This window comes from Camelus dromedarius, chromosome 2 (genome assembly GCF_036321535.1).
Source record: "Camelus dromedarius isolate mCamDro1 chromosome 2, mCamDro1.pat, whole genome shotgun sequence".
In the NCBI taxonomy this organism is placed as follows: domain Eukaryota; kingdom Metazoa; phylum Chordata; class Mammalia; order Artiodactyla; family Camelidae; genus Camelus; species Camelus dromedarius.
This window is the reverse complement of record NC_087437.1, coordinates 18,140,768-18,205,375: the sequence shown is the minus strand read 5'-3', so window position 1 is coordinate 18,205,375 and position 64,608 is coordinate 18,140,768. Positions and strand designations below refer to the sequence as shown.

At 42.4% G+C, this 64,608-nt stretch overlaps 1 protein-coding gene across 2 annotated transcripts; it reads right to left on the bottom strand.

Moving 5' to 3' along the window:
* Nucleotides 1-4,464: 4,464 nt before the first annotated feature.
* On the bottom strand, nt 4,465-29,346 carry CLDN18 (claudin 18). Of its 2 annotated transcripts, none has more exons than XM_010976758.3 (5): nt 20,602-20,989; nt 9,872-10,036; nt 9,128-9,245; nt 7,006-7,116; nt 4,465-5,221 (listed from the first exon to the last, which is right to left on the bottom strand). In XM_010976758.3, exons 1-5 carry the CDS (start codon nt 20,819-20,821, stop codon nt 5,050-5,052), a joined length of 786 nt encoding a protein of 261 aa, XP_010975060.3. In that variant the 5' UTR covers nt 20,822-20,989; the 3' UTR covers nt 4,465-5,049. The 2 variants fall into 2 exon arrangements, with proteins under 2 accessions (XP_010975060.3, XP_064347513.1); XM_064491443.1 differs by lacking the exon at nt 20,602-20,989 and adding an exon at nt 29,127-29,346 and having other exon boundaries at nt 4,936-5,221.
* Between the last annotated feature and the right edge of the window lie 35,262 nt (nt 29,347-64,608).

Here is a 64,608-nt window from a genome sequence, read left to right as displayed (position 1 = left end):
TCTATTAGTTTACACATATAAACTATTATTTATTTAGTTGGATTTCAGGTGGATCCAGTTTCACTATTCTAAACTATTGATACATATCTTTGGGCAGAAATATTTATGATTATTTCCTTAGGGGAAATGATAAAAAGAGAATTGCTGGATTAAAGGACAAATATTTTTAGCCTTCTTTCATGTTAGCTATTACATTATTTTTACATTTCCCCCCCAAACCTAAGTTAAAAAATAAGACAAAGTATGATGTTCTCTATAGAAGGGATTTGTATGTTCCTCATCTCCAAGTAGGACCCAACTTTCCCTGAAAGGTTCTCCAAGGAAGAAATCTCTGATTTCTTAAAAAAAATTTTTTTCGGGGGGTGGAGGAGATAATTAGGTTTATTTATTTATTTTTAGAGGAGGTACTGGGAATTGAACCTGGGACCTCGTGCATGCTAAGCATGCACTCCATTACTTGAGTTACACCCTCCCCCTAGAAATCTGATTCCTTTTAGCAGCCCTCTATCGTAGGGGTGGCTAAGAGATTTCATCTTACTTGGTCGTTAGGTAGTAGCTGCCTTTAGCATTGAGTATTGGGGTGGTATGCCTATTAAAACCCACCACTGTTAGACCCTCCTTTTTTTGTATCTAAATTAAATATTTTTGCTCCAAGATAGGAATTAAATACTTTTAAAGAATTTTAGTGACTTTTTTCTCCACAATATAGTATCCTGCACTTAATATTAAACCAAAAGGAACCGCTGTTTACTCTCCACTCCTAATCCCTCTTCTGCTCACTTCATGTTGCTTTAGGCTGTTCTGAAGAAGATAATCCCTTTCGTCTGTACGACATGTGGATCGGATGAATGATAAGTCAGCCTGGCTTCAGATGGACAAATGGAATTGTTCAAAGTTCTGAGGCATCAGCAGAAGCCTGAGAATTGAAAAATCAAAGAGGTTGGTCGCTGTTGAGGATCCAGAAATACGGCTGAGTGAGTGTGAGTGTCTGTGAGTGTGCGTTTACGCAAGTGTGGTCCTTGACAAGTGTCTGGGAGCTTCCGGCCACTCAGACTGAGCACAGGATGGAGGTTAGTAGGGGGGAGATCAGGGTTGTTGGAGGATTAGAGATAAAGCATTGTAAGGCACTGAACGCAGTACTCATGATGACAAGGATTCGGTAAAGAAGCAAAATAACGACAATATGTTGGTGAATCACTGTAATTGATCCTTCAAGGTCCCACAACTGGTTGGCTGCGGAGTTGGGACCAGACGCTCTGGTTTCCTCAAAGGCAGGATTCTAACTCCAGGGCTCTCTCTAGTGAAATGCTCCAACTCTGAGAGGCCAGGAACTTTGGCAAAAATTGTGATCCTTGCCGTTGCTCACCCTGTGTAATGTCTGTGGAGGCAGGATGGGGCTGACTATCACCCAAGCAAAGAGTAAAATAATTGGGCATCCCATGGAAACACTGATTAACCCCCTTTCTTTTGGACCTTGGGGTGGATGACGGCAAAACACCGACCAGCTCCTTGGGATTCCCGAGGGATTGTTATGGAGAAGAGTGGTGAGTCATATTTTGAGCATGTACATTATGACTTGATTCCCCCATGTCTGTCTTTGCACAGAGCCTTCAAAATATCCCTAATTTTAGGAAATCTAAGTTTGAATAGCTCAAAATTATATAGCTGAGGACAGTTTTCTGGTCTCCTGTTTGGTAATCCCACTTGTGTAAAATGGAATGTGAAGGGTTTTGTTTTGTTTCAGCCATTTTTAGGTTGTAATTATCAGTCTCCTGTGAGAACGAAAGTAGTCTCTCAGGTTGTCCCTCTCTGTACTGTAAATGCTGTGCCATTGGGTAAATGGTCAGTGAAGTTCAGAGGTGGTGCCTCTGAGGCTTTTCTTGGAATTCAGCCAAATGTATAAAAATTAGGCAAAGTGTTGAGTCTGCCTGATTGCTAAGGACTCTGGGTCCTTAGCTTACAGTCTTTGTGATTTACGGCAAATCCCCATGTTTTGACTGCTGGACTTAGGCCTGGCCAAGCGAAATACCATTGCTCTGGCTATAGGAAGAAGTTTAGGGATGGATACATGACTTCAATAGTCCAATGAGTTTTATCAGGATTTTTTTTTTCTCCTACAGATAGCAGGAAAGAGAGACCTTCTTTTTAGCAAGTTTGCCTAGCTGAAAGATGGCCTGTTCCTGGAAATATGAGTAGCCATCACTGCTATCCTGTGGGGACCACCTGCCTGAGAAGCACACCAATTGCAAGGAAAGCAGAACTAAGATGTGGGCAGAAAACGGCAGTCTTGATCATATCCCTTGATCCAAGGATCCAACCTTGGCCTCATATCCTACTTACACAAGTCAAGTCCCTGTTTGTCTTAAAATTGTTCAAGTTGAGTGTTTGTTGTTTAAATAGATCTTTTATTTGTTTCAGTCCCTTAGCCATATTATCCCCATTCTAAAGATAAGGAAACTGAGCTTCAAAAAGGTTAAGGGCTTTGCTCAAGCTAACACAGCTGGGCCAAGTGATGGGGCCTGGAAATGAGGTGGGATGCTCTGATTCTGTAGCTCATGTTGTTTCTGTAGTCTGATGCAGCCTCACTGAGCACGGCTAAATGAGCTGTTCAAGCTGGCCTTTGACATCCTCATGAGGACGGGCACCGGCTATCTTGTTTTCCTAGCTCTTGCGCTGACTGATGACAGATACTTCAGGCTGGCGCACTCAGGGTCGGACAGGCTAAAATTGGTTTTCGGGTGCCTGGAAACTCTGGGAATCCCTTTTTATTTAAGTTTCCTAACTTGCAGGAACTACTAATTGGCCTGGAGCAGACCTAGTTGGCCTCCAGGCAGCCAGGCTGCTGCCGAGAAGATACAGATCCTGCAAACAGAAACACTCTCGGAAGATGCCCTCAGCTTTGAGGTACTGAGACTCCCACCTCCACTTCCCGAAACTTTGGAAAAAACAGCTGAAGTTGTTCAAATGTGAGATAACAGTATCTTTAATATGTAAGTAACAAAACAGGTCAATACTCAATGCATATACAATAAGACAGGGCAACAAAAAAAATTACAAAGCACACTCTAACTACATGGAGGCTTTCAAATAATTAAGTGTTGGATAGAGAATGTGTACATTAAAAGCCCAATCGAGCCACACCTCAGTGCCTCCGACCTGACCAGGGACTTTCTGGTGATGGGAGGGTGAGCTCACCGTGCCCATGGTCTTCAACTCAAATCCTGAGACCCCTTACCAATCTCCATGTCCTAGACTGCTCAGATTTCTCTACTTCCACCCCCAATTTTTTTCTTGATTTATCTGTTCATCCTTTACCCCATCTTAGACAAAGAGTTTCGTGAGTAATTTTGTCTGATTTTGCCTAAAACCATTGCTGCCTCAGTGACCAGGGTCTCTGAGTTACTGTTTTGGTTGTTAGTGAACACAGTTCTTTTCTATTTAATGAGCCGTGATCTGGTCTTTTCCCCAGACAGAGTCTGTCCAGCTTGAAGACCCCAATGAATATTCACCATCTCCTTGGAGGCCACTTTCACAAGCACTATTGCTGTGAGGACCTTGCCCCCTCAGATAGTAAACCAGTGGTCAGAGTCCCCCTGTGCCAGCGCTGCTCTCTGACTAGGTAGTTTTGAGAGACTGCCCTTACCTCACTGGAGGGGCTATTCTGGCCCTGGTGCTGGGGCAGGATTCTGGTGGCCTGGAAGAAGGAGGCTAGGCTCTCTGCAGCAGTGATGCAAACACAGGAAGGTGCGTGGCTGCAGAGAGCTTCCAGTTCCTGAACATCCAATGGTCCAACCACTCTAGGTGAATTTAGTGAAGGGAAGATCAGTCTCAGGGTCACAGAGTTGACCACAGTGCCCAGTAAATGCTGCTCTCAACTAACAGTGTAGCCACGTAAGTGTGTCACCTGGAAACATTACATTACCCTCAGGCTCATTGTCACTTTTTTTTTTTTTTTTTAAGAAATAGTCTCAGGTCCTTACTTCTTAGGACCTGCTGTGTTCCATCATGTGTTTTTTTACATGGATTACACTGATTCTATCATCTATAATCAGAGTCCAGGAGACCTCAAAGGGAAAGAATTAGGATCAGTGAGCATTTCATGAAATTCAGACTTAAATGTGATTTTACGAAGTATAATATAGACAACATCAAAGCAATTATTTTTTCATTTCCTTCTATTCATGTGCAGGGGTGAGGCTAATTCACAGAGACTGTATCATTTCACTAATACATATTTATTCTAACTATATTTAGAATACCAAATATATTTAGATTACAAAAAAAGAGAGAGAGAGAAAGAAAAAAATCCTTTTCTCATTCCTCTAGGGACACTTTTTGCTGTGACAGAAAGAGGACCTGCGGTGGCGAGCCCAGGAAGCTCCTGGGAGAGTACAGCTGGAATCAGCAGATGTTAGCAGAAGTGGAAAAGGCTGCTTTCCTCAGAATGAAATCACTTTGGTCCAAGTCATGTTCAAGATCACAGTGTAAGAAAATTCAGATAATGAGCTGGAGAGATGGGAAATATCTTTCCCTTGTCACCTTGTCTTCAGTGTTTTTATTAGAAGCCAAATTAGGGTGGGAGGGGGGCAAAATCAAGTAGCAGAAAATGATGTCTTTTGATTGATTCTGTTTTTCCTTTCCGAATTGTTCTGGGGGATGAGCTGGGAAACAGATCATCAATGGGCTGTTGGCTGGAAGGAGGAGGGATTGTCTGTCTACATTATCTAGGTGATTGATAGGAATTCAAACCACATTCTATCATCAGGTTAAAAGGTTATATTTAAAAAAAAAGGAGTAAGAGGATTGGAAAATGTGGGCTATCACCTCTAACACACATCTGATAACTCAGTTGTTTTGTGATAAAACATGTAGAGACAAGAGACCAGTGGCTAAGACCATCTGGCTGCACCACAGATGAAATCAAGGCTTTCTAACTTCCAACTGCGAGTCAAAAGCAATCGGGAATCAAGGTAAAATTTCCTTGTCTTTTTGGGTGAGCTCTAATGGAAGAGGTGGTTTCTTCTGTCCATGCTGAGGTGTCTCGGAGAGCTACACGTAGTCATACTTGGAAGGATGAGACTGTCCCTCATCCTCTGTGCGGGCACCACCATCATATGTCTTCTTGTTTTTCATGCTGGACTCAAAGCCACTGCTGGCTTTGAAGCCACTGGGCCTGTAGGCGACGTTTTGGCCCGAGGCATGGTAAGACACGGCTTTGTAACTGAAAGAAAAAGAAACAGTCCATGACTATAGACGTATTTGGTAGGGGGACAAAGCACCCATTTATCCTAGGATGTCTGACTTTAAGCACTGGAAGTCCAGTGTTCCAGGAAACCCTTAGTCCTGGGCAAACTCAGTCAGCTGCTTCCCTGGGCTTTGGGAACACTGGATTTTCTGCCTCGGCAGTGGAGCAGAATTTCTTGCTTTGTATTAGAGCTGGTAGCTAGTGACTAGTGAGTTCCCTCTGTTAATCAATTAAGATGAAGCTGAACCAGAAACAACGTCCAGGGGAACATAGTGATGCCAAAGAATCGTAGAATCTGTGAGCTGGGAGGTACCGATGTGAAACCCATCCTCCCTAATCTGCTCAGAGTGTGGATGAGGTAACACAGGCCCAGAGAGGGCAATGACAGGTAGAGGTCACAGGGCTGGTTAGCAGTAGAAACAGTGGTCCAGGTCTCCCAACCCCAGGCCCAGTTATGGAGGCAAAGCGGGCTCTCCCAGCAGAAGTGTTACTACCATTCTGGAACGGGTGCTTCTAGGTGGTGGGGGCCTGCCCTGTGCCTTGCAGGATGTTCAGCAGCATCCCTGGCCTCCACCTCCTGGGGTGGCACAGAATTGCTCCAAGTTGAGAACCACTGAGTTACAAAATACTGGAGTCAGAGGGAGCCTAGAGGGCTGGTTTTTTTTTCTTTCTGTTTTTATTTTATTAAAAATTGAAGTATAGTCAGTTTACAATGCTGTGTTGATTTCTGGTGTACAGCATAGTGATTCAGTTATACATATATAAATGTTCCTTTTCATATTCTTCTTCATTATAGGCTATTACAAGGTATTGAATATAGTTCCCTGTGCTCTACAGTGGGACCCTGCTGTTTATTTTATATGCAGTAGTTAGTACCTGCAAATCCCAAACTCCCAATTTATCGCTCCACCTCCCCTTTTCCCCCTGGTAACAACAAGTTTGTTTTCTATGTCTGTGAGTCTGCTTCTGTTTTGTAAATAAGTTCATTTGTGTCATTTTTTAAGATTCCACATATGGGTGATATATGGTATTTTTCTTTCTCTTTCTGGCTTACTTCACTTAGAATGACAATCCCCAGGTCTGTCCATGTTGCTGCAAATAGCATTATTTTTATCCTTTTATGACTGAATAGTATTCCATTGCAAATATATATATATATATATATACACACACATATATATATATGTATACACATACCATATCTTTATCCAGTCATCTGTTGTTGGACACTTAGGTTGCTTCCATGTCTTGGCTATTGTAAATAGTGCTGCTGAGAACATTGGGGTGCATGTATCTTTTTGAATTAGAGTTTCCTGCAGATCTATGCCCAGGAGTGAGATTGCTGGATCATGGGGTTTTTAGTTTTTTAAGGACTCTTCATACTGTTTTCCATAATGGCTGCACCAAACTACATTCTCACCAGCAGTGTAGGAGGGTTCCTTTTTCCCCACACCCTCTCCAGCATTTATCGTTTGTGGACATTTTAGTGATGGCCATTCTGACTGGTGTGAGGTGATACCTCACTGTAGTTTGATTTGCCTTTTAGAGGGCTGGTTTTCCCTTCAATAGGATCACTTCTAAATCTGCTCAGGCTGAAATAGTCCTATTCTGTTCTTTGCATTCCCTGTGAACGAGAAGGTACATGATCCTTTTGTCAATGAACTTCTTCCATACACCTATGCTGATCATTCTGGCTGCAAATTATATGTTAAAATGGACTTGGATCAAGCGTCTGATTGCATCAGGATGGGGAGACTTACCTAGTTTCCTCGGGCGCAAGGCCCCGGCAAGCGATGCACATCATCACGCCTCCAATTAGCGTGAGGCCTCCGGCGACCCAGCCCACAAACAGGGCTGCCCCAAAAGTGTACCTGGGTGGGGAGACGGGGGCTGTGACTGTGGTTGACTCAGCTCTCCAGGCTCCACCCACTGCTCCTGGCCATGCCCGTCCTCTCTGTCCTCACTTTCGGATTCTACACCTAACTCAGCCTGCCCCAGAGCACATGCTCCTTTGAACCACAGCCAACTGAATCAGGTGCCCTGGAGAACAGAATTGGGACTGAAGTCAGTCAGCAAAACAGTGGTGGGATTCTTGGGCCCCTAGCATCACTCAGGCATAGAATGAATTTTAAGTCTCTAATCTCGGAGAGACATCTCAGGAAATCCCCTTTCCTCCCTAGTGGCAAAGGGGAGTGTCTTGAAGGCTTAGCAAGGGAAATTTGAGAGATATGGAATCAGTCTCAAATTATTCTTTCTGAAGGTATTTTAGTCTCTTGAGTTCTTACTGTGGGTCAAGAAACTTCCATCTTTCCTACCTCAAGTAACCCTGACCACCATCCATGCAGGTAGGAGCATTATCTTCAGAAAGAACAAGTGTGAAGAGTTTTTCATTCGTTTCTTTACTCATTTGTTCAACAAGTATTGACTGAGCTCCTACTACATGCCTGGCACTGGGAGAGAAGGGTGAACAAGACAGACACAGAGCCCACCCTCATGGTGCTTCTGACCCAGCCCACACTGAATTCTAACCTGTGGTCATCTGACTCCAAACTGGTGCCCTTCCCCTTTGAGGGTGGCCTCTAGTGGGACTCAGTCACATCCAAACAGGATTGTCTGAGAACAAAATCTCTGAAGTTGCCTGTCCAAGGGACAGGGGTGAGTTCTAGGGAGATGGTGTGAGAGAGTGATGGTGGGCATTAGTGCTGGCTGCCAGGTGGGTGGGTGACTCCTCTGGGCGGGGGTAGTGACACTAGACACCCAGATACTGCAGATAAGGTGGGCTCTTCTAAGTAGGATCTCATCCATCCAGATTTGCCTGTGACAGAAGAGTTTCCCAGGATGTGAGATTTTCAGTGCTAAAACTGGGAATGTCCCAGGAAAACCAGGATGAGTTGATCAGCATGCTTCTAAGTTGCCCTTGTAACCAAGAGTCCATGGAAGACCAGAGAGGAGGAGGAGGGTAGCTGGTGGGGATCATGTCTTTCCTATTCTTGAAAAGGATGGTGAGTGGAGTTCCAGGGAGCCAGAGAGTGCTGGGTTTATCACGTGCTCCCATCCTGCCTCCCATGATGGTGTTGCTGGAGAAATAACCAAGCGTATCCACACTTAGAGACACACTTAGGTACATGACACAAAGGCCACTCAGGTATAAAATTTACATTGCTGTCCCAGAAAAAGAGCTTTCTCCTTCAGGAATTTGCTGCTGCTTCTTGCTATGAAATACATCCCTTTGAAGTGGCTAAATGAAAATGGGTATTGGAATTGCTCTTCCATCTTTTAAAAGTTCTATCCTGCTTCAGACACCAAACGACAGTGGGGTTTTGTGTCTCTCTGCTAGACCATAACCTTCATGAGAACGGGGACCTTGTCCTTATCCCCAGAACTCAGAAGAGTTCCTGGCTCACGGCAGGGTTTTGATACATTTGTAGAATGAATGAATTGATGAATGAGAGACCGAGCAGCTGTACAAGGAAGAAACATGACCTCGCTCACCTATACTGCACCTTGCTCACTTCTATTCAAGCTTTTCCGTGTCCCTAGCCAGGTTCCCGTCATGGACTGGAGACGTGGGTTGATGTTCATTTACACGCTTGGGTTAATAGTGCCTGTTTCATTGCCCCCACAAAGGGGCCTGTGTAAGAGTGTTAGATAAATACTGTGAACTGTCGCTGTATTTCAATGCAAATGTCAGATCAGCCTCAAGTCATATCACCAAGGATAGAAGCTTATGAATTTACAGATCATTGTTGATTTATGATATGGCGTGGTTGCCTCTGATAAATTTTTGCTATTTCAGGCGCTGACAGTAACATTAGGTGTATGTGTTTCATTGGATTTTTACAATTTTCACCACACACTACTGAGACTAGACTAGGAGGTTACCTGGTCTGAAGAGTCTGCACCATCCCACCCAGGCCGGTGTACATGCTGGCTGTAGACATCCAGAAGTTAGTAACCAGCATGTTGGCAAACACAGACACTCCAGCGATTGCACAAAGACCTGCGGGCAAGGAACGAGAAAGCTCTGGAGTCAGCTTTAAAGGGATTGTGTTGTTTCTGAGACAATGTGTGTTGAAATGAGTTCAGATGAGTAGGCTGCATTTAGCATATCCCACTCCTGTAACAGGATGGTCAACCCAAGCACCGATTACTGAATTCTCACTGTGAGCTAGACATTGTGTGAGGTGCTTACACTCTCTCGTCTCTCTAGCTGTGGAAGGATTTGTATGTGTGCAGAAAGAGATTTTCCATCTTGGGACCAGGGGTCAATAGTACAAATATTTGGGGCTTCGTCCTTTGATGGTGTCAAGAGCTCTTCCCTTAAAGTCGTTTTCTGAAGACTCACCAAAATAATGCCTTTAGGGATTGAGTCACATGGCTGCCTTAGAGTTGAGAATCTCTCATACTGAGACGAGGGTGGCAGGTAAGAGGGACCTTAGTACTCATGATAAATCTGTAGAGTGTAATTGAGCCTTAATCTCAGATCTTGAATCCCAGTGTGTGAAGCTCTGATCCATGTTCAAACCAAGCTCAGTAGGGAGAAACTGTGTTTCCTCTGCCAGAGTGATTCTGCTTGACATTCCTGGATGCGCATTTGAGAGAGGGAGCCCCTGGCTCCTTGTTTACCTGCGATGATGAACATGATCCCAGAAGTCAGAGTCATGTTGGCTTTGGCGGAGTCCTCCATGCTGCCAATGCGGATGCACTTCAGGGCGAAGATGGACACTATGAGGCCAATGGCCCCCAGGACGATGCCTACAATCATCAGGGCTCGAACTGCCTGTAGCATGGCTGAAGGACAAGGGCCAGACAAAGAAGACCACCTCAACATGATTGATGAGGCTTTGGTTTAATACAACAAAGCAACCACAACTAACCAGCACCAAACTTCTGAGAAATAGCAAGTCCAATGACTGTGAACCTTGTCACTGTCAGGGGATATGAAATTGTGGAAAATGCAAAACCATCATTTGCAATCCTCTGATTAATGAAAGACATGCACACAGATGTCTGTAGAATGAGAAAATTATGGACTGTTGGATCTGGGAGGGCCAATGGAACTTAGCTATTTCATTTCCTCATTTTAAAACTTGCTAATCTGGGGTCCAAGAAGGGGAAACGGCTTGACTAAGGTAATATTAAAAATTATTGATAGAATCTATAGTAAAACTGTGTTGCTTTGACTTTTAACCCAAACATTTTTCTTCTCTAGCTTTCCATTGGGGCTCAACGGTTCATAGAGTTGTGTCCGCTTTAGAAAAACCCAGTATTCATTTACAACATATAATGAAGCAAGGCCTCTAGGTGGTAAACCAAGAACACTGTAATTTTTGCCTCTTCCCACAGGGACTACTAAGGTCATGGGGAGCTGTAGGCTTTGGGATATATATACATGAAGACTACTATATCGATCTCAGGCCTTTTAGCCCAATTATAGTTTATCAGCAGTTCCCTTTCCAGGAATCAATGGAAGCAATATGCCCTTCTGGGGGCTCTCCTGCAACGACTTCCTCTCCAGATATTTCCAGAGTGAATTCTAGTGCATCCTTAAAGTGCAGTGACTCACCTCAGCAGTTTCTTACTGAGGCCCCCCCTGACTAGGCATAGGGATGACAGTAATTAACAGATCAGCTGGTCTTCGCCGTCTTGGGGCTTATGCCAAAGTGGGGAAAGACTGTCATTAAACATGTCCACTACAAGCACAACGAATTTTACAAAGGAAGACAAATGCATCCTTGGGTCTTCCAGAGGGAAAGACCCTAGTGTGGGTAGTTCCGGTAAAGCGGAACTGAAGAACCATGGGAAGCAAAGCAGAAAGTGCCTAGTTGTCATTGCCAATTGCTACTTTTAATTGAAAGCTATTAGGGACTTTTCAGACATTAAAAAATTTAATCCACATACCCACCTTGCAATGTAGGGAATATTATTACTTCTATTTTATAATTGAAGTCATTGAGACTCAGAAGTTAAGTAACTTGCCCAAAGGAAGACATCAAGGGAAAAGCAGACCTGGGGGTCAATCCAGACTGTCTCAAAATCGTTCCTGTCCCATCATAGTACATTGCTCTGAGGTATCTTATCCTGGAAAAACAGGCTGAGTTCTAGCTGCCATCAAGGTACAGGGATCTGTAAGCTCCTAACAGAATGTATCCTCCAAACTTGGAGACTCACCATCAAATGTCATCCTCTGAAATGGATGCTAGGAATGTATAAAGGAATATTCTCCAAAAGTCATCTCAGGGAATTACCTGTCCCAGAAGATTATTTATAAACATGACTCTCAGGACAAGGGACCCCTGGAAGGGATTCACTCCAATCTCTTCGGGAAGATTTCCATCTCAAATATGGCCAATATCAGTGGAGCTGCCTGCTCATTCACTCTAAGGCGTGTATCACAAAGCAATTTGTCATGATGGAAGGATTGGTAATCAATGAAAGATACCAAAAAAAGAATAGGTAGATCATGCAGAATTTGTTAAAGAGTTTCTGCAGTGTCTGAGGAATGGAGGCCCTGGCAACCTTCTCACCAGGCATCTCCCTGTGTGTAGATGACGGTATCCAGCTACTCTGTTCTGTGCCCTTCACCTCCATTCATTTGATTCTGAATCTCTTCTCCCTAAATAAACTTCTGATTTTAACTTTGCTTCTCTGCTGGGAAGAGACTTCTATAAGTATCCACCATCAGTCTTGGTCCTATTAACAATGATATTCCCGGAAAAGTGTGTTGGCTTACGGTGTGGAGCAGTCCTCCAGGATCTGACCATTCGTTCCAGGGAGTATTGATTAACATTGGCTTCTTGGGCTCGCAGCTGAGTTCTGATGCTGGAGCCACGGTGACCCCAGTAAGGTGAAGGGAACTCCTCATGGCCTTAGAATGGCCTTTGAACCATTCCTAATATAAGAGGGCTCTGGTGTGTTCTCCAAAGCCTTGCCGAATGGCTTTGCTGGCCTCACAGGATATGGGAACAGACACCCCGTCCAGTCCCTCATTAACAAATGCAAGCATGTGTCATCTACTTGGGTATGCATTTATGCCTTTGTGTATTCACCCAGCACATGTTAGTGTACTCTCATGTTAACATATTCATATGCTCATTCATTCATTCATCAAGTATTATTAAGCTCAGATTTTTCTGCAAAATCCTTTGCCAGATGCTGTAGGAGGAATAAAGTTTCATGAGAAATAATCTCTGTCTTCAAGCAGCTTACACCCTGGGAAGATTATAGTTTTCATTGGAAATCCTGAACCTCAAATTTCTTTTCCCCTCAGGAGTACCTTGGCTAAAGTAATCATAGTAGAATGACTTTCTGACAGTAGCTCATAGTGTCATTCTTGTTCTCTTTAACACACACAATTAAACTGTAAGCCTGTGGTTCAGGACAGCTATGGAGAGGACATTTGTGGGGCAGTCCCAGCCTTCAGGAAATATCCTCAGGGCTCTTCTGTTTTTGTATGTTGCCACACGAAAACTGGACATATGAGAGGAGGAAGGGACTTCACTTTTCTACCATCTTGTCCCCATGGGTCTCTTATGAACTTCAAATTGACTCAGGAACCTGTTAGAGGCTTTAAAAATTTCTCTTCTGCTGTTTTAAGCCATAGACCATTCAGAGGACAAAATCATTTATCCCTTTTGAGAAGCACCTGGCAAGGCATCTGGTTAAAACAACCAAAATCCAATCAACTGACCAACCAGCCTACCAACCAACCAAACAACCAAACAAATAGACAGTATTAACCAAGTAGTATAAAGAATGTCTCTTCCTCATTCTATAAAATTACACTTATCCTAGACTCTTGGTAAGGATGGAGTCATTGAATCTCCTTCAGTTGAGTGGTTTTCCTATTTGTGCCTAAAAACAACACACATGTGCTATGGCTGAGGTACGTGGTCTTCCTTGACATTGCTGATTAGAACGGATGGGGATGTGGCAAGGGGGAGGTGAAAACACTGCGGGCTTACTGGATGTGGAGAGTTGCTCTGCCACAGGAGCCCTTGGGTACTGGAGCCCTAGCCAGCCTGTCTTGCTCAGCCTTTGCCTCAGGCTGTCAGACACCCTCTTGCCCCTGCTGGGTCAGATTTGCATGACAAGGGATCCTGCTCTCTCTTGATCTCTGGATTTCTGATGAACACTAGTTCCTGCTTTGAACCAGGGGTCGACCCTGACCCTGGGCTCTTTTTTTATTTTTTAGTATCTCCATCTACCTCACTCCTACCAGTTTCTTTTAGCCTGTGATTGGACAAAGACAGAACACTGTTTTATATCTGTGAGGCCAGTGCCAGAGCCATAACTCTGGACCTGGATGGATAAACCAAGCTCTTCCCTGCTTTGGAGACCTCTTGAGGGGGCTCTTCTGGGGGTGGGAGCTGTGATGGGGGCAGCTGCCAGGAAATGAGTGGAAATGTTCTTGACTGCTCATTGTTAGAAATCCCCTATGTCTAGTAATGACCATGGAGATGCATGGTGGTGATCTGAACTTCCTTTCCATCTGGAAGAGTCTACCACCTGGGATTCTAATCCTTCTCCATAGATAAGTAACCAGAGGAACTGCTCGCAAAGGAGGTAGATTTCTCTTTTAGCCACTGTCTTTTATTTGATATTCTGAGCAAGAGGCATAGGCTTATCAGCTGGTAACAGGTGAGTCAACAGGCTCTGTAGACAGATTCCCTACACCAAAGGTGTGACTAGAGCAGTCTTTCCAGTGATCAAAGAGGCGTTATCAGACCTAAAGGGTGGGCAGGATTCAGGGCTGACAGAAGCAAACAGAAAAATGGGAACTCAGTATTCCCTCCCTGTTACAAAATATCTTATTCTCCAAAAGTAGTTGTGGACTGACAGGCAAGGTGCTTTTGGGTGTAGTTTCTAACCCTGGCTGCACAGTAGCATCTAAGGGGAAACTTAAAAAAAATTAAAAAAAAATTTTTTTTTGGTAGAAGGGAGGTAATTAGCTTGCTTTCTCTTCCTTCCTCCCTCCCTCCCTCTCTCTCCCTTTCTTTCTCTCTTTCTCCCTTTCTCTTCCTTCCTTCCTTCCTTTTTCTTTCTTTCTCTCTCTTTCTTTTTCTTTCTTTCTTTCTTTCTTTTCTTTCTTTCTTTCTTTCTTTCTTTCTTTCTTTCTTTCTTTCTTTCTTTCTTTCTTTCTTTCTTTCTTTCTTTCTTTCTTTCATTCTTTCATTCTTTTCTTTTCTTTTCTTTTTCTTTCTTTTCTTTCTTTCTCTCTCTCTCTTTTTCACTAGAGGTACTAGGGACTGAATCCAGGACCTTGTGCATGCTAAGCACATTCTCTACCACTGAACTATACCCTCACCCTGCAAGGGGCAACTTTTAAAGAAATACTAACATTTCAGCCCAATGCCTAGGGATTTTTACTTAATTGCCCCATGACACAAAATTGCAAGGGATATTCAAGGTTTAGGAGGAGGTGCTCAGAATGGGGACTTCAGAGGAAACAGTTCCTGGTGACTGACATCATTGAGCTGATAGGGGAGCTGGAAGGGGGATGGGGGGTGTGGTTGATGAGACAGCAAGTCACCAAAAGCCAAAGACTTGGCCATGGGGCCTCTGTCGGGGTGGGGGAGGTGAGAGGATCCATATCTTCAGGCACATCTTGGCCTCAGATTGGAGGCAGGAAGGGCTGGTAGAGGCGTCCAAAGTGGGGGAGCTCAGAGGAGGGAAGTCTGAGACCAGACCTCAGAAAAAAAGGCTCTTCACAATAAGGTGGGAGGGCCTTGATTCTCCAGAGAGCCCAGGGGGCCAATATGGAGGTCCTTCGTTTCTCATGAAATCCTACAGATGTGATACCAAGTGAGTATCATAGGCAAGTCTTTTAACCTCATGGAAGCCAAGTCTCCTCAACTCTGGAGTGGCCTGGAGATATCTCTTGCACAGAGATGTTGTGAGGATCAGATGCTACTTGGCACCATCATAGAACTAAGCCAGGCTCAGTAAGTTTCAGTCTCCTCCCCTTCCCTAAAAAGAAGTTCTCTCTCTCCAACCCCACGTGGCTTTGGCTTGTACTGTGTACAAGCTGGAATGGTGATAAAACACGGTGGATTTGAAAAAGCCATGCAGGAGGGAGTGTGAAGGGCAGGAGTGGAAGATTTGACAAGAGGAGGAAGAGAAAGGCTCAGGCAAAGGTAGGGAGGAAGATCAGGAAAAGTGGGGTCAGGCACTGAGCAGGGGGTGGGTTGAGGGGTGAGGCAGTGTAGGGGTTTCCATCCTCAGTGCCTTTCCTTTTCATCTCTTGGGCGAGCTCCAGCCACAAAACCCCACCAAGAAATGATGCCCCGCCACTGACTAGTCCATGCTAGGATGTGATGCTTTGCGGGTGGCTGCCCTGCTCTCAAAGCATCAACCTCTACCACCACAAGCTGAGGAGGTGTCTGATTCTTGGGTCTACATAGCTCTGATTATTGAGAAATCAGAGCAAGCAGCCCCAGTTTACACCTAAGGTATAGGTTCTCTTAGCCTTTGTAGACATGTTCTCAGATCTCTGTGGGCTCTCCTTCAGATATACAAGAGTGTGGGCACATTTAGATGTTTGTCCTCATATTTAAAAAGGCACATTGATGCTAAAACTTGTCTCTTTTTAGAAGAAAAGGAAAGCAGCTTGACTGAAAACCAAGAGGCTCCCCCCATCTCATTTCAACACTGTAACTAACTTATCATCACTCTGCCTCTTAGGATCAGTTTCTTCCACCTGACATCGGGGAAAGACAAGCTGGTTTTACAGGATCATGAGCGTTGCACTTTATGTGAAGCATTCAGCCAATAGTAAGAAGAAACAGATGAGGCAGTTCCTTTAGAAAGAATACTTAAGGGCAGTTTCATATTTTTTTCCCTTATGGATTTTTGCTTTAGAGTTTGTGGCACTGTTCTTTGGGTTAAATGTGGTTTCATAGGAAATATACATACAGAAAACTGAATCACTATGCTGTACACGAGAAGCTAACACAACATTGTAAATCAACCATACTTCAATTAAAAAGAATATGGTTTCATTAAAATCCCCCATTGCCATGTGTGTAAATATGATTGACAGGTTGATGGGAAATTCTCTAGTTCCCCACTGGCTGTTGTTTTCTTCACACTGAGCTAGTTAAGGGTAAATGCAGCCAATTGTGTGAAACAAATCAAGACCCTCAGTGCCTGCAAAGGGGCTGAGAACCAGTGAAATGTCCAGAACACAGCAGGAATCGGGGGTGGAAAGGAGAAAGAAGGACCCTAACTAATCTTTACTTTGGATATTTGGAGTCACAAAAGGTGTTTGATTTTGGAGGAGGAAAAAACCTGGAAGATCAAATGTCCTAACAGATCTTTGGTGGTGTAGATATGACAGTAATGATTTAATGACACCAAGAACCATCTTGTAAATGGGTTGCTGAGCACTTTCACACAAATGCCTTCTTGTGAGGCATTTCACACTTGGGGAAGGTGAGGTCAAGAGATGCAGGTGGCCAAGCTACACCCTCTGATCCCAACCTACCTGCCTCTAACCATAGGGCTCTGCCACTGCACCAAATTCAGTCCAAATATTTGCAACCATGTTAGAAGAAACAAGACTTGACTATGATATCGTCATGGAGGCCAGAGACATGAGTTTGCAGGACTTTGCCTCCTCTCCACCCTGCTCCTCAACTACCCATTGATTTTCCCTCCGACTGTGCCCAGGGAGGGGAAATGGGAATGACACACAAATCATCCACTCTTTAAACCTGACATTCTTCACTGTGCATTGTTAATGACGTTGCTATAAGTCGGTGAAGGTGCCGATGTGCCTTCTACTCATCTGCTCAAGCCCAGACCAAGCTCTTCAATTCTAAAGGGAGCCCCTTCTAGCTGGAATGAGCATGGGTCGACTCAAGTTGAGTCAAGGACATGACCTGGGAGACTTTCAGCCTTGGGTTCACACCCTGCTTCTGCCCAATCTTCTATCCATGGGAATTTGGGCATGTGCCTCCCTCCCTGGGCCTTTCCAATCTTGTAAAAATCAAGCTAATACACATTTCCTTATATTGCTGTGAAGATTAAACTGGAGACTTTTTGTGCAATCCAATGAACAATATCTGTTTTTATTTCTGGGCATGGTTTTGGAGAATTCCATGCTACATTGACTGTTCAGAATCCAGTGAGGGAGAATCTTGGGCTGTAAATTATACAGAGCTGATAACATACAGATAAACAGTCCTGCTGCTATCACTGTTTATCTCATTTCCATCCATCTGTAGGTTAGAGAATACAGCTAGTTGAATAGAATTAAGTTATTCTATGGCTGTCAGTTCCAACTAAACATGATCCATTTTTATCAGATGAAGGAAGAGTTAAGTGAAATTTTGGCAAGAAAAGAGCTTATACTTAGGAAAATTGAATAACTGGTAGTGATGATTATGATTACTAAGTAAAGTACTAGGATGCTATCTGCCGCCTGCCTTTCTAGCACATTTAGGCTTACTTCTCTGCGGGAGGGTGGTACTCCGCTCTGAGTCCTAGGTCAAAATGAAACTCTCTGCAACCTTCCATTTCTACCTCCAGGCATTCCTCTCAGCTCCTTGAGTTCAGGACTCTCCTCCCCAAGCCCTTGGTCATGTTCAAGCAGCTGTTCCCAATAGCCAAGTCCACTCCTGGCTGCTTAATGTCACTCCTTTCAGCTCTCTCAGAAGCCCCACAAGTGTCCACAAGCCACCCTCTGGCCTCCTCTCTGGCTGCTTCATTGCTTTATGTCCCTGCCCTCAGCTTTTGAGTTTTTTCCTAGCCTGTTCTTCCTGATATTCTTCCCACCCTTCCCTCCCCTCATTAGTTAGCCATATCTTAAGTCATCAAACAAGTATTTGCATTTGGGAATGCCAGCTTACACTGTAGTCACTCCTGCTGTGTGAGGGCTGGCTCCTCTTAAATTCACACTGGTCTCCATGAACACACATGATCAATGATCTAAAGTATCTCCTTTTCTACAAACTCAGTCCCAAGAAACGTCTTCCCTGGCTTTTGGTGGGATCCTGTTCCCCCGATGCAGACAGGCAGGGTGGGGGTACACCTCTGTGAAGGCTGCCGGGAGCTTTTCAGATCTGTGAGCAGTATCAGGACGGGGATATGCTCAGTGCTATCCGAGTGCTTGGGGGTTGGTACCCAGATCTGGGGGAGCCTACTTAATTGGGGGATGTGAGGAGGCATCAGGGAAGAGGTAGTGTTTGAGCTGGACCTCCCATATGGGAAGATCTGTGGAGATGGCAGTTGGGGTGGTAGAGGGGGGCATTTGGGCAGTGGGGTCAGTGGGCATCCGAGGCCAAGCACAGGGTAGAGTAAATGGACAGGGAGAAGCACAGCCTGGGGGAGAGGAATAGTAAGAGGTGGGTCAGGGAAGGCAGGTGAGGGATGTCGGAGGGCATGGTGTCAGGTTGTTACCCCTGCACCTAATTAGGCTGACAGAAGGGAACCATGGAAGGTGTTTGTGTTTTGAAATCTCTAGGGAGGTGAGAATTGAGAACTGGAAGCTGGTGGTTGAAAGATTCTGCCCTACCTTCTACCATAGTCAAAGGGGCAAACCCTTTAAAGGGATGAAGGAGAGAAACCAGATTGCAAAAGGTTGAGAATGAGGGGTGGTAGAAAAATTCAGTCTTTTAATTTGGTTGTTAGGGACACAGGAAGAGACAGAACTTGACAGTGATCAGAAGCAAGAGAAGATTTTCCAGGAAAGGAGGCTATAAGCATGAGTGAGGAGGAGAGATGAAAGAGGCAAGAAGGGGGGGGGGGCCCATCAGTGGAGATGACCAGATGGTGGGTGTAGGGTCTCCAGAGCCTGGGATGGGGGTGGGGAGAGAGGTTGGCTTTGGATGGGAGAGAGAAAAGGGATTTTGTTCTGCAGAGAGTCGAACTGCTGGTGGGGAGATGAGGAGAGGTTCTGAGAGGGCTTAGGGAGGATAGGATCCCTCTGTAGAACAGGGAAGACACATGAGAGGCAGCAGTAGGGGCTGGCCATTTAGGAGAGAGGGAATATTTGGGACCCCCATGGGTGGAAAGATACAGAATGAGCAAGAGATTGATAACGTGTGATGGGGCCTTGGGAAGAGGTTATTGAGCCAGAGTTCTGGAATGTTGTGCCTTAATTTTGAATATAAGATCAATCTTATCTTTTCACTGAATAGTTAAAGTTAGGTGTAGCTAGCAACTTAACAACCCACGGTCTTGCATCTACTCTCTTCTGACCTTTCGCATCACACTACAGCATCATCCCTCCTCCCGTCCTTCCTCTGGAGGTTTCTTCCCTCTGGCAGAGTTCTACCTCCCTTTGCTTTTCTCTAAGCAGGTCTCAATGATTGGTTTGTCCTGTAATACAAGTGGCTTCTAAAAATGGAGTAAATACCCCAATTCTTCTACTTTGACACCCACATTCTATTTCTTTCTGCAAATGAAGATGAATTAGTTGAAGGGCTTTCACAATTCAGTTTCAAGGACTTCACAAGCTCTTAACAGTTTTGTGTAAATTTATTCCCATCCACCTGTCCACAAGGTGTTTGTTTCAGAGAGGCAAAACCCAGCACTGTTTTCTTTTCCTCACCAAACTCACATTTTGGTCAGTCCTTGGAGCCACTGATTAGCCTGACCTTTTATTTATTTATTTATTTTTTGCTTTTTTCTAAAAAAACAACAACAACAAAAACAAGTAGAGCTCCCTTAAGATCTAGAATGCAAAGCTCTTATGCTTACTTGAAATAATTATCTGTATTAGAAGCAGGGATTTAACAACTTTCATGTTCAAGGGAGAAACGATGTCACATTTATAATTATATTTATATTCTGAAATCTTTATCATATAATTATAATTTTATACTTATATTCTGACACGCCTTGTGTTTTAGGCGTGCAAACCAGAACCTCTCCCCACAAGAGCAGGAAAAGGATAGTCATAATTTAATGGCAATATAGACTTTCTAGCACCTACGGAGACTCCAACTTTTCAAAGAAAAATTGCATTGACATGCAAATGAAATGACATTAGCTCCCAAAAAACGTTTTCGGCGTAAGAAAACAGTCACCATCCTACGTCCCTGCTCCCATGTATGTGGGGGCAAGAGCAGGTCACACGCAGGTACGTGCACACAGTTACTTTCCTCTTTGAGAATCATTGTCTATTCCAGTACTACGGTCCTGCCCTCACCATAGACCCAGTCTTTTCAGGGCTGGCTTCCTTTGTCCTGAGAATGAATTCTCCTTTGTTCTCCCCTGTGACTATACCCCTCCTTGACCCAGGGCCAGCTTCTCTCATTCACACCTCTGCTCCTGAGCCAGCGCTGCTGCGAGGGTCAGGCCCTGCGCGTGTTTCCGAGGCCCCGTCCCGGCCGCACCTGCCCCGCGCGTACCTGGCAGGCCCAGGATGGTGAAGTAGGGCCGGCACTCGGTGAAGCCGGAGCTCTGCTGCACGCAGCTGCGCCACAGTCCCTCGTACTGGAACACGGAGGTGACGGGGCTGTCGTAGAGGTCCTGGGTGCTCCACCTGTCCATCCCCGTGGCGGCGATGCAGCCGGCCAGGCCCAGGACGGACAGGAGGAAGCCCACCACTTGGTAAACGGTGGTGGACATGGCCTCGGCCCCCGTCCCAGCTGCCGCCTTCGTCCTGCCACGCTCTTGGGGTAGCTGCTCTGATCAGATGATTTCCCTCGGCCTTTGGTGTTTGCTCACAGTGTTTTCCTTAGATAGTTCAGTTTCACTCCAGATTCAAGGGCATTATTTTTTCATTTGTTAGCGAAGCAGCCCAAGAGGCACTTGTCCCGCTGAGCGGCCCAGTCTCAGCTAGTTCGAGGGCGCGGCGGTCTGAGTGGACCTCCGCCCCATCCCAGGTCGGGCTGCGCCCGAGCAGGCCACCACCTGGGGAAAAGGCACCGCTGAGAGCCCCCACAAGCCCGTCCTTGAGGCTCTGCTCACCACGGAAAACCACTTGGCCTGACCTCACTTAAAAACAATGGCCCCAGGAAATCTCCGCTTACAGCAGACGTTCACATTTTTACCTCACAACTCATAAACCACCTTTCACTGACATCTTCCATTTTAATCTTACAGAAATGGATAGGGCAGTATTATCCACCACATTTTTTTTTTCGGTGGGGGGAGGTGAATCAAGTGAGGTACAAATAGGTTAAGGAACTTGTCCAAGTACTTTGAACCACAGATGCTTTAAAGATGGCGAAAGTGGGGCTTGCACCTCAACTCTTTCTCTGTTTCCATATGGAGTGGCAAGAGCAGGCAAAGTTGTCCCTATTTTCAAGAACAGGAAGCCAAATCCTATAGATAGGCTCTTGGTCCACAGGCATGGAACTGGGATGAGGAGAAGCAGGCATCGTGTGGACCCCTGCTTCATCCTTTCACTCCTCCTACAAGAACCACATGAAGACCATGTGGCAGGCAGACAAGGAAGTTCCACAAAGTCAGTAGGAGAGAGCAGGGCAGGCTGGGCTCCGGACCCTGACCTGGTTACTGAGAGGCTTGGGATCCACTCCCGACGCTGACCCTAACATGCTGTGTGCTGGGTGATTTGGGGCAAACTGCTCAACCTCTGTGGGTCACAGTTCCTTCATCTCTAGCACGGGCAGACTAAACTAGAATATCTTAGCTCCCTTGCAGGTCTCACACACTGTAGTCTTCTACATTTGGGAGAAAAGTTTTCACTACAGTTGGCCAAAATATCAGGAATAACACAATCATGAAAAAGATCGGCTTGGCCGGAGATCAGCCATTGCACTTTGTCTACATAATTTGGTTTTCAAATTACGTTAGTGCGTGGATGGACCTGCTGCTGCCTGTGGGTCATGGGTGGCAGCCTCTGAATTCAGATACCTTTTATTCTTTTTTTAAAAAATAAACTGAAGTATATTCAGATACATTTTGATGAGACCTTCCCCAAATCTGGTTGTCAAGGCCCTGCTACACACCCACACCCACCCACACCCCAACCCTAACCTGTGCAGGTTCTCCAGGAAACAAGCCTGTGCATCTAGACATTTCAATGTTATCTTGGGTGCACCCAGATACCACTCCCACGAGTTTATTCCCAGCAAACACAGAAAGCAGATATGCAAGTTCGCCCCTCTGATTTGAATGGAGGTAACACTCCCCTCAACCTACACCTTGCTCTCGGTTCTGTGATCAGTGTTTGTGGACAAAGAATGATCCAGAAAACCCCAAAGAAGAGAGCAACAAAGGGTTGTATGACTTAAGGTGAAGTCGTGTTGGTGGTTCTGTATCCCATGAACTGAACTACAAGGCCAAGTCTAAAAGGTGGGGACAGGGCAGCTAGACAAAATGACCCTAGTCTCTGCTGGTGGACCAGGTGGGGTGATTGACCAATTTGATTGAAAAATGTTGGAATCATTCAGGAGTGATTATGCCACCGTTTCTGTGGACAGAATTCATATTACTCCTATTTCAACTGAGAGGCAGGCTTTATATTCACAAAGAGATCTAGAAGGGCTTAGTTTCCAGCTGTTCATTTATAACATTTGTCTAAACCCTGCCCCCCTCCCCCGCCTTGATGACAATGCCACCAAAACAGTAGACTGAAAATGGAGAAATTAAAAAGAAAAGGTTATTATAGTTATCGAGTCTCACTCATGACAGTTTTCCCTCCTATTTCCATATGCAAATTTTTTTATGCAAAACTTCAAAACAGGAAAAATAGTTATTTAGGTAATAATGAATTAAGCTTTCTTTCTTATTTGAAATGGTGACAGTGACTTTCCTTTTTTGGAGGAAGGAAAAGTTAATTATAAAGGTTAAACTAAATCTCCCATTACCTAGGCAGAATATTGAATGAGTAGAGGGAAACTGTAAGTCTACACACTTAAAAAAAAATGTGAAATAAATATTGACATGTTTTAAAACATCTTAACAATGGGAATTTCCACTTCCTGGCAAATTTTCTGTGCGCTGGAATGAGCGGACCACTGCTTTAGCTGTCATTGCCGAAGAGTGAATGGGGGTCCACAGAGGAAAATCTGGCTTCCTTGTTCATGTAAATAGAATTTGTTAAAATATATTAAATGTATCTCTAGTAATAGTGGCAGTTCATGGTCTGATTATAATAATATATAATAAAATAATGATAATTCATGTTCTAATTCTTTTGAACAATAATGGGGTTATTACAACTTTGTTTAATCACCTTTAAAATGGAGCAAATTTTTTGCTAGCTTTTTAGGGGGAATCACCTGTAGGGAGAATATATTCAGCTTTAACTATGGTTCTGGTAGTGCCGTGTCAGGCTGTGCATTTCCAGGGACTTACATTCTTTCACTGTCATTGGCAAAAACCTGTCCCCTACCTCTTCTTTGCTTCTTTATAGGAATATTAATATAACACCATCTATGGTAATTAGGCAAAATGGTGGTCACCTAGCAATATAATATTATATAATATTACAGCTAGGGAGGAGTAAAATTAGTATATTAGCAAGAAAAATAATTACTACATCTATTGATTTTTTTTCTTTTAAAATATTAACACACCTAATATTCCAAATTTCTTTTCTTTTTTTAATGGAAGTGTAGTTGATTTACAGTGTTGTGTTAGTTTCTGTGTGCAGCAAAGCGATTCAATTATACATGTATTTTCTTTTTCATTATAGGTTATTACAAGCCACTGAATATAGTTCCCTGTGCTATACAGTAGGACCTTGTTGTTTACCTATTTCATATATAGTAGTCTGTATCTGCTAATCCCAAATGCCTAATTTATCCCTCCCCCCAGCTTTCCCTTTTGGTACCCATAAATTTGTTTTCTACGTCTGTGAGTTTGTTTCTATTTTGTAAGTAAGTTCATTTGTATCATTTTCTAGATTCCACATATAAGTGGTATCGTATATATATCCTACATATCCTAATTTCCGGCTCCACCTTTTGGTGTTCACAGTAGAAAATTTGGAAGTCGGGAGAATTTTTAATAATCACTCATAACCTGAAAGTATTTTGCATACTTTCTTTTTACCCATTCTCTGTATATATATTTTTACATGATTAAGAGATTATACCATTTAATGTTTTGACTCTTTTCACTTAACTGCATACATGTGCAATTAAGGCACCTCATAAACATTGTTTAATATATTCAATGTTAAACATTTAATTTAATATGAGTATGTTAGTGTTCCATTATGTAGAAGTGCTCTTATTCACCTAAACAGCATCTATTCTTATATAGTTAGATCATTCCCCTGCCCCAATTTTTTTTGGTATGAAAAACAGTGTTATGATGAACATTTTTCACATAACTCTTTGCTAGCATTTCTGATTACTCTTTTAGGACAGATTCCCACGAGTGGAATTAAGATATCAAAGGGAGTAAAGCTTAAAAATATCTTTTTTATGTAGAACCAGATTTTTGTCTATGAATTTTATTCCTAGCAGCAGTATTTGAAAGCCCTTACCTCACTGCACCCTTCCCTACACTGTGAATTTGGTAAGTTTTAATTTGCATTACTTTGGTTCTTAATGAGCTTGAAACTATTTTTTTAAACAAATATTTATGGAGCATTTGTTTTTCCCTTTTCTTGAGTTGTCAGTTTGTACTTTTTCCTTATTTATTTACTGGAATTTTAGCACTTTTTTTTATAAATGTATATGAATTACTTACTTGTTAAGGATCTTATATTGCTAAGATGACAAAAAACTTTTCCCATTGATTATTTGCTTTTTAATTTTTTTCATGGTTTTAGAGAAAAATACTGTATTCCATTCATATGCTCCACAGTACCTGGTGCATAATAGGTGCTTAATAAATATTTGTTGAATGATGTAGTGAAATCTTTTCTTTTTTTGTTTTTCTCCATCATTTCTATGCTTAGGAAGTTATTTTCCATTTAGAAATTATATTAGAATTATTTTAGAATTTTAGAAAATTCCAAAGTATTTTATAAATTTTTATACTTAATTATCTAGGATCTACTTTGGTTTATATGCTGTAATTCTTTTTTCCCTCAAAAAAGCTAATCAGTAATTTTTGCAGCACTTACTGAATAACCTCCCCTTTCCCCATGGCTTTGTAAAATCTTCTGTCTATATTAAGTTCACGTATATGTCTTTCTGTTTTAAGGTTTTATTCCATGACCTGTCTGTCCACATTTAGGCCAAAGCACCCTTTTAATTATTGCAGCTTTAGAATTTGGCTTAATATCTTCCTGGCAGAGTTATTCCCCTACTTTTGTTTTGTTCTTAAAAAAAATTTAAAAATCGATTTCCTCTACTTCTTATAGATAACCACTTTGTCAAGTTCCCAAAGGAAAATGCTTACTGGTATTTTGATCAGAATTCTTATAATGAGGAAGAGCTTGGGCTGTGCAGAAAGTCTGCCTGGGTTTGAATCCTCACCTTCCGCTTACTACTACAGTGTCACTGGGCAAATTCTATAGCCCTTTTGTACTTCAGTTTCCTCATTTATAAAATGGAGATAATACTACTCCTTACTTCACAGGGTTGTTGTGAAAATTAAAGTCAGTATAGGTAATTTATGTAAATGTATACAAGTATGTCAATTATATTTAAAAATGTAAATTAACACACGCTAATTTCTTGAACCAATGCTTTAGCACATACTAAGGTCTCAATACATTTTATTATTATTGTATACTTATACTATTTATTATTACACATTAATTAGGAAAAAATTCACATCTTTATAATCATCATATCTAGGAACCTGTAGTGTATATTTCCATTTAACCGACTTAAATTTTTCTTGCTAAACCTCTTTTCTCGCTTTGATTCTTGCCAAATATTTAAAGATATTATTCATTTGTGTTTAACACATATCTTTGTGCTGTACTGGCTCCCTCCCCGGTTCTCATCACACACAAAGAGAATTAAGTTATTTTAATTCTCTTAATACACTACACAAGCCACTGTGTCTTTTCCAAAGATGTTCTCTCTCCTTCTGGAAAATACTTTACCTCTTCATCTTTTTGGGTACTCATTCATGACTTTCACTCAGCTCAGCTGTCCTTTCCTTTAGGAAGTCTTCCTCTCCTCACGTCTGCCCCTTGGACTGTACAGGGCATTTGCTATGCCTTACTGCAGAGATTCTTAACTGGGGCTGGTTTTGCCCCCAGGGGATATATGGCAAAGTCTGGAGACATTTTTGTTATAACCAGGAAGGGGGAGGGTGCTTCTACTCCCATCTAGTGGATGGAGGACAGAAATGCTGCTAAATATCCTTTACTGCACAGAACAGTATCCTGGATAGAAGAAATGGGCTTAAAATGTAAATAGTGCCAAGGTTGAGAAACTTTGAGTTGCAATGGCTTGTTTACCTTTGGCCTCTCTTTCTAGATTTGTAAGCCTTTTGATATCTATGTCCCACATCTGCAGACAGCTTGGGGCATAGTAGGTGCTCAATAAAGTTCTTTCTAATGCCACATTTTTTGGGGGAGGAGGGAAGAGGTAATTAGGTTTGTTTGTTTATTTATTTATTTTAATGGAGGTACTGGGGATTGAACCCAGGACCTTGTGCATGCTAGGCATGCACTCTACCACTGAGCTACACTCTCCTCCCTAATGCCACAATTTCTGTGTTACTGTTTATTTCCCTATTACTTCTGCAAGTGTGGGAGGACCAAAGACTTTGTCTTTCCTTCCTCATCCCTGCCAAGAGGGGATCTTGTCCAAAACTGGTTTGCCCAGGACAGGTTGGTTGCCAGTTATAGTTTTGGTGAAATGACTTTGTTGAGGAAGGGTGGCTGCCTGTCCTATGCCTCTGGTTTCTCTAGAGAGTTGGGTTGTGCCTGACTCCCTCCCTCTGAGCCTGAGTGTCTGTGCTTGCATTCTTGGGAACGTGTAGCTTCTCAATGGGAATTTTAAAATTCTGTTCTTTCATTTCAGTGGCAATGGAAAAGAAATTGAAACAAGTATGTTCCAGATCCTCAGGCTGCCCACTTACGGTTTATGTTTACGTTGGTGTTTATAATCATGTTTACACCAGGAGACGGTGAAGTGATAGCTTCAAACAGAAACAGTCAGGGGACTTTCTCCCCACCTGGTCACACTGGCACAGTGAGCTCAGATACCTGTGTGTGTGACCTTGGGCAAGTTACCCCAGCTTGTTTCCTGTTTCTAAAAAGGTGGTCATGATAGCAGCAAGTTCCCGGGGTGATTCGTAGAGATTACACAGAATATTGCAAGGCAGTTGTTGGCTCAAGTGCTAGCGCTCGGTTCAGCACTGTTATCTTTCCTTCATGAATCAGTTGGAACCCCTCAGAGGTCAGGCTGGTTCTCGGTGTGTGCAAGGTCAGTGTTAAGCTGACTTTCTCCTTCGTGGACCCAGGTTTGAGCCTCCAAAGGGATTTTGGGCATTTTGCCTTTGAAGGGAGGGAGAATCCCAAGGGCAGGTGGTTCAACCTGGATCTAAGGAGGGATCAGCGGGACATGCGACGTGGGAGTGGCTCATCTTCCTCCAGTCCCTGGTGGAGGGAGACCCCACTGAATCAGCAGCTGGGACCTGGCTTAAGTTCCCGTTGATACCCGGTACCTTCCTCTCTGAGCTTGGCATTCGATGCTCTTTATAATCGTCTCTGCATAAACCCTCTCCTTTAACCAAGGTCATTCTTTCATTTTCTCCTAAGAAGGACTTGGGTGGAAGCACCCTCATGTCTTTGCCCAAGATTTTCCTCCTGTGATGCTGCCCCTCCAACTCCTCACCACCTTTCAAGGCTCCCCTGTGGGATTCCCTCCTGGCTGGATCTCTTCCTGAGTGGTTCACCCTCATTTCATCTCCTGCAGCACCGCCCTTTGTCCTCCCTACTTGGTATCTTGCCCTACCCAGCCTGGGGTGCATATTCACATGTTTTGGGGTGCTAGGCCCACAGAATCCTGAGGTTGTAGTGAGCTCTCCATCCATAAGTGTGGAATAAATAAAAGACTGAATCACTGAGTCTACACTGCTCACCTTCTGTGCCTGTCTGTCTTGACCCTATGGCCAAATGGGAAATTCCTGGAGGGGAAGCCCTAATTTCTATTTCTGATACTCCTTACTGTGACCCCCTTAGATCAAAGCCCCTCTCCAGACTTCGATGTGTATTTATGGAAGGAAAAAAGAACTAAGAAATAAAAATGACAAGTGTATTCATGATCTTATACTCTGTTACCTGAGTGAAAGACACTTAACGTTCTCTACTCTGGACACGATGTTTTCTTCAAGTTAACACAGCCCATCTACCAAGCAAGCAAATCCTTGTGAGGCTAACATGCCAGTCTGGGGAGGCGGGCATCACAGCCTGCATCCCTTTGCCCTACGCTTTCTACAAGGGTCCTCTGTGCAGAGAGCTCCCTGAATCTGGTTCCATGTGGCCAGTACTTTCTGGAGGTCACGAGCCTAAAGGTACAGAGAAGGGAGGGACCCATCTGGCATCCCCCAAAGAAACACACCACTCAGTTCTTTTTCTCTGTCCCTTTCCTCTTTCCCCTTTCTGTTGCTGCCACGTGTGTAGGTGCCCCCTGGAAAAAGGGACCAGGGAAAAGGGGGCCTGGAGGTGGAACTCTGTTCCGGAGACTCACAGTCCCCAACTCAGGGAAGGAGGGTCTTGGGGCTAAAGGAAGTGGCTACAGTCTGGGCCTCCTGAGTGCTGTTCCTGTGGGTGATTGAGACCCAATGCCATTGCTCACGTGAGAGTTATTTTTAAAATGGGCCCGTTGAGGAAAAATGGGTACCACCCAATTAGGGGTACAGGAGCCCTCCCGGCTCCAGGAAGCTGCTCTCCTGAAGTCCCCTGCACTTTTATTCCTACCTTGGTGGTGGGGGCTGTTGCTCCCCCCGCCCCCCACCTGGGTCCCTCTGCAGGGCCGCTGGCAGAGGCGGCCACCTCCTGCCAGCCCCCGGCTCCCTGCCAGCCTGCCTGGCCGGCGCCTACCTGGCAGCCCCAGGATGGTGAAGTAGCCCCGGCACTCGGTGAAGCCGGAGCTTTCTCGGACACAGGAGCGCCACAGGCCCTGGTAGTTGAAGACGGCCGTCACCGGGTTGTTGTACAAATCCTGGGTGCTCCACTGGTCCATGCAGGTGGCTGCAATGATGCCCGCAATGCCGATCAGTGAGACCACAAACCCCAAGCCCTGGCAGGCGGTCACAGACATGGCGGGGTGCAGAGTGGACACGGGGCGCCGCTGGACTGGGGGACAGACCAGTTCTGAGAGTGCTGAGCATCGGATGGAGTTTTCTCCGAGAGGCTGGCACCCACGTCACCATCGAGCCATGTGATGGAGGAGGGGACTCCACAGTGCCACCTGGGCTCACCCTGCCCCTTTATCTACCTCGGTGAGATAATTTCCACAACATGGTACCAAGAGCCATTTGTTTCCCACCAAATGTACACTCCACTCACTATTTACCTTCAAAGGGAGTTTCACTCCTGATTAGCCAGGCTCCCGTCTGTGGAGGGTAAAGCAAGAGCAGAGGGCGTTGCCTGCAGACCCCGCAGGCCGGCGAGGCAGGGCCCCCAGCGGCTAAAATCTCGAAATACTTGGAGGTGAAAGGGCTTCATCCCTGTGGCCCTACCAACGTCCCACTGCCACTTTAAACACCCAGGTAAGGCAGGTTATGAGGCAGGATGAAGTACAGCTGATTCTCATCAACCACGGTCGTAAGGGTCTATGAAAGTCACTGAATCAGCGAATATGGAATCATTGCTCCTGAGGGGATGCAGATGTCCGTTTCTGTTAGCCTCTAGTCCCATTTTCATCAACCGGTCAATGTAAGACCATGTTTTATGTGTTTCTGTTTGATGACTCCTTATTTAATAGACATTGTTGATTTATTAACATTGAACTCACAGCCTACAGCACCAGAACCGGCGCCGAAGGACACTCACCAAACGCATCCTTTTCCCCTCGAACACATCACAGCCGGCCTGCGCTTGGGAGCACGAGCCAGCACTTCAGCATTACGCTTGGGGACATTTTAAGTAGAAAAATCAGCAACCAAAAGCACACAAATGTGAATAACATGGCACTGAATAGAGTGCGAGAGGACTCGTGTTTACAGGATGAACCGAACAAGGAAGCCGAGGGTCGCCTTGCTCTGCCAGCCTCAGCTGGGAGCACGCAGCACCCGCAACCGCCGCCTTCCGCCCTCCGCGTGTGCACGTGTCCAGTCATGGCTGAGCGGGCACCTGCAGTGTTATGATACGTTTTAGTAAGTAGGCGAATCCGCAAATGGGAATCTGCAAATAATCGACTGTAGAGGTTTGATGGAACTGAGCAGTGAACGTGGTCAAGCTGTTTGCAGCCTCCGTGGTGTTGACGCCGCCTTCGCCCAGTGACCACAGAGGAGGGAAGACGCCGGAGGGAAGGAGCTGGAACACCGCGGGCTCTGGAGCCAGACAGGCCAGGTTCCCCCTCCCCGCGCTGCTGGCTGGCCGTGTGAGAGAGCTCAATCACTCCACTTCTACCAGCCTCATTGTCTTCACCTGTAAAATGAGATAGTAATAGCAATCATCTCCCTGGATTGGTTTGTAGCATAAATGTGCTAATGCATATGAAATGCTAAGTATTGTATACAGAGATCTGAACTCAGAAAATAATAGCAAACATTAGCAGGGCAGACTGACAGTAACAGAATTAAAAGCTTTGGTGATTGACAGATCACTCTCACATGGTGTTTCTTCACATTGATTAGAAACTAAACTCCAGCTTCTCACACACTGTCCCTAGTTATGGAGAGGTTTAAAAATTGGGGGGGTCCAAATATCATTTCTACCTGTCTTGAACCTGGATTCAAGTCTCAAGTTTTATTTTTTTAATTTATTTTTTACTGTTAAAAGGTTTATTGCAATAATACAATAAAAGTTTAGAGAACATTTGTATGATTCAAACTGGTTTGGAAGTTGCAGAGCAATGGGGGCTTCCTGCAACATGACACAGCAAAGAGATTCTCCGACACTGTAGCTCTTTTAACAGCATACCACCAAACACTCTTCCCCAAATCATCAATACATTAATCCTCTTTACCAAATCATAGGATGATATTATACATTGTTGGCTAATACCTCTGTGCCTCAGTTTCCCCATTATTAAAGTAAAGGTTTTGTTATGAACAGAAGTAGTGAATCACTATGTTGTGTATCAGAAAGAAAATAAAGAAAAAGTTTCAGGATATCCCAGAAATTTCATAATTAAAAAAAGAGGAACCTCCTTTCGTTGTCTGTGGTATCGTCAGAAAGACTAATGTGGGATGTAGATAAAAAGTGTGTTTGTGTGCGAGCTTGTGTGGCAGTGCAAGGGAGGAGAGGGGTGTGCTACCCTGGTGTAGGGAAAATGGAGTCACTCAGTCTCCCTTGCCGGACATCTGGTGCCCAGTGACTCAGCTGTGTTATCCTGCATGCGCAGGACCCACGTAGTGTTATGTAAGCATGATTTGCACTGTGCAAGCACACTGGTTCGCTCCTAGGTAATAGCTGGCTGGGTGCTGGCTTTGTTTGCTTTGATACATAAGGCAGATGGGATTTTTTGCCGCCACCATTGAAGCCTGTGTACTCCTCCGTGATAAAGGCATGTCGGAGACACCTCCGGCTCTGAGAGTGTTCTTCTGCCTGCTCGAATCCCGAGTGAACCCGCTAGGCCTTGAGCACTGGCAGTACACCTGGTTCACAGGATGGAGGCAAGAATCTTCCCACTTTTCTCTTAATCCCTGAAGTAGCTGCTTGGGTCATTTATTAGAATCCCTCAGAGCATCAGGGGACAAAATTTGAAAACAAGTAGACAAGATTCATTCAATAACGTATTCATCAATTTATACAGTGAAGGGATGGACTAGAAAAGTCAGCTCACTGGCCCAGGGAGAAAACAAGGAGGCTTAGTCCAACCTGGTCTCTATGCAGGAAAAAAGAAAAATCTTCTGAGAATATATTATCATGAGTTTATGTTTCATACACGATTGGGTTTGAATTGACACAGCCTGCATCACAGTCCTGGAACTCCCGTACTAAGAAAATAACATGAAAAGGTGATTCTGGGCTGATAACACATCAAGAATGACTTGTAGAAGCAATTGCACGAGCCCGCAGTGTAGATTGAATAAATGTCTGCATTTAAAGCCCTGTCAAATTTGAGCTCAAAACTCAAAATTCGAAATCTATGATAAACGGTGGTAAGCCAACTCTCAAAAGAAAAAAACAATTGCTGACTTTATAGTTTTTGCCAGTTTGTGTGGCATAAATACTCTCACTATGGCTGATTTCAAGCTACCAAATGTGAGATCATTGAATGTAGAGTTGGGAAGAGATGTACAGAATCAGCTCCCACAGGAGACTCCTGCAGATCACTTGATTATGACTAAGATCACAAGGCTTAACAAATAGTTATAATGGATCCCCCCCAAGAAAATCAAATAATACTGGTTAAAGACATAAAGGAAGGAACCAAAATTACAAGTAAATAAAAGTCACCATGAAAAAAGAACAGGAAGATTTGACCACAACCACCACCCTCCCCAACCTAGAATTCTTAGGAATTAAATACATAATTATTGAAACAAAAAACTCAGTGGACAGTGTAGGAGGCACAATTTTGGGCCCTATGATTTCCTCCTCTTTATGTTATATCACAGTTATATTATGTTATGTGGCAAAAGGAATTTTACAGATGTAAAGTTACTAATCAGGGGACCTGAAAATAGAGAGATTATCTTTAATTATTCAGGGCAATCCAGTGTAATCCTATGAGCCCTGAGAAGCAAAAGAGGAAGGCAGGACAGGGAGTGAGAGAAACGCAGACAAAAGGAAGAGATTAGAGGAATGAGAAGGATTCAATGCACCAGTTGATTCGAAGATGAAAGGATTCACAAGTCAGAGAAATAGGGACCTCAGATCTACAGCTGCAAAGAACTGAATTCTTCTAACCAACAGCAATCTCAGTAGAAGACCTCAAACCCCATATGAGAACTACAGCCATGGTTGATACTTTGATTTAAGTATCAAGTAGCCAACCACAGTGTGCCAGACATCTGACCTACAGAAATTGTGACATAATAAAAGGGTGGTGCTGGAAGCTGCAAAGTTTCTCAAAATTTGTTGTGGCAGCAGTAGGAAACCAACAACAGGTAATTAACAGATTAAATACAGCTGAAGTTAGCATTCATAGACTACAAGATAGAACTGAGAGTTTGCAAAATACAGACACAAATAAAGAGATGGAAAACATGAAATAGCAGTAGGAGGCACAGAGGACAGGATGAGAAGTTCCAACATACATCCAATAGGCATACCAGAAGAAGAGAATAAAGAGAATGAGAGAAAGACAATGTTTGATAAGCTATTGGCTAAGGATTTTCTATAATTGATGAAAGCCTTTAATCCCATATGAAGGTGGTACAGTAGTTCCAGGAAAGAGAACCAAAAATAAAACCATATCTGAATGTACTGTAGTACTGCAGAAATACCAAAGAGAAAAATCTTTAAAAAACCTGAAAGAAAGGAATTACAGCCATTACATCAATTGCACCATAGAAACCAGGTGACAGAATTGTATCTTTAAAAATTGAGAATAAAAATAACTATCCACCTCAAGACAATAAGATAGGCTACAGATGGAGAGAAAATACTTGCCAAAGGAAGATATTTGCAAAAGAAAAACATTTGTAAAAGATTTTTTTTTTATCCAAAAAAATTTGGGGTCAAGGACTCATCCAAAATATACAAAGAACTCTTGAGAGTCAACAAGAACAAAACGAACAACCTGATTAAATAATGGAGAAAAGATCTGAAGACTTCCTCATCAAAGAAAATATACCGATGACAAATAAGCATCTGAAAAGATGCTCAACATCATATGTCCTTAGGGAATTACAAATTTAAACAACAACAAGATACATAACTGTTAGATTGGCTAAAGTCCGAAACACTAACACCAAGTTCTAATGAGGATGTGGAGCAACAGGAACTCTCATTCATTGCTGGTGGGAATGCAAAATGGTGCACCCATTTTGGAAGACAGTTCGGCGATTTCTTAGAAAAGGAAACAAACTCTTACCACCTGATCCAGCAGTCGCACTCCTTGGTATTTACCCATATAGTTTGAAAACTTAAGTCCACCAAAAAACCTGCACATAGATGTTTATAAAAACTTCAAATATTCATAATTGACAAAACCTGGACATAACCAAGATGTCCTTCAGTAGGTAAATGGATAAATAAACTGTAGTATATCCAGACAATGGAATATTATCTACTGCTAAAAAGAAACGAGCTATCAAAACATGAAAAGATATGAGGGAACTTTAATTGCATATTTTTAAGTGAAAGAAGCTAACCTGAGAAGGCTATATACTATGTGATTCTAACTATATGACATTCTGGAAAAGGCAAAACTATAGAGGCAGTAAAAAAAAAAATCAGTGATTTGTCAGGGGCTTGGGGTTCTAGAGGGATGAATAGGAGGCGCACAGGAGATATTTAGGGCAGTGAGGCTATTCTACGTGATACCATAATGAGTGGATATCTATGATACATTTATGGAAACCCATACCAAAAGTGTTACGCCTAATGTAAACTATGCACTTTGGGTGATAACGATGTATCAGTGTAGGTTCATTGATTGTAACAGATGTGCATTTTCGATGCTGGATGTTGGTAGTAGGGGAGACTGTATGTGTGGAGGTAGGACTTACATGGGAACTTTCTGTAGTTTCTTATTTTTAAAAATTTTTATTGAAGTGTAGTTGATTTACAGTGTTAGTTTCAGGTGTATGGCAAAGTGATTCAGTTATACATACACACATAGATATGTATTTTCTTTTCAGATTCTTTTCCACTATATGTTATTACAAGAAATTGAATATAGTTCCCTGTGCTATACAGTAGGTCCTGGGAATTCTGGGAAATCTGGGAGTGGGCAGGAGACTTTCCCAAGGTGTGAAATGAGGGCTCAAAACAGTCTCACATAGAGGGGAGGATATAGCTCAGTGGTAGAGCACATGCTTAGCATGCATGAGGTCCTGGGTTCAATTTCCACTACCCCCATTAAAAAAATAACAATAATAAATAAATAAACCTAATTACACCCCTCCCTTCAAAAAAAAAAAAAAAAAAGAAAGAAGAAAAAAACAAAAACCAGTCTAACATAGGTCTTCCGGGACAGGGGAACCCCTCGGGGAAATCTCAGTTACATGACAAGCAGGAGGAGCAGGGACCACATCCTGGTGATGTGCTCAGTCAGGGGAGGAATGAAGTCAGAATACACGTTCAAACCCTCAGTAATGGGGCAGTTGTGAAGCCTGAATTGGGAAGAGAGAATTCTGACTCAAAATGTCCTGCAGTGACTGCGAGGCTGGCTCCCTGGGGCTCTGGCCCTCTGGCTGCCAGGTGTACACCTCAGCCCTGTGGCCAAGAACACAGGCCTGGTATCTCATCTTCTCTCTAGTTGGTCAGTGGTAAGGGATTCTTTAAAAACTTGTAGAAACTTTTTTTTTCACCAAATCTGGGACTCAGAGGTAAAACGATCTCAGCATGTACACTAACATACAAAGAAGTTCATGTCCTAACTCTAGCGTTGTGGGACTTTATTTATATCATTGCACCAAAACTGGGTCTCTGTCCTCCAGAGGAATAAGGAATATTTCTTATCCACAGTATAGAAATATTTTTGAAAAATAACAGGCTGAATACCACTATGTCCAGAGATCTTCGGCCCTGAGTGTGGGCTCTGAAAAAACAAATTCAGAAGCGGGAGAGCCAGCCTGCTCTTTCCTGGTGATAAGTCCATCCCAGATTCTTCAGGAGAAACTCAGCATGTCCTTGTCATATGCTTACGCTGCTGAATCAGATATGATTAAGAAAAATGACGATTGAACCCGGAGTTTCAGCCTCGTGTGGGTGTCCAAGGACAGGACTCAGCCATGCAGTGACTCATTTCCATTTGGTTTGGCTTGTGGGAGTAACAAGATAATATTCCCTTGACTGTGGACAGGAGGTATAAATGGCTCAAATATACATCTCATTTGAGTCTCAAAATTCAATTTGAAAGCCAGTAAACGCGACTAATCAAAATACTGCCCAGCATTCATCAGCTTTCTAGACCTGGCTATGTTTTTGAGTCCCAGTTGGAATGACTAATAATATATGGATTTTTAATTTTAAAAAGTGCCCAGCATATTCAGAAAAGAATTTGGACAGTATGCATCATTTCAGGTCCCTATTTGTTTGCCAAGCAAGGTTTTGGGTGGGAAATCCAAATCTTGCTCCCTTTGGTGATAAAGCAAAATGTGGCAGGAATATGGATGCTATCCACAAAATCCATGTTTTTCCTGTTGCCAGCACATGCCAATATCAAGGTGTCCCCTGAATTATAGGTAGTTCTTTTAGGGCCAAAGTTCTAGGGCAGAATTAGCCCTTGCACAGGTGTGATGACATCACAGATGTCCCATCTCACCTGTCCCTCTTCCTCACTGATGCTTAGTGCCCCAGGCTCCTCACACTCACTCCCAGCTCTAAAATCCGCTATTAAGAAAGAGATATGCTAAGGCGTGATGGTTGAATGGCAAAGCTTAGTTTGTAACCTCTTCTGGACTCTTTGTATTTTACCCCATGAATCAACTCCTCCTCTCTCCACCTTAAAAACAAATAAAACAAAACACATTTTGTATTTGTTAATGATTTGGTGATCTCCAGACTTTAGGATTATGTGAATGAGTAAATTTTCATATAAAAGGTTCCAGGCCCCAAAGAAGACCACTAAATTTTTATTTTGCCCAGTAAGGACAAAAACTAATTATTAGAATCACCATCATTTAGAAGAGAAAAATATTTTGATATAAAAATTATGGAAAACCACAATCTCAGAATAAAGGACAGTCATGGACAGCTAGGCTATGTAGGTTCCACACGGTCTTCATTTCTTCCCTCAATTCTTTTTAGATGGGAAAACCATCATCATGGACATACATGGTCCATGTAGCAGTATGGGTGCAGAAACCTGCAGCTAGAGGACTGGGAGCTGTCCTACAGCCAGTGAGATGCTCACTGCCAAGATTTGTTGTGGGGGAGCAATGCTAGGATATAGACTCCAGGAAAATGATCCTTGAGCAGAAGATGAGGGCAGGAATTTTGGTGATACTGAAGGGAGGTGCTAGTTTGGGGAAGAGATATAGAGGGGCAGAGATGGGAGATCTTGAGGACTTAGGGTGATCTGGTTTGGAGGGGCGGGGACTGAGGTGGGTGGAAGTGCAGGTAGTGAAAAATCATTGTCATCAGAAAAGCATCCCCTGTTCATGAAAAGGAAAACAATATTGTTAAGGTAGCAATACTCCTCAAATTGATCGTCACATTCAATGCAATCTCTCTAAAAGTTCCAGCTGACTTCTTTGTAAAAATGATAAACTTATCCTAGAATTCATACAGAAATTCATAGGATCTGGTATAGCTAAAACAATCCTGTAAAAGAAGAGCAAAACTGAAGAGCTCACATTTTTCAATTTCAAAACTTATTACAAATCTACAGTAAACAAGACAGTGTGGTGTAGGCATAATGGAATGAAACTGAGAGTCCAGAAATAAACCCTCACATTACGGTCAACTTATTTTTGACAAGGGTCCCAAGACAATTCAATAGAGGAAAGAATAATCTCTTCAAAAATGGTGTTGACCAACTGGGGTACCCATATGCAAAAGAATGAAGTTGGACCCCTACCTTACATTATGTACAAAAATTAACTCAAAGTGGACCATAGACCTAAATATAAGAGCTAAACCTATAAAAACCCTTAGAAGGAAACATAGACATAAATCTTCATGATCTTGGAGTAAGCAATGGTTTCTTAGATATGACACCAAAAGCGTATGCAACAAAAGAAAAGAGAGAAATTGAACTTTATCAAAATAAAATTTTGCGCATCAAAGGACACCATCAAGAAAGTGAGAAGAACCAATGGAATGTGGTAAAATGGTGGGAAATTATCTCCTTTAAGAATTTAAAGTCAAGCTTTCACTTTGAAGAGTGGAGATGTGCTAAAGGAAAATATACTGCTAGTCCTCCCAGGGAGATTTCTGTAGGTTGGGCTGGTAAAAGCGAGCACGGTGATGCTTTGGAACATTCCTGATAAAAGTTCTGGATAATGACTGTTTCCCAACTAAAGAAAATGTGTACGTGAACTGAGGAGGGTTCCCTCCCTGCACCCTCCGCTGGCTTTTGATTTAAATGAAAATTTTTAATGAAAAAAAGTTGAGATAAAGTTGACTCATCTTTAGTTAACGTCTGCAGTAAGATGAGAAGAAATCCCCTATAGGATGCGTGGTTGGAGTGATGGTCATAGGAGGTTTCATTTACCACCAGCGCAGCCTTATCTGAGCCGACACTCACATCAGGAAGCCGTGGCACTCCGTGTTTCCCGCTCTCAGGAAGAGAATGAGGCAAGAGAGCAAACAAAGTGGGGAGGGCTGGTTTCTGTTTGATTAGCTGGGGGCCGCGAGGCCCCTGACTCCTCCTAATACTCAGCACAGAAACTGCTTGTTCACCTTCTGCTGCTTTTACATGGGGGAGCTGAAAACATTCTCAAAGTGTTTCTGAGTCATGGAAAGAGGAAAGCTCCAAACTGCATTTTCCTTCACAGAAGAGTTTCTGTCAATGACAGTATTTTTTTTTTTTTTTATCGAAAGAGTAATGTGAAATGGTAGAAAATGTTAAAGAATAAAAAAAATTTTAATCCAAAGAGGGATGAATGGGTGGAGCAAAGAATTTTTAGGGCAGGGAAATTACTCTGTGTGGTACTATGGTGTCAGCTTGTATTTGTCTAAGCCCATAGAGTGTACAACACCAAGAGTGAACCCTAATGTAAACTATGGACTTTGGGTGATATTGATGTGTTAACGTAGGTTCATCATTTGTACCAACTGGACCACTCTGGTGGGGGATGTTAATGCTGGGGGAGACTATCCATGTGTGGGGGCAGGGGGTACCTGGGAAATCTCTTACTTTCCCCTCAGTTTTTCTGTGAACCTAATACTGCTTTAAAACATAAATTGTAATAAAAAAATTTTAAAATAAAATTATAAAATGTAAAAAATCCAAAAAACAAGAAAAGCATAGAGAATAAAACAATAATCTGTCATTCTACCTCTTAAAGGTACGACTATTAACATTTTGGCTTTATTTCCTTCTGGTCATCTTTCCTTGAATACATATTTTTTTACACCATTGGGATTGTACTACACGTGTAGTTTTTATCAAGCTTTTTATCAAGCTGTAATATTTTCTTTATCAAAATTTTATTGTAATTATAAGTTTTAACACCCTATTATGTGGATGAACCATGTTTGTTTAACCTTTCCCCCACTGTTGAGTGTTTAGGCTATTTGTTGTGTTTACATTTTATGTGTAATCTGATTTTTGAAAAACCAGAATCTCTGATTTTTGAAATCTGGATGGGTAGAAGTTAAAAAAAAACTAACATTTAAATTGTAAGTAGTTTTTTGTTTCACCAGAGATAAGAGACTCTAATATTGCTTCAAGACAGGCTGTATTTTGTTATAGGCACCACTGGAATTAACAATGTAATCATACACATGCAAATTACTTGCTCACTTACAATTCTTGGGGAAAATGTGGTGTCATCACCACCAACCATAGTATAGATGTTTGTAGACTGAGAGGCCAAGTATCCTGATGGGTAAGATACATTTTTTTGCTGTATGCTTGAGTCAGAATTTTGTCTCTAGAATTTTTTTTTTTTTTTTTTTTTTTTGTAAAGAGAAGTTAATGGAGTGGAAAAAAAAAGTTTTTCTCATTTTGAAATGAAACTGCTTTTTGCCCGAAGCCTTGTTTTTCCCGGGGATATGGATATGCAAGTATGTTAACGTGATTACCCAGAGCACTTAGTCTCTTAAGAGACTAATTCTGTCTCTCATTCTACAGCTCATGGGTCTACAAAGCCCTGCCCACCATTTCTGCAATTTCCTGACAGTCTTATGTTCTCACGTCACCTTTGCACCTGGGATCCTGCTCCTCTGAAGCTGTTCCTGCTCCATACCGTGTACACTTAGATCTCAGTTCAGTGTCTTCCTCAGTTTCCGTGGCACTAACTGACACGGAGCATTCTTATGTAGAGAATCAATAATAATGGCCACTGACGTTTACTGAGCACTCATGCTGTGCCAGGCATCATTATAAACACGGCAGAGGTACTGCCTAATTTAATCTTCGTAACAACACTATCCCAGCTTTCCAGATGAAGAAACTGAGGCACTGAGAGATTAGGTACAATTTATGTTCAAGTGTATTTGCTAAAGCATTAATTTATTTTAAAAATTAGTAAGCATACTAATAATTCTGGAAGGTGCTAGGGACTGAGTGGTAATACAGATGTGGTCTTGGCCCTCAGAGAACTCATGGTCTAGAGGCAGGATGTAGATAGTTATGAAATTACCAAAAACATGACATAGATGAAGTACAGGATTATACTCCAGAAAATATCATTTGATCTTTGTATTTAAGGAAACTTCCTGAATGAAATGGCAACAAGGATGATTGGAAATGAGCCACAAAAGGGGAAGTGGGAAGAGCCAGGTAAAGAGTGTTTTAGGTACAGAGTAGTTTGTGCAAAGCTGGGAATGAAGAGTAAGGGTGGGAGGACCAGGTGCTAAAGGAGGTTTGGAACAGCTGCAGCCCAGAGTGAAGCGGGGTGAATTTGAGAGAGGGGCTAGGGAGTTGGGGAGCTGGGCAGAAGCCAGGACATAGAGGACTTGTAGGCCATGGAGTGAACATGGAGGGTCTTCTAGGGCTGTTAAGAATTTTGGACTCCATTCCAAATGTGGTGGCAAGCCAATGAAGGATTTAAGAGTGGAGGGACATGCTCGTATTTACATCTTACTTACTTTGGTTGCATAGGGAGAATGAAACTGATTAGCGGGCAACTGCTAACAGCAGGCAATCCAGAAGGCTTTTGAGTGAGCCAGGCAAGAACTTACGGTGGCCTGGACTGAAGGAGTGGCAATGCCAAAGCAGAGATGTAGATGGATTTGAGGTTTACTTAAAAGGTTGTATTAGTCTGGGTTCTTAGTTGCAGAAAACAGAATCCATTTCAGGTGATGTAAGCAGGAAAGGATTTATTGTAAGATATTAGGTAGCTCGCAGAACGTATAGGAAGACTCACAGAATAGACTCAGTAACATCACTAGGTCCCCCCTAGCGGCAAGGAAGCAACAGAAGTGTACAATCTCTGTACAGGAACTCATGCTAGAAAGTAACTGGAATGGCTTTGAATGAGTCAACTTGCAGTACCTGTTTCAACGGTGGCTGCGCTGATAGGCTTTGGTGAGTGATTTTGAAGAGGGTAAGAGAGAAGAAGGTGTTAAGAAAGATCCCTAAATTCTAGCTTAGATTTTGAGGGTACAATGGTAGATTTTATTACAATTAAAAACGTGGCAGAAGGAGAACTCTTTGGAGGTTGGAGACAGGAGACAGATGAGTTCATCTGGGGAGGGGCTGACTTTGAGCTATCTGTGGGTTGTACGTATAGAGGGGTCCCGTAGACAGTGAGATGTAGGGCTCTGGAGGTATAGGTTTCTGAGTTATCAGCATATGGACGGTACCTGATGAGAGAGAAGAGACAGTCATTAGAGGAATGAGATCACAAGGAATATAGTGTCAGTAGCTGGGAGGGCCAGAGACAAGAACCCTGGGATACTCCCAATACCAGAGGACAGGCAGAGCAAGGGGCACTGACAAAGACACTGGGAAAGGACAGGCAGAGAGGTGGAAGGAAATTGGAACGTGGGGTCATGGAAGGCAAGAGAAAAGAGTGGAGAAGAGAGAGTGGGACACTGTCGAGTGCTGCTGGAGGTCAAGCTAATGGAGGACTGAGTGGTATTCAGTGGATTGAATGAAAAAGAGATCGCTGGTTCTCTTCTGTCCTCTTCTGAGGGTAATTTCAGTAGAGAGACAGGGAAGACAGATGCAGGGAGTGGAGGAGTGAATAGGATGTGGGGAAAAGGAGAGAATTACAGTAGGTGTCTCTTCCCAGAAGTTTGATGAAAGGGGAGATGAGAAAGGAATATGGGGTTGAAAGAATGTGGGGGGGTTGGGTGAGAAGGCATGGCTGGAGCATGTAAGTGCTGGTAAGTGGAAACCAGGAGAGAGGAAGAGGAATAGAGGTTCAGAAGAGTGAGGGAATAGTTGAGAGATTGAAGTCCTGGAAAGATAGAAGGAGTAAAGCCAGAGTTTAGTCAGGTAGACAGAGGGACATTCATTCATTCAATTCATTTTATGTGTTCATTCACTTAATTTATTTTTTCTGAGCCACTGCCTCCTTCAGCTGGGTGCAGTTTACTACGAGTGTGTCCACCAAATCATCCTCCTATTTGCTCTTTTTTTTCTTCCTATTTGCTCTTGAATTTATTTATTACTCAATCACTCTGGGGCCAGGAGGTGTGCACCTCCTTTCATGGGCTGACCCTGGGCATCCAGTATTTTCATTTCCTAAATCTGCCGAGCTTCTATATGATCTGAACCACACATGCAAACCACATAGGTGACTTCAAATTTTCTCATAACTACATTTTAAAAAGTAAAAAGAGGTGGGTGAATTAATTTAAATGATATATTTTCTTTAACTCAGTATAGCCAAAATACCATTTCAACATGTAATTAATAGAAATATTAACAAGATATTTCACATTCTCTTTTTTGTATTAAGTCTTTGAAATCCAGTGTATTTTACACTTGTGTTTCATTTTGAATTAGCCACATTTCAAGTGCTCGATAGCCATGTGTGGCTAGTGGCTACTGTGTTGGACAGCACAGGTGCACATCTCCCCAGATATTCCTATTTCATTGACCTGGGCTGTGGGTTTTAAGAGCTCCCAGGTGATTCCAGTGAGCAGCCCTCCCAGATGATTCCAGTGCCACCTCCGCTCTGCAAGGCTGCCTGGTCACAGATCAGTCTGTGATGAGCAGCGGTTGCCACAAGAGGGAGCCAGCCCCTCGGAGAAAAGGCTTCTCGAAGCCACAAGGTCTTCATCAGGCAGGGAGTCAGGAAAGGCTGGGAGAGGCCACAAGCACAGTGGCTGGACCGCTCCTCAGTGTCCCTCATGCTCACTTACCCTGCCATGGTTTCCCACAGTCTGGGCCGCTACTTCACATCTCTCTTTAATTTCTCCGGAATTATCCCTTTCATCTTGATCTCTCCTCCCTTCTCCCACCATCATAAGGCCTTTCCCCCGTGTAGGAGTGTGGAAAGTCACAAGGACTGAGAACTAGGGGTCCAGCAGATTGGGGTCATATCCCAACTGTGCTGCGTACCAGCTAAGGGCACTTCCAGCGCACCACATAACTGTTGGCAGCTCCTTCACTAGGATGGAGATACTCTCAATCTCAAAAGCTTGTCGGGGAAGGACAACATATGATAATATACTTAGAGCAGTACCCAGGAGATGCTTGTAATTAAGCAAAGCAAGGTAGGTGCCCAGGAAACAGTGGCTCACTCCCCCACATCCCCTACCCTGCAGATTTGTTGGAGGTCATGTGACACACCTAACATGTTAGTTCCCCAACTCAGCTATGCCACAGGATCACCTAGGGAGCTGATGAATAAATCCCATTTTCTGATCCTCCTAGAGATTCTGATTCAGTAGGTCTGGGATGAGGCCAGGGATTATGGATTACGAGTTTTAGAGAAGTTCTCCAGAAGATTCTGAGAAGCTAACCTGATACTGGTTTTGTGGGTTGTTTGGTAATCATTGACATGTGGAAGGAACATGGGATTTGGAATTGGGGGATCCTAGGCTTTTCTTCATGCTTTGCTTTTTACTCAATTTTTCTGAGCCTCAGCTCTGCCATTTGTCAAAGGAGACCACATAAGACACCTTGCTCAGGAGGTGGTGAGCTATACAAGGCAGAGTAAGGGCTGGGCAGCCATGGTCCCTGCCCCCCACCCCCCACTCCAATGCCCCTTCTTTCCTAATTCCCTGGACTACCTACTATTTCTTGCACAGGCTGTTTGCCTCGCCTCCCAGCCTCTCCGTACCTTTCCCGCTACTTGAGATGCCCTCTGCTCCTTTCTCCGTCAGAGCTGGGCCAGCTTAGCCAACAGCGCTACCTGCTTCCTTTGGACTTCAGGTTGGATTCTGGCTTTAGTGCCCTATTGCTCCACCCTGATTTTGGATTCATTTTCTTCTTTTCAGAAAAACTTTTAATTGAAGGGTTGTTGATTTACAGTGTTTAGTTTCAGTGTTCAGCAAAGTGATTCAGTGATACATATGCATACATACATATTTTCTTTTCAGATTCTTTCCCATCATATGTTCCTACAAGAAATTGAAAATAGTTCCCTGTGCTATACAGTAGGTCCTTGTTGTTTATCTATTTTATAGACAGTAGTGTGTGTCTGTTAATCCTCAACCCCTAATTCAGATTCACTTTCTTTGAGCCATGAGTTTATCATTGGGCAAATTCAAATAAGGCCTTTCCTGTCCACTCACCACCCTTTCCCACCCTACCCGCCACCCCACTTCACTCAACCCCAAGGAGCCAGACTTAGCTGACAGGTCTTCCTGGGAGGTCGTGGGTGTCACAGGGGAAGGAAAGAGGAGAAGTTCTATGTGGAAAAGAGCAAAGAAGACAACCCTAGCCTTTGCAGTTGCAGATTTCTGGCCTGAAACAGATTTGCTCTACAGCAAATGTATCAAAAACGAAACTAAAAGACAAATGACAAAAGGTTAGTATCTTAATAGGTCTTGTATATAAATGATATTAAATCACGTTTGCAGTTTTGATTAATACTGTGGACCAGGCATTCTGATTTTTCACTTGAGACAGTAATTGTAGCTTAAAGTGACTGTGGGATTGTCTAACCAAGAGTGAGAAGAAAAATCATGGCTCGCTGTCGGTTCCATCTAGTTGCAGGAGAAATTTACACCCACGGACCAAACTTTAAAATGACAATAGCAGACCAAAAATAAAATTGCATTTTTGTTATGTCAGCAGTGGTACCCCCGTCTTTTAAAAGATTGCATAGTATTCCATCATTTGACTATATGGTAATTTATTCAATCAATTCCTTATAATGTATGTTTAGTTTGTTTCCAGTTTTTAATTATAATTATTTATAATGATATCAATGATACTGAGATCGTAGAACGTTCATCTTTTCCCACTTGTTTCATTAGTCCCTTAAGATAAAATCCCTAAAGTGAACTATCTGGTATAAGCATAAAAAAGTAATGCATTTAAAATTTTGATCATATTGTTCTCTCAAAAAGTTAGATCAGCTTATACTACTGCTAACAAACCAGTATGTTTATTTTTTTATTTTTTATTTTTCTAATTGAATAGTTGATTTACAATGTTGTGCTAGTTTCTGGTGTGCAGAAAAGTGATTCGGTTATACATATACATATATATCCTTTTTCAGATTCTTTTCCATTACAGTTTATTACAGTATATTGAAAATGGTTCCCTGTGCTATGCAGTAGGACCTTGCTTATTTATTTTATACATAGTAGTGTGTATCTGCTAATCCCAAACTCCTGATTTATCCCTCCCCCCACCCTTTCCCCTTTGGTAACCTTAAGTTTGTTTTCTATGTTTAAAAACAATATGTTTAAATGATAATTCTCCATATTCTCAAAAACTGAGGCTTATCAATATTTTATTACTTTTGAGAAAAAATAGATGGAAGTGGTACCCCATTTTAACCTACAATTCTTTGATGATTACCTGCCAGTAAGCACCTTTTTCTGTATTTGTGGACATTTTTACTTCTTCTCTTTTGATTTGCTTGTTCACGTTGATGAGTAAAGTTTTAATCAGATTAATAATTCCATTACAAGGTTGTGTCTTAATATCTTCTTTTAGTGAAATTAATGTCAAATTGGTGGGCAGAGGTCTCTACCCTCCAATTATATATAAAATTAATGCCTCCATTACCGTTTTAGATTAGAGTACTTTTCAGATTCTTATCTTCTGTGTAATCAAGGTTTTGTGGTATTTCTATTTATTTTTTAGAAGAATGTGAGTGTGGCCTGAAGCTCCGTCAGACAGAAATAAGGCTGTTAATGTGGCCTTTGGTGGGAGAGGGAGCTTCTTAACGAGTTGCCTCTCTGCAGGACTCACTGATTCTAAAAGCCAGACTGTCTACATCTATTTGAAGCAGTCTTTGGGGATGTTTAGAAAGACCAAAAAGAAGTTTGTTAATGAGATTGAACTCTTTTTCTAATTTTTTAATTTTTTTTGCTAGACGGTTACATATAAATACAGCCATCTGATTAAGCACATAGAGACAGGTTCTGTGATCACTTTTAATTTTCCCTTCACGAAGGAGCTTTTTGAAAGTCACTACCTGGGATGAGGAATCGAATGCCCATTCACCGCCCTTTGGCAGTGACCAGGTTTCTGGCGACCCCCTGTGTGTCTCCACAGGTCTTGCTGTGCCCAGGCACGTCCTCACACGAGGTGTGATGGTGGCACTTGCGGTTGGCTGATCTTCCCCGCTCATTCTGTCATGTTTCAGTTCAGTGTAATCGTGAGAGTACAGCTCAGGTGTTCTCTTCTCTCTGGTATGTTTTGCAAAATACAGTGAAGGAGCTGAATCTGTAGGTTGCAAGCCCAAGACAATTTTCCTTCCCCGATGTTCACTTAACCCAGTCTTGGAATAGTTTTTCTCTGCTCACGGATGACATCCCAGGCAGGCCCTGTAGCCTTCCCAGTCATCCTTAGAAACAGAAGTTCCCCTAAAGGCCAAAAAAAAGGTGCTATTTCAGTGATTAGCATGTCAACGCTAACATTGCTGTGTGCCCAGTATATTTGACACCACAATCACTTGTTAATGTTTCCTCCCTGCATGTGACCAAATTATTTTCAGTATAATCATGAAAGGAAACAATAACAGTGGCCAAAGGAAAAATATGAACAGTGAGAGTTTACTTTTCTCAAACTTCCATATCATGCTAATAAATAAAAAAATAAATAAAAATAAATACAGAAAAGGGGAAAAGTAACGACTTAATACTTTCTACTTACATTAGGATCTTTTTTGAAGAAAGAAAACATACTGTTGTTTGCACTCTGTTTTAAAGTTTGAAATTAGAAAACCTCTAAGTGGTCTCTTAGTATGACAGAATTGAAATAACACATGTTCTTTGTCTTTATAATAACTGTGCTGTCATGGCTTATTTAAATCTACTGGTTAAATGCAGGGGTATGTGGTCCTACAGGAGCTGGAGATGTTAAACTCTACCTGGAACAAAAAAACACAATGATGCTGCACCTTTAAAATTTACCCTTAAAATGAATGCAGGAAGCTAAGTTCGAGTGTGTTGGTGCCAACAGGGCAGCAGAAACTTCCTGAATTAAATGTAGAAAATGTTTATTAAAAGAGAAATAATAAAAAGTCCTAATTTGGAGCCTCCATATATAATACTCAAGAGTATCCACAGCAGTGGTTTAGATATTAGACCAACAAAAGATATCTTTGAGGAGAAGTTCATCGTTGACATTGTACAGAATAGTCACATGATGATAAAAAAAGCAGCTCGATATGGTGTAAATTTTATTCTTGCTTTTACATTCTCTGCAGACAATGCCTCCCTGATGCCTTGATACCGTATAAGCTCTGGAGCTTGGATTCAAGCTCAGGAAAACATAGAAAGAAGATCTGAGTTTCAGTCATTGAGTGAAATGAGGCTAAAAGTAAACGTTATGCTTAGCTATGAAAAAAATGGACAAAGTTATTTTCTTAAACATCTGGGTTTGTAGTCGGACATCTGTACGCAGTAACTTGTTATTCCAGAAACTGCTGCTTGATGCAGTGACGTTCCCTTTCTCTCTTTCACCTGGGCCCCGAGGGTGCAGTTCCTGTTGTCTGGATAGAAGAGATTTTCAACTCTTGTTGTGGAGGGAAGAATCACTTCGTGAATGGGATCCAAACTGAACATGGATGTCCCCCAGGGCAGAAGCATGCGTATGTACCTCGAGACGCAATCTACACAGAATTCAGGGAACGTCCACGCTCAGTGTCAAGGGGATCACAGAGGCGCCTTTCATCCTCATTCCCTCCCCGTTTCAGGGTGTTCCACACCCTCATCTTTGGCAACCCCTGGCCTGAGGCTGCTCTGCGGAGCTAAAACGGCAGGTGCTGTGGATTTCCAATATCTTCACTCTGAAAAGCATGGATCTGAATATCTGGGGCAGAGAGGGAGGGGCCTGCTGTTGTACAGGGTGCTCTCTCGTGGAGCAATGGAAATTTTCCCGAGTCGTGAAATCCAACAGGGCTCCGCAAATGACTGCTGGTGAGTGAGTCTTCAATCAGGATGCCTCTTCGGTGGTGTTTCAGCTTGCAATTATCTCCAGAGTCCTCAGGGGTTGGCACAGTTGTAGGGTCCCCCATCGGGTCTGATAACACTCCAAGGCCTCCCTGGGGGTTCTGCCCATGCCAAGAAGGCGCCGCAGCAATTAAAGAAGGTTTTCTTCCCGAGCTCTGGGGTGTATTTATCTTGAAGCTAATGTTACAGTTGGTGCTTTCTTTTGCCAAAGCTTCATAACAACTGGGCCTCCTATTTCTTCGCAGTCTCATAACAGAGCGAGAGAAGGGTTCAGAACAAAACAAAACCCAACCCTCCCTCTGGTGAGGGAGAAAGAGTGCCAGTTGAATATCCATTAGATTCAATAAGTCAGCCTCACTTCAAAGACATCTTGTCGACCTATCTCGGGTCCTACTGAGGCGCCGGGCCCTTTGTCCCCAAAGGCTGGCGGGAGGGAGGCTCGGTGGCGGGGCGATGCCCTGCTGGACAATGCGGAGGGTTGACGGAGTGTTCCCATTTATTGGCTGAGCGAGTACATCCGTCATTCATTCACAGGCACAAGGTCTAAATTGCAGAACCAATTAACAGCACTAATAGCCCTTGCCTGAATTAATCTTTGAGACAAAGGGAGGAGAAGTGGAAGTGCTATTAGCAAATCAAGCCGTACCATCCCTGCTTTATTGCGCAAATCTCAGTGTCTGTATGTGGCTATTGTGCGCTGACTGCAATTACAGCCCTCATTTAAAAATGATTAAGTGGTTATAATTATTTTTCAATTAAAACTTATATCTTCCATTTAGGCAACACTTCAGACTTCAATTAAACTTCTTTTGAAAAGTGCCACTGAACCAAAAGATTCTTGCTTCCTCTTTTAACCAGGGAACCCTAAACTCAATCCAGATAGGATTTTGATTTCCAAACTTCAGAATTTGTCTTGTGACATTTAGACATCGTGATGAGAGTTACCAAGCGATATAGAAATGTGTGGCACCTGCTGGAAGTGACCACTGCCACCAAGGGAGTGGGGGAGGGGAGAGAGACAGTTCAGGCTCTTCCTGGAGATTTGTGACCACTGGGAAGAGCAGGGTATTCTTGCCATCAGAAGGCAGTGTCACTGGAAGAGCTGCCACCTGAGGCTAAATATTTAGAGTAACATGCTCAGCTGTGCTCTTGTGACAGTAATGATTTGCTGTAAGAAAGGTGTAAAGTTTTGAGCAATCTAATTCATTTAAAAATCAGAGAAATTTCCAGGTTTCCCCCTTACAACCTGTCTTATTTGCCTTCTTTTAGAGGGGAGAGATAATTAGGTTTATTTATTTATTATTTATTTATTTATTTTAATGGAGGTACTGGGGGTTGAGCCCAGGACCTCATGCATGCTAAGCATGCACTCTACCACTGCGCTGTAGCCACCCCCAACCCCTCCCATCTTATTTGCCTTTAATGTGCCTTCTTGAGAAGGAGAGAAAGGAATTTCTAGGAATTGCACATAAACCATGGCCTATTTTATCTTGCTGCTGCCCGTAATTGGAGTACATTTGTGGAGTCTGACCCTCATGGGGACATCATGCATCATGTGTGTGGCGGTGTTAAAAATGGTGCAAGAATATCTGGGCTCTAGAAGTTCCAGTCAGGACCGTGTCCTTGAGCCCTGCTCACCAACTTTAGGGAAGACCAGAGCTGTAAAAAGCAATGCTTGGCTTCAGAGAAGCAGTGTAAGGTGTTACTTGTTATCCTAATACTGGCTGACCTTGGCCTCATTCTAACTGGCTGTGCTGAGTTAATAACCTCGATTTTATTCTGTGCTGTTGAAGGCATGCGTGCCACATGTAATAAGTTTAAAACTCACACAATTAAAAGAAATTATTTATAATTCTTGTTCCTTAGTAACAAAGCTCTGGTTTCTCTGACCTAATTCCGGCTTTAGTGAGGAAAATTATGTCTCAAGAAATGGAAGGCAATGGCAGTCATGAAATCTGGAGTCTGTGCTGTGGACCAGACCCTGCCCAAGAAGCTCAGACAAGACTGACGGCTCCTTCCTGCAAGGAAGAGATGTATTACTGCAATAGAATTTTTTCCTTTAAAAAATTAAGTAACCTATATTATCTGATATTGTTTATACCTCCAAAGCACCTTAGGTTTTTATGCTTATAAATAACATGTTAATTGTAGAAGAACAGAAAATTTGAGCAATAAGTCTAGGCCAAAAAAATCGAAGCAAACTAAAATACCTATAACCACTGCTAAGGAATTCACGTAATATCTTCTAGTATTAAAAAAATTATTTCCAATTACAGTTAGATAGCAATATCCTTGTTACCCTGAGCATCTTACTGGCCCACTGCCACAGGGAAGATGGGCTGTGTGATCTCCCTCCAGTGAGGGCTGCCTCCAGGGTCCCAAGAAAGGACCAAGGACCTTACTGAACTCTGTGTGTTTGTGCAAGAAACCTCTGAAAACTTCTAGATTCGAAGGAGAGTGAGGACTCATGCATGGTGCAGACCAGCATCAGAAACAAAATGGTGGTCAAGACCTAGTAGCAAGCTAGGAGCCAGGTCAAGAGTCTCTGCATTTTTTTCTTTTTCTTTAAACACAGGACACACAGGGTTGGCAGTAGAGCAAAGAGGGCCCCGAAGACCAGGAGAAGCCAAAACATTTAAAAATTCAATTTTCCCAGTCCATATTTTAATAACACTTGTTAGAGCTGAATTACTATTTACAGTTTTTAGATGTACATCCAAAGACCCTTTATTATGTCCTTCCTACATCCTCCTGAACTGACTGCTTTGCATCAGTTATTTTCTGCAGTTTATATAACTCACCTATGATGTGGATGATATAAAGCTAATTTCCAGATGAGATTAAAGAAGTTGCTCAGAGAGGCTAAGAATTTTGACCTGGTCCCATAGCTAATAAGTGGCAGAGTTGAATTTACTTGTCCCTCTTGGCACCAGTACCACTGTTTCTTAATTACAATGGCTTCACCGAAGGTCTGGTATCTGGCAGGGCAAGGACCTTCCTCCCTCGCCTCGCTGCCGTCCCACAGTCCCACCCTCTCCCCACCTACCCACCTCGTTCCTCTTCTTCAAAAGAATCATCGATTTTTCTTGGCCCTTTACTCTTTCATGTGAATTTAAGGACGAGCTTGTCACATTCCATAAATAAAACCCCAGTTGAGATATTGATTGGAATTACATTAAATTTATAGGTTACTTCGGGGAAGACTTGACATCTTTATGAGATTAAGTCTTCCTGTCTATGAACGTGGAGCATCTCTCTGTTTATTCAGGCCTCCTTTCATGTACTTCAATAATATGTTATAATTTTTTCATAAAGCACATCTAGTTATTCCAAGACTCCTTGAAATTGTGAATGAGATCTTTTCCTATTATCTTTCCTATTTGATTATTACCATTGTATAGAATTTCAATTGATTTTTGTATATAAATCTTGTCTCTAGCAAGCTTGCTGAATTCTCTCATTTGCAAACAGACAGTTTTGTTTCCACTTCTCAATTCTTATGCTTGTATGAATTGAATTGCTTGCATTCAATGCCATGGTGGATAGAAGCAATGATATAGGAATTTTTTGCCTTGTTCTTGATTTTAAAGGGACAACCTCTGATGTTTCACCATTAAAATATTATTTGTATTAGATTTTGATAAATACCCTTTCACACATTGAAGGAATTATTTTCTATTATTGTCTAAAATATTAATAATTATGTTATTATGTTCCTTTTAATCCTCATTAAGTGTTAGGCTTTATCAAATCTTTTTCTACTTCTACTAAACTAATTATGGTTTTTCTCATTTAGTCTGGTATTATTGTATATTATATTAATAGACTTCCTTGCATTCCTGGAATGTGCCCTATCTTATCACCATATAGAGTTGTATTCAATTTAATGATATTTTACCTAAGATTTTTCCAGCCAGTTTTATAAATGAGATTGATCTATAATTTCCTTCCTTCCTCCCTCCCTCCATTCCTTCCTTCCCTCATTCAAGTGCTGAGAATATGCCCTCCCCCACTGCAACAGAGAAGAACAAATCTGACTCCATATTGCATCCATTCCTCTAGCTCTAACCTTTGTGCTCTGTTGCCTGTGCTTAGTCACGCAGCTTTGTAGAAGAATGTTGCCTATAGCCTGAAATATATGTGAGAGCTCATTCTCAATGTTCTGCCTCCCAGGCTTGACCTTTAAAGCTAGAACATTCTTCAGTTCATATAGAGATAAAAAGTTGCGGAGCAGAAAATAACAATTGTCTTGCTGGAGGTTTATAGGAACATTGTGACCAGATCAAAGTGGACAGCTGCGAGAACAAAGGATTCCAGCACAAAGAAGTTTGCAGCAACCAGCCACATGCCCTCCCCTTTTAGTATAATAGAAGCTGAATTCTAACTCAGGGAAAATGGCTCTGTGGGACACTAGTCCACCATATTCTAGGTCTTCTAGCTTTCCAAATAAAGGTGCAATTCCTCATCCCAACATCTCTTCTCTAAATTTATTGGCCTGTTGTGGGGCAAGCAGTATGAGCTTGGACTTGGTAACACCATGAATTAATTTCCATCATTCCATATTTTTCCAGTCTTTGAAACAGTTTATGTGTGATCAAGATTGTAAGACTGTTTATTTAGCACATACTTATTGAGTATTCACTTTGCACCAGGTCCTCTTCTGGTCCCCGGAGATATGATAAAGGATCAGGGAAAGTCTCACTTTACACATTTAACATTTTGACCAAATTCCCCTGGCTCTGGGTCTTTGGGAGTAAAAAAGAGTCTTTCTCTTTTCAACTCAATTTCATTCATGGTTTTTGGTTTATTCAGGCTTCCTATTCCTCTTTAATTTGTTTTTTAGATTTTTTCTAGGAACTTTTCTAATATATCTGCTTACTAATAAATTGAGAGAAAGTTATTTGTAATATTAAATTATGATTTTTAGTCTCTACTGTAGATGTAGCTTTGTCTTCTTTTTTTTTTTTCCCTCTACAATATTGCTTATTTCTGCCTTTTCATTCTTGCTTAATCTTGTTAAAGTTCTGGTTAAAGGATTGTCTATTTTATTATTATTAAACTAATTTTATTAGTTTTATAAGGAACCGTGTTTTAGTTTCTAATTTCTGCCTTAACTTTACTATTTTCTTCCACTTCTTTTTAAAGAATTTTTTGCTTCTAGCTTCTTGAAATGACCACATAACTAATTTATTTCTAGTCCGTCCATTTAAAAAATGCATTTCTCTAAATACCATTCCCACTGAAAGAAATCAGGGCTTCTTGAAGAATTGCCGAGTCCAGATCTGGGGCAGAAAATGTACAAAATGAGCCTGGAACATCTGTCACAATAGATAACAAAGAAAACTATCAAAGACTACCAGGGTCATAACAATAGGACCCTGAAGCCTAATTAAAGGGGTTCATTCTCACTGGTCAAAGATGGAAGAATATAACCATCAAAAAGAATAATATCTGCAGTGGATTGAAGTACATCATGTATATTAAAATCCATGAGCTCATCATGATACTAAAAATATCCTTCATGGAATCTTTGATGTTAGGACATCAACTTATTGTTCTGAAAAGCCTTTCGAAAGGGAAAGTGTCAACGTTTATCCTGCTTTTCCTATACAGACTATACCTCAGGATAACTAAATAGTTGATGAAGGGAAGTTCTTTTTAGAATTATTTTAGTTAATAAATAAAGAATGATATGCTAGAAGATCACCACTTTGTAGCCCTTAATGAGCAAACAAAGATGGGCAATGATCCTTGATGACTTCTAAAATCTCCGGAGTTGCGCTGTGAGAACGCACCACCACCTATGATGTATTCTTGCCAAAAATCCAAACCTTGATCAAATTAGGTCTCAACATCTAACTAATAGTTTATAGGAAGTACAGGGAAACAAGGAACCTGTTAAATGTCCCCCACGGGGACAGAATTAATGCAATCCAGACCATGGGAAATTCTGCAAGAAAAACATCAGGCTTCTTCAACAAATAATTAGCAAGGGGAGAGAGAGAGAGAGAAAGCGGGAGAGAGAGAAAGAGAGATAGAGAGAGATGAACTTATAGATTAAAAGATACCTAAGAGACACATAAACAAAATTCAATATATAGACCTTGTTTAGAATCCTGATTCAAACTGACCAATTATATAAAATTATTAAGGAATTATTATTAGTTGTTTTGGGTGTGATGATAGAATTGTGGATTGCTTGAAAAAGAGCGATGCTTATCTTTGAGACATCCACACTGAAGGATTTATGGATGGAACGATACGATGTATTTTTCTCCAAGACGGTTAGTCAAATGCTAATAACGGTTGAAGTTGGGTAATGGATACATAGAGTTTCATAACACTCTTCTCTACTTTTGTTTGAATTTCTCCATAATCAAAAAGAATGCACCTAAAGTTTTAAATTTGCTCTAAGTAGTACTTCACCTTCAACCTACAAGTTTTCCAGGTAGCACTTTTCTGGGTTTTCAGTTCCAAATATTTTTCAGTTTCTATTGTGATTTCTTCTTTAAACGATGAATTATTTATGGATAGATTTATATACAGACATATGCATAAATATATATGTATATATACACACATATATATGTGCTTTATATGCATTAATATTATATATTATATATATTATCAACTTATCATTGTTGAATTCCTTTTAAAATTAAAAAAATTTAATTTTATTTTTTTTTGAGTTATAATTGACATATGACATTATATTAGTTTCAGGCTAAAATGGGAACGTTGGGGATGGCCTGTCCTTGCTCCACAAACTGTGGGGCCTCAGTATTGAAGATGCAAATGAATAGGGATTATTCAAATGGCTGGGTGCTGGCATCATGTGTATATCTAGGGCCTGAGAGGGGGGTGACCCAGAGGCCGGGGCTAACATACCAGGCACCTACACACGGCCCTCTACGAGCCTGACCTTTCCACAGCACAACATTCAGCTGGGTTCAAGAGGGAGCAAGAGTGTCTGGAGAGCAATTATTTCAAGAGAACAAGGAAGCAGCTGCAAGGCTTCTTCTGACCCTGCCCGTAGGAAGTCTCACAGCATCACTTCTGTTTTGTCTTATTGGCTTTAACCCAGTGATTTATTGGTTTCAACCCACCAGGGAAATCGGACTCTGTCTCTTCATGGGGAGTTGCAGGGCTACATGGTAGAAGAGTATGTGGAATGGGGCCTGTTTTTGGAAAATATGATCTGCCTCAGAGCCCATTTGTTTGGTGCAAATTTGCAGCCTTTATTATTTCCTAGTTTTTGTTTGAATGTTCCTTTTATTATTATGTGTTCCCCCTTATTTTGATTATTCTTAAAATGTTTTTTTTTAATGTAATTAACACTGCTTGCCTTGTTTTCTTTTTGGTAATATTTGCAGGCTATATCTCTTGTGATTCCTTTAGTTTTCCACCTTTCTTGTATTTTTATTTTAGGCTGGTCTTTTAAAAAAATCCTTATAATCTTCATCACTTAAGTAGCAAATGTAATAATGTAATCTGTCTACATGTATTGCTTCCTGATACCTGGCTGGGGAAAGACAGTTTCTTTCCTGGACCCATAACCGTGGGGAATTTTCAGCACAGGCCCAATTTCAGATACTACGACTAAGAACATAAGTTTAGAATTATTTTTACCACTCACTAGCTGTTTGACTTTGGGCAAGTTATTTAACCTTCCAGAACATCAGCTTTCACAATTGGAATCTGAAGATGTCGATGGTAATGAGAAGTAAATGAAATAATGGGAAGTGCTTATCACAGTGATTCTGAGTGGAAGATATGGTTATTAGTGTCATTTCCACGGACACTTTCTGAAGGCTAGCTCCAGGGCAGGCCCTAAGCTGAGCCCTGGGTACTGCATTCAAGAATCCACGAGTGCACAGGGGAGTAAGCCTCCAGTCCCATCTCCCGCATGGGGACACACACCTTGTCAGGGTTCCTCTTCACCTGGTCTGCAGGTAGACATTGTCATCTTAGTTTCATGACATGAGGTTGATCCAAGTCTCCTTTCCCAGCTGTGGTCTGGGATTAGCTGAGGATGTGAGCTGCCTAACAGGAGGTCTCTGATCACCTTCTTAGAAGATGGGACTCAGCAGCATGCAAGGACCTCATTGGGTAACAGAAGGGCCAACATGTTTGCTTAAAATTGAGTTTAGTGTTGTCACTTTATTCTTCTGCCTTCAGATGCCAGTGAGTTGCTTCTTCAGGGCTGTTGGGTACATTGTAGTTAAAGGGTCCAGTGCGGCTGTAATTCAGCAGCTTTCTGCTCCACCATTCATGCAGCTGCTGGGTTGGGCTGCACCAGGCAAGGTGGCGGCTACTTCTGCACAGTAAAGTCCTCAAGTACCAGGAATGAGCAGGGATGTGCAGCGGAAGGTTGACTCATTCTACCACCTTCCTACCATCTCTTGTTGATGTGGAAGTGTCCATGGTTCTGATAAATGCCACAGGGCTGGGAAGACGTTTGGAGCTAGTACCACCTCCTTCTCCCTTTCAGCTGTCTTTGTCTTCCATATCCTTAGCCCAGTGTCATCCCCGAGCTTGGGCTGGGACTTACAGTGAGAAACCAGCCCGAGACTTTCTTCCAGTCTGTGTGGACACCTATTGTGAGTCCTCAGCAGTAATGCCCTTCATCCGAGGCGGCTTGATTCTCTGCTCTATCTCTGTCCTCCACCAGCCATGCTTTCTCCATATGGGTGTGTCTCCCCTGGAATGGGCCTGTTGCTTCTCAAGCGTGTTGCTGAAGATCCGTGCCAGACTTAGAGAAGGCGCAGCCTTGGGAAGAATAGCGCACTAGTAAAGTCCAGTGAGCGCCCTGTCGGCTGAGCTGGTGCCCTTGGAGTTGCCAAGAGTGTAGCTGAGCGGCCACCAAGAGTCCTGTCAGACTGGGAAGAGCACGCCAACACTTGTTTCAAATTAAGTACATGCGACACACTGGGTCTTTCCCATGCTCTCTTTTGGTGCCATAGAATCCCTTCTTTTACCCTTAAATGACTTCAAAAATATTTTTAACGTAAAGGCACAGCTTTCCTTAAAATTTTGACTGTTTTATAAAGACATAATTAATATTTATTGACTACTTAGACACTTGCCAGCTATTTTACACACACGATCTCATTCAGTCCTCAGAGACTTTCAGTGCATATTGTCCTCAGTTTACAGATAAAGAAATGGAAAAGAGATTAAGTAAGCTGCCCAAAGTCACACAGCTAGAAACACAGGTACAGAAAGGTCATGTTCCCAAGGTCGTGCAGACCTTAAACGTTACCATGAAGGCTTGAATGCAGGTCTCATGGTTTCAGATAAAACATTCTTCTTGTAGCACATGAGCAGCCTCTCGTTCCTGTCCCATGAGTCACTTAACCTTACCTGGTCATCTACCAGGGTTACTCTAAAATGAACCTTTTCTTCTCTATTCACCGTTGTGAATTCAACAAGCGCTGGCTGACTGGCTCTCTGAGCCAGCTGGACACTGACTCACTGCTTCCCAAGACTCCTTCTCATGGAGGCCACTTCCCTTGCTCCTACTTTACCTTGCACGTCCCTTTATTTGACGAATATCAGTTTTCCCCTAGACCATAATCTTCACTCACTGTGTACAGCACAGTGCTGGGTACACTGCAGGTGGTCAGAGTTTTTTGGTCAAATGAATGCATAACGAATAAAATCTTCCACCTGACACTCCACATCCATACTCTTTGGATTTTGCCTGCCTGATTTTATCTCCTGCTCTATATCAACCTGAACCTTCTGCTCTAACCCACCTGGTCTTGTTCCCTCCTAACATGCTCTTTGTTTCTGTCATTATCCATTTCTCTTATGCTGTTAGCCCTGCTTGAGAGGTCCTCTCTGCTCCACAAACATTAACACATTTTCCCCACCAACGCTGATCACATCTCCAGCCCTCTTATGGAGACTTCTTTGAACATTCAGGCTGTTACAGACCACTCTTCCTTTTTTTCATTGCTAGCCATCTTTATTTGCCTCCTCAAGTAAAATGGCAACCTTCTTGATTAAGAACATGTAGTTTTGTGCATTCCTCTGCAGCCCATGTAGTGAATAGCTAATAGCTGTCAAGTGATAAATGATGAATCTGTGTGCTTTGCTGGTTCTACTGCTCAGCAACTGGGGGACTGGGTCACACTGTGTAACATCTCCAAGGCTACATGCCCAGCTATAAGACAGGAATAGTAACATCTACCTTGCCAGCCTGCTTTGACAATTAAATGAGATGACCTATGTTAAGAGCTTAGCACCTTGACTGCATTTGCTACATGCTCAATAAATGATATTTAAGATAGATCAGGTTGTACTGAAGAAATAAGTCCAAATTCTCAGTGTCTTAACCCAATATCTTGTCCATGGTACATGTCCAACATGGGCTGTTTTTGTTTACCAGTCACTCAGGGACCAGGCTGACAGACGTTCATCCTGACAACTGCATCCATGATCACCTTGGCAGGTGGGAAAAGAATGTAGTGAATTGGGCATCGATCCTTAGAGGTTATGCCTGAAAGTGGCATGTCACTTCCACCATATATCTTTGGCCCAAGCAAGTAATATGGCCATGCCTAACTTCAGGGGGGGAGTGAGTGCAACCCTACTTTAGGGAGCAGCCTGGGTAGGTTTCCTTATCTGAAAAAAGATAATTATAATGATTATACCGATGTCATAAGGTTGTGATGAGAACTGAATAAGTGAATGCAATTAAGTACATACAACCATGCCCAGCACACAGCTATGTTTTTCTTAAATATTAGCTCTTAATATTCTGTCTATGGGATGAACCATTTGACATATGCAATTACGTGGATTCATTTAACTATTTCATAAAACTTGACCGAGTGCCTTGTAAATATGAGACCCTGTGCTGGGTGGTGAGGATTATGGAAAAAGATGACATAAGTGCCATTGAAAAGGAAGGATAAGATGGAAATTGTTTTAGTTCTGATTCAAAATTTTGACTTATGTAAAGATGTACTGAAGAGGATTCTGAAATCTTACAAGGAACCCATTAATTGGACATATTTTATGTCACTAGTAGATTTATGGTATTGCTAAGTTTTGGTTTATTGTTTGATTTATAGTTAAGTTGTGAGATTTATTTATTCTCTGTTTTTAGTTAGTCAGGTATTTGTCCCACATTTTCCCAATGTCTGTGGCTTTTTTTGGTTTGCCTCTCCTTGTGGCACCCTAACCATACGTGACGACAAATCTAACTGGTTGCATAGTCCAGAGACCTGCACACTGTGTTTCCATGTCTCAGGAGGTAATCAGACCAATGGCTACTCTTTCTTGGAGGAAAGCAAATCATCGTATAACCACTAGAGGGCAGTGGCAACTCACTGATGCAATAGGACTAGCCATGATCAAGTGAGATTCATCCCTGGGATGCAAGGATAGTTCACACTTGCAAACCGATAAGCCTGATACACCACAGTAGCAGAATAAAGGGTAAAATCATATGATCATTTCAATAGGTGCAGAAAAGGCATTTGACGAAATTCAATATCCTGTCATGATAAACACTCAGCAAATTAGGTATAGAAGGAATCTACCTCAACATAACAAAAACCATATCTGATAAGCCCACAGCTAACATCATACTCAACAGTGAAGAGCTAAAAGCTTTTCCTCTAAGATCAGGTACAAGACACAGGTGCCTACTCTCACCACTCTTACTCATTATGCTATTGGAAGTCCTCGCCAGAGCAATCAGGCAAGAAAAGGAAATAAGGCACCTCAGTCAGGAAGGAGGAAGTAAAATTCCTCTTGCTATAGAGAGCATGTTGTCTGACATCAAACCTTCATGGAACAGCCTGCTTCTGGTGACCAAGCAAAGCGAGGGTATGAAAGCTTGACCACTTTGACCTGACATGGGTGACAGATATTTGCTCTAGCTCTCCTCACTGAGTTGACTAAGTTTTATCAGGACTGTGTTTCAGTTTGACTTCTGCCTCTGCCCAATCCTACTTCCTCCCTTTGAATCCTTTTATTGGGATTCAGAAATATTTTGTACCTTAAACTGTCTCTCAGGTGTCAGCTTCTAGAGAACCCAACTGGTAACATTTTGCCTCTCATCTTGAAATATATTAGCTATATTACAACTCCAGGCTTTATCACCATTTGAAGAAAGATTCACTTAGCAAACATCAAAATAATTGAAGATTTATAGGGAGTGAAAGCAAGTAGAGTGAACTTCTTGGCTTGTTCTCCTGTCCCTCTGTAAGCCTGTCAACTAATGCCATTAACTTGGCCCCAGCTAGAATTTGGGGCCCAGTCCTCCCTTGGGCAAGTCCCTGTAGCCCAGATCTAAGTAGCTAAGTTTTCATATTCATTTATAACTAAGCTTCCACCCTGTGTCTTATTTCCAGTAACTACTCAGTCTTGTGCCCTGTGTGTGTTAGTTACCCCGAGCGGTTCTGGGCTGCTGAGTTCAATTACCAGAGCACTGAGAAAAAGTGCTTGCTTCAGACAGGTCTTTTGTTTGCTGTCTCTGCCTCCTGTCTCTCCTCACATTAGCATGTACTTTTCTAGGATGAGTCACCTGTTTTCATATAAAAAATGATAACCTGAAGGTGGTGCTACTTTTTCTTTGCATGGACTTTTCTTTCCATCCTTGTTTAGTCTCCATCTCCTCCTTCTCACGTACCTCCTTCTCTTTTTGTTTTTTGTTTTTTCCCTCCTTCTATTCTCTTCCAGCAATTACTGTGTCCTTCTTCATGGCAGGAGAACACAATTAGACAAAAAGGTGAAAGACATGGTTCCTCCCCTAGGGAGCTCCCAGTCCACTGGGGATTCAGGGAAATGAACAAGTAACCTCCAGGTGCATGCTCAGTGCTGAGTTAATGGGGGCCAGTGGCCCCCTGGGGGCAGGCTGCAGCTTGCTGGAGGACATGAGGCTTGGTCTCAGTGCTGAAGGGTGGGAGGGATGTGGTCATGTTCACTTCTGGATTCTTGGCTACATTTTTGGCTACATTTGTTCTTGAAGTTTTGGGCAGTTTAGCTTTCAGATATGTGACATGCAAATGTAATGAACTTATTATTTCTTTTTGTATAAATGACTGTCTCCAATGTGTTTGAAGGATATTTTAAAACAGTGATTTCAATGTGAAAATGTCATCTGAAATCTTATCTCTGCATTCTTAATTTGCCTGATAAACCATCTCATTCCAGGAGACAGAAAAACCAATATCATCCTAGGTTTGGCCATATCCCTTCAAAAAATCCCAAGAAGAGTGGTAACCAAAGAAGTTTAGTAGTACATTGAAGTGTCTGTATTTCCTCCTGGCTTTTGAGTGCATACATGCAGATTTGCTCATGACACATGAAATGCTACATTTGAAAAGAGTAATGAAATTTCTCGGTCAGAGCACAGTTCATCAAATGGTGTCATTATTCAAACCTGATTTTAATGGCTTGGGGCATATTCTGAGGATTTCTAGGGCCAACATCCTTTCCTCGCTCTAAACATTTATGTGTTCTCTACCTTCCAGGCTGCGAGTGCTGGGTGCTGCCCTGCCATTCTCAGAAACCTCTGGATCATGGTAGGGTCAGATCATTCCCATATATCAGATATTTAGCTTAATTTCCACATTTTCAGGGGAAATAAGTAAAAAGAGTATGCTGATTGCTAACCTGCCCCAAGTGTTTCACCAATGTCTGATACAGTACATTCACTTGAATGATTGATTCCTTGATATTGTATATTTAAATCCCTTTTAAAGGAATTTTACTACTTATTTATCATTGTCATCAATAATTTTGTTGACACAAAGTAACCACTGTTTAGAGTTAAACAGAATTTATTAGTAGACTTAACATAAATTTTATCACAGTGTAATGTTCTAGAATCAACTAGCACTCATATTAGAGATCATCAGAGGCAAAAAAGCTAAACAATAGAGAGCATCTGAAAAACTAGACTTAGAAGAGGCCATGAATAATTTAGATTTGCTCAAAATTTTGCATCCCCCACTACTTACCTACATTAAAACCAAATCAGGTTAGTATCAGATTTTGAAAAATAGCAAATCTTATAAGGTAAAATCAGTCGGTCCCTCAGAAATCAAGGGGCACTGAATATTTATCTTAAATACTTCTAAGTCCATTCCCTTGGTTATTGGCATGACCCATCAATGAGAACCTTTGCCATCCTGAATCTTATGCAGAGTTATGGATGGAGCTTGGTCAGCAACTGGCCAGCATGTGGGCCACTTCTCAATCTGCAACAGAATGATGTTCTGAAATAATCTTCTTTCTCAAGCCATCAGCTAAAGTGCTCTTTGCAGCCAGACCACCAGGCTACAGCCCTGTCTGCCTCACAGACACATTGGGGTCAAAACATTGGTCCAAGTGGTTGGCTTGGACCATCTCAGGACTGTCCACCTGCTGTGCACATATTCAGGGAAAGCCTGAAGGATGATGAGATGTCCCCAGAACCAGCACGTGCCCAATGGCTTCTTGGCGACTGGAATGCCTTGGACAAGGGATCCCCCAGGGTCTCCACAGAGAAGCCTCTCTTCCAGAAATCTAAGACCCCACAAATGACCCTCTAGGTGAACACTCCTACTTATTAGTTTTGCCTAGTCACAGACATGTATACAAATCCTTGAGGAATTGTGCTATTTGTCCACAAAGCCGAAACAAATCAAATACTCATCACATTCCCCGTTAATGTATTTGACATAAATTGCATCTAAGCGGAACTAGGGTAGCTGTTTGAGAACAGCCGTTTGTGCACACTGCTCACTTATGCTCTGGGTTTATTACTGATATTATTCTGTACGAAAAATGAATCTTCCCATGTTGAGAAATTAACTTGGTCTTAATGGAGATAGTCTAGAGGTCACAAAAATGCTACAATTAATTCAGCACTTCTGTCTCCAAGTGATGGTGTTGCAACAAATTATGAAGTGTAATTATGGTTATAGACCATCAGAACATTTGGCAAAATCAGTTAATTCTGTCAAGACAGATGATTCAGAATTGGCTTTGGCTTTAGATTGAATTATTTGCATTTTCATTTGGTGCTTTGCCAACACGTATATACACGTGAGGAGGCTCCAGGGGCCGGATTTTGGTGGGAGTGCCAAATCCAAGGAGGAAAGGAGAACGGCTCTGGAGGTAGGCTTGGTTTCTGGAACTCACTTAGAAACTCACTGCTTTGGAGATAACTCTGCTAAAACTCAGTGCATTGCACCTCAGCTTCAGTTTGTAATTCACAGTAGCATATGTCATTGCTTAAAGGATTAGGAATGAACAAAATGAAATACTGATGCATAAGATCCCATTATTGGGTGAAGAATGAGGACTCTAAGACGTTCTGTCCTGTTCCCTGCATCTCCGACTAAAGCTAACTTGTTTTCTTTATGTACCATTTCTGCAGGGGAGAGCTGACTGTGGAACTCACAGGACAGAATTGACCAGACCAGATAAAATGCCTTGGGGAAGAACGACTTAATACTTACCGGAAGTGTGCCAAACAACTGGTCTGCCTCCTGGCGGTGGGGAGCAGAACTGCAAAACACATGATGAGAGGAACTAGACATTCTCTTTTCTCTTTGTTTCTTCCACCTTCCCTCCCTCTCCATTGCATTGCCCTCTGTCTCTCTTCCTTCTTCCTCCTCCCCTCTCTTTCTTCCCTGTCCAAACGGTGAGGACAGACTAATCAAAGCTATAAAGGAGGAAAGAAAGACTTTTAGAGCAGGGGCTAGTCAAGCAACAGGTTTGGCTGAAACAAAAGGATGAGGTTGGGAGTAAAAAAGTAATTTGGATATGTACACATGTAGATGACATTGAAAGTTGGGTGACTTTAATCCCAAAGGACAGTTGGTGAGCCTGGTAAGTTCTTGAGTGGGAAATTGATGTGATAAACATAGCATTGAGAGGTACATTCCAATAGTGAGTGGAACTAACCAGGGCAGAACCTAATATTTCTTTGTCCAGGGATGGAGCCATCCATCTGTCCCAGTTCCAGGTCATAGAATTGGCAAGTATCCCAATTAACTGAAGAATTGATTGTTGACAGGAGGAATGCACTCTGGAGGACTTGAAGGTGCTTCTGAAAAACACACATGGCCATTTCCTGTCTGTATCCAGA

Excerpts from the sequence above, each read along its gene's own strand:
- CLDN18 (XM_064491443.1), bottom strand. The coding sequence starts at position 29,346 with ATGTCTGTGACCGCCTGCCAGGGCTTGGGGTTTGTGGTCTCACTGATC. Across the intron at positions 10,037-29,126 it reads CACCATCCTGGGGCTGCCAG|CCATGCTACAGGCAGTTCGA; the intron begins GTAGGCGCCGGC and ends CTTGTCCTTCAG. Across the intron at positions 5,222-7,005 it reads CTTGCGCCCGAGGAAACTAG|TTACAAAGCCGTGTCTTACC; the intron begins GTAAGTCTCCCC and ends TTTTTCTTTCAG.